The sequence below is a fragment of the Tigriopus californicus genome, chromosome 1, assembly GCF_007210705.1.
Source record: "Tigriopus californicus strain San Diego chromosome 1, Tcal_SD_v2.1, whole genome shotgun sequence".
In the NCBI taxonomy this organism is placed as follows: domain Eukaryota; kingdom Metazoa; phylum Arthropoda; class Copepoda; order Harpacticoida; family Harpacticidae; genus Tigriopus; species Tigriopus californicus.
Window position 1 is genome coordinate 13426225 of NC_081440.1, and position 51341 is coordinate 13477565.

A 51341-nucleotide genomic window follows, 5' to 3' on the forward strand; every position below is an offset into this window, starting at 1 on the left:
GAAAAGCCTTACCAACTTTCAACTGGATATGCTCATCGAACTTTCCATTATCTTGGAGGACTACATCTAAATTCATCATGGATGAGACTTGTTGAATGCCTTTACCCTCATCATCTAATAGTGGAGTGTCTAATGATGTCAACCCAAAGGTCATTGAGCAGAATTCTATTCCATTCAGTGCCATGTTACTAGCAACTACCCAAGAGTAGATTTGGTCTAGGACCTCAACCAGACAACCCAAATTCTGACCATTCCTACCATTTACCAATTTTGTATCATCAGTATGGGAAGAGATACTGACATTACTACTACCAAGCTTCCGAAGCAGATCAATGAAGATGGGATGAAAAAAGAGGAGAGGACCCGAAATGGAGCCCTGAGGAACACCCGCCTTGACATCATGTATGTCACTAAGGGATCCTAAGGGATCACCCATTTTGAGAATCACGTAACTAAATGTGTTCAAAGCTGATCTCCATCGCACAAACCAGGCAGCCGCGAGGGAGCCAAAAAAATCTCAGAAATCTTGTGAGTGTTGTTTCTCTGACTAGCCCTCTACTCTAAACCAATTGAGAACCTTGCCTTGGATCCCAATCTCATGAAGTCTATTAAGCAAAAGGCCATGATCTACTTTAGCAAAGGCCTTGGCAAAATCAAGATAGACAACATCAACTGACTTATGTCTTTCCAGTCCCTCAATGACCTACTCTAAATTCTCAATCAGTTGGGTAACCGTGCTAAAATGTGCTCGGAACCCGTGCTGGCTAGGAGGAAGGATGTCATGGATATCAAGAAATTCAACAAGTTTGAACTTCATGATCTTCTCAAACACCTTTGCAATATTCGAAGTGAGATAAATCGGCCTATAGTTACTGGGCAGCAACTTATCTCCCCCTTAGAAAATTGGAACCACATGAGCTACCTTCAGAGAAGGGGGGAACTTGCCCTGATCCAAGATGCAACGCATCAAGTACAAGAAACAGGAGCAAGAACCACTGAGCATCTTATTAATAACTGAGATATCTAGCTTCAGGAAAACATGAGCTTTTGATAACGGGACATGAAGGAATAATCTGAGAATTAGAGGGCAACTACTTCATGGCAACAAACCTTGGAAATATGGTCAATATATAAGATCAATTTGCCCGTGACGCCAGTTTTCAAACCAGTACTGCCTAGTGACTAAAGTAAGAGAATGTCAATGTCAATAATCTTGGTGCCAAGAATCTGATTGGTTGCCGTTAAAATTAACGAGATGACCGTTCTTCCAATTCTGAAGTCTTGATTACCAATATCTTTTGCATGTTTTGCACGTCATGCACATTCCTTTGACATTAATGCTATCCAAGATAAGATTATATCAGATATTCATTGCATACATGTTGGGCACGAACATTCGAACGAACATTTTTTATTGGGTGCATGTTCATTTTTAGCTGAAAATCGTCTCTCTCTCATCGAGCCCAGGGTGTCATGATTTTGCTCATTTCCTAGCACTCTTATTTAGGAGAAGAAACGGGTACAATGTATTTGATAAGCACAAATTTTGGTCATTCCAAAATTTGGAAATGAAGCTTGAAATAAAGCCAAAAGGGAGCCTGAACCATGCAACCTTAAAATTATGAGACAATCTCTAGACAGTGCGGATTTTCAAAATTGAAGGGAGCCAAAGCATATCAAAATGGAAAATGAGCTCTTTGAACTTTTTTTCATAGTAAGAAGACTTGGGAAGGGGTAGTTGAACTCCAATAAAGGGTTTTTCTCTAACATGACATGGAAAGGTTTGTAAATATTAGAACCTTGAAGTGAGCCAATGAAATACGAGGCACCGAGAAAACGGTCTTCTCACAGACAAGCTCATTTTTGTTGACGTTGCCATTCTGTTACTTTAGTCTCCAGTACTGCCAACTTTCATCCCAGTTCGATTTTTTTCAGGTAGAGTGAAATCGCATTTTCTGACCCCCAAAAAAACAATATGAGATCAAAGTTGGCAATATTTGTATGAAGGCTTGCAGAATAGGCAGATTGATCACAACATTACTAGTTCGACTTATTTGATCAAAACTGAAACGACTGTTCAGCTTTACCTCATAATTGATACCAATGGATTCCAAGCTCGAGCGTAGATATAACTTTTTTCGAGTTTTAATGGTCATTCGCGAGCATTCGGTGAAGTCATGCATGTTAACAATGTTGTGGGCAGCTGAAAGTGAAGTCAATCAACCACTTCCGACTGCCTTCCCTAGAATGAACTGGCTCAGATCACGAGAGACAACGTGCTGCCCGTGCTGCCTCTCTCTCTGAGCCTGCCCGATCGATCAAGCAGCCTGATCGAGCTGGGTAAGGGGGCTACATGGGCTAGATCCCCTTGCTAGATCCAGAGCTTTGGTGCTGGGTTGCCCTGAGTGACCATATTAAGACAAGTACAAAACGGCATGAATGAAGGCTCAACTACAATGGACTTCTTGGCCTTTTATGGCTTGTTCAGGCTACAGTCGCGAACCAAAAGAACAAAAGAACTGAAAATTGAATCAATGGTTACCTATTGAGCTGCCCCCAAATGAGTCCATCAAGGAGGGGTGGCTAGCCAAAGGGGCGGAAAAGTCGAAAAAAATCATCGAGAATGGGGTGCCCCGCGTGGTTTCGTGAACGCAAATTTTGAAATGCGACAGTACTAATCATAGATAACTTCATATATTTATATTTATATATATATATTATGGTTTTCTATGACTGAGCCCCATCTACTGTTTGCGCACTTGACCCGCTAGATGGCGATTTCGAAAGTCAATATGGCTTTAGCTACCCTTCAGACACCCTTAGACGTATTTTGATTGATTCAACCACCACTTTATGGGCCACTGTTTTCACTTTGTGTTGAAAAATACATATTTTGATTCTGGTGATGTGATTGCAAATAATGATGCCTGAAGAGTAACTTAAGCCTTAGAACTAACCCTTCAGGCACAAGCATTAACAAAAATATGTCTGGTTTGGATCTGGGAGCCATGTATACTCATTGTTTCGGAACGGAATTAATGACTGAAATTGAAGACTCAACCGCAATGGTGCACTGACCTCACTGTCGTACTCTATTAATACAGGGCACTAATTCAAGCCATGCTAGTGCCAAAAAGGAAAAAAAAGAAACAGATAATGGGCAAAGCTAATCCCAGCCGTCTGCCCACACGGCCGGTGACTCATTACTTATCTGGCTGCAAGAAAATAATGGAACCTCCTAAATCCTTATTATTACACAAGTCAGGTACTAGATTATCATGTATATTTGCATTTCTTTTTAATTTAAATGAAGTCCGTATTTAGAGGCCCGAAGAAAACGTGTTCTCATTATCTATATTTGGCACTGGTCTTGGTCAATTCCCGACACATCATAGCATCCCTGATTGAAATCTGAAGCGATAAGAACTAAGGAAGTATTTTACCGGATCCAGTGGCTTCGATCGATCGGGCAAGTCATCAGGATGAGCGAAGACTAGGAACTCATTCAATGCAAAGATTGGAAAGTGAATCTTCAGAGGTGAACAATGTCGACCTTACCGTGCAAATACGGCACCACTTGTTTTCGGCTCAATTGGACTCACCTCGCCCGTTTTCGACATGAGCACCGTGAGTTAGATTTATTTTTTTTCTTCTAATTATTGAAACATATATTCGCCATCGGTCTTAGAAGGTGAGAAAAACGTTGGAATGAAGTCATAGATAAGTAGCTTATGAAGTTGAGAAGGAGAGAAATGAGATTTTGACTGAGAGGGGCTTAGATAATACGATTAAGTAGTTCGTACACAACAGTTCAGTTGAATCGCGTGATATCTACACCCGTACATCCGCCTTGGCCTGACTGAGAGGGGCTTAGATAATACGATTAAGTAGTTCGTACACAACAGTTCAGTTGAATCGCGTGATATCTACACCTTGCGCATAACTGGTCATTTCAACTCTTAGCATTCCTCTCGATTCTCAATACTAACATAAAACATCAGTTATCTCGTGTTTCTGTTCGTGGGAATGTTTCACACTATTGGTACAATAAAAATTTCACTTCGATTTCTTTGGTTTTAGGGCTCTCCCTCTCTCTCTTTTTTATGAATGAGATTTCTTTGGCATAAATATATGGAAATAGATAGTGAGTGAAATGCATTCATTAGTTCACTCACAACATTTATCATTTTATCATACTCATCAGGGGTGGCCATCTTTATTTTTGGACACTTTTGTCCACCCTTGTTCAAAAGTGTTCATTGGTGGCGCCAAAAGCAAAATATCACTCTTGAGCAGGGTAGGCAATATTGAGAATCAGCTTGACTTTTGGACACCAAGTAGACAAAAGTGATCAAAAGTGGACAAAACTGCCCTAAAGTGGACAAAAGTGAACTAAAGTGGGCAGAATGCTTCCATAGTAAGTACTATTGTCCAATAGGAGGTTGAAAAGCACTACCTTTTAAACCCTAAATCATGTTATTTCTTTACCTAGTCTAGATGCTAACAAGCAAAAAGAATCAAAAATTAAGAAAACCAAAGCTTTCTCAAATTACATAAATATGAAGTAACAACTAGCCTTTGACGAAAACATACACATAATTTCATGAACTTTTTTAAATTTACAAAATATATACAAAAATGTGTTTTTGAGATCTCAATTTATTATCTAGACACAATACAGCTTTGTTAAGTCAAAACAAATTTCATTAACATATTTTGAATGTTAAAAGTCCAAGCCACACTACAATCAGGGAATTTGATGGCTGGGTAATTTTAAGTAAAATGAAATCTTAAATCTAAAAAAACGCTTAGCAGCTGTATGTCAAATATCCAATTATACTTTTTTATATTCATAAGGAGTATATGAATAACATTCTTATTATTCAATTATTCATCTAAAAACTAAGATATATGTGTCTTCAAAAAACAAAGTGGTTCTTCTCATTTTCTGACAACAAACTCATGTTTAAAAGCTAAAAAACTTACCTAACAATATTTAAAGTAACTTGCTTAAGGAAGAAAAACCATAAATGTACAAAAAATATGTCATTGTTAAATCTTAGCAATTGGTCAAGATGTTCAATTTTTGGTAGCGGCGATTTTTTAGAGGAAATCCCAAATGACTGATGATTTTAAAGAAAAATATTGTTGCAAAAAAGTTAGCAATGTTGAATAATTGAAGCTAAACAACGAGAACATAATATTTAGCTATACCAGTTTTTAATGTTTTGCATAAGCTATATTGTTTTTAACAATTGAATTAACAATTGGGAGTCAATTTCAATTGACTTAATGAGAAGGAAGGATGTGTAGTTTCATGCAGACGTTTTCCAACCGTTGGTACGAAAATAATCCCCAATACTAAAAGGAAGAAGTAAGTCTCTAGAATTTGCCATAGTCAGACCTTTTTCGTATTTATGCTTTTATTAACCTTCTCTCCACAGTTGAACGTTTCTTGACGGAGATCCGAAACGGAAAGCATGTGGAAGAGCTCCTTCAAGGCATGAGTGAAAAATCGATGGAAACAGTTAAGGAACAGTTGCAAGTCATTCAAAGTTTGGAGATTAACCACGGGCATTCTGATACTGAAGATGAAGCAATCGGTTCGTTAAGAGAATTACATATTGATTCATCATTTGATGAGGTCCTTTCCTCCAACGATCAAGAACCATCAGAGACCACTGAGACGAATTCAAAGGCGGACTCAGATGCGGGTGCGGATGGTGACCATGACAATGATGGTGATTCCTTGGTTTTGTCAGAATCTGAGACCGAAAATGAGAGTGTCGCCTTAAAAGTTCCGCCTTGGAATCAGTGCTTCAATCTGGAGACCCCATTATTGGTCAGAGGAGTAATTTCAGAAATGAATTTGGAAGATCTCCGTGGAATAATTCGCATCCTACCTTACTATCAGGGCCTAGACGATATAAGTTTTGATTTTGAAGATGTTGTGAACTCCTCTCATTCCACTGTGTTTCTTAAAGTAGGATCGAGTGTTTTATTCCTGAAGGATGCTGCTAATGTTTTGTGCGCCAAACGTGTAATTGGAAACTCCAATGACTTGATCAGTGTTCCAACAGTGCAGGATGCCCCTTGGCCTCATGGTATTGTTGTTTCCATCCACAGGCAATACATGTTTGCTTCTCTGAGATGCCCCGAAATGAAAACCGAGGTTCGTTTAGACTTGCGAAAAATTTCAGAGTTTGGCCTTCCTTTGAAATGCGGAGATAAAGTAAACTTCCTAGAGGATAAAAAAGCTGGAAACCCGTCTGCATTGTGTGCTCAAGTGTTACATTACGAGGCAAACCGTTCCATCTCGGAATTGAACGCGTTCGTGGATTCATGTCTTTCATCATTGCAGAGTTCCAAGTCGACCTTAATGGTCATGGAGCTCTCGTCTCTAGACTCCTTTTGGCAATACTTTGGAGGTCTGAAATTCAACAAAGAGATTGATTTGCTTTGGAAGATTCTTGAGTTTCTCACTCAATTCTTCAAACTGACTACGCCCAAGATGAATCTCGACCACGTGCTCGAAATTCTGGCCCAACCATCCAATGTGATTAACCAAATCAGTCATTTGCCATCAGTAGTGAAGAACTTCCAAATGATTTTTGAGTTTTGTGAGCAAATCGTTGGGAAGTGTCCCCGTAGTGTGACAAAGATTTTACCGTTGATGCAAATGGCTCCGAAGCCATTCATGGAAAAGTTGATGGTGCAACTTGTTAGCCAGGGTTTATCGTGCCCCAAGGATCCTACAGCTCTCACCGATATCAAAAAGGTTTCCCGATACCTAAATTGTGGCCATGAGTATCGTTCAGCCTGGTATGAGGATATTTCCCAAGTCATTTGTAACGAGCCATGCACCAAATCAATGATGTGTACAAACAATCATCCTTGCCTAAAGAAGTGCGGTAAGCCTCATGAGCATGCTTCAAGATTGTGTGGAATCAAAATCGATTATTGCTTCCCAGATTGCCAGCATCCATCGCCCAGGAAGAAGAAATGCGGTGAGAGAATTACCTGGAATTGTTCGTACAAGCTCAAATTTACTGGAGCTTGCGGTCATCCTTTACTGAGGAAATGCTCTGAAAAGAAAGAAAAAGTTATTTGTAGACACCCATGTGAGAATAAGTTCCGATTTTGCGGACATCGTTGTTTTAACGATTGTGGGAAGAATTGTGAAACTGGCGAATGTAATCAGTGTATCCAAGATGTTGCCTCCTTCCAAGAAAAAGCCCGACAAAAGGCTCGAGAGTTAAAAGCCAAACTTGGAAGGGAGGACTTTGTGTTGTGCGAAGTGTATCGCCCTGATGTCTTATTTTTCAAGGTTGAAGACCACGTGACCAAGTATGTCCAAGCCATGCACAATTGGAATCCAGTGGTCACTCGCATCCAGTCTGTAAAAAATTTGAAACGTGAGATTGCTTATGAAAAGTGCAAAGCTGAAGGGTTTGGAACTCTCGAAGACCTCAAATTCCACGGAACATCCGAAGAAGGCGTGAACAACATCCCAAGAGAAGGTTTCCGAGAGCCTGAAGCACAAGCTCGAGGGGGAGGAGCTCCTAAAATGTTTGGTCCAGGCATTTACTTTGCCACAGATTCATCCAAAAGTGCTCAAAAAATGTACACCAAGAATTCCAACAAGCTTCTTCTTTGCCAAGTTTTCTTAGGCAATAGTAAAGTTTTGCACGTTGCCAAAAACAGTATGAATCTGACCAAATTGCGAGCTATGCAATGTGACTCTGTGTTCGCCCCTCGTGGAAGTGCTGTGAAAAATGATGAGTTTGTGGTGTATAATCCGGACCAAGTCTATGTTAAGTACATCATTCACTTCCATAGCACCAAACCCACGCTTTATCTACCCTCTCCTGCTCCGATTGCCCTAGCCACTAGCTCTCGAAGGGTGCTAAAACCATCACGTCATATCAGGATATCAAATCCCGATGATTTATTGTATGGAATTGCCGAATCTGCGCTTTTTAGACATGACCCACAAACACGGGTGGCGATCAAGTCTGTAGAACATGTGACCAACGCCAAGTTAGAAATAGATTTCCAAAGCCAGAAGACCGACTTCAAAAAGAGAGGCATTCCTGACGACGAGGTTTTGGCCTTTTTTGAAACAGACTCCAGGGACATTGATAGAACTTTGGACAAGAACCTAACCCTACAAGACTTCAATCACTCTGTTTATGGAGGAGTTGTCCATTTCATGGAAAAGCCAAATTTCATGGCCGGTTATGGAAAGACTTTGATGCTATTCAAAATTATTCCTGGGAACGAATACGAAGGAAATGGTTACTCTTGGCTTAACTTTCAATCCAAATATGTGCAGTCTGATGAAGGTCCAAAAATAATTGTGAAGAACGCCAAACAATTCCATCCTTTCTGCATCTACCATTTGGAGTAAGCCGCTTGTGAATTTTTTTTGCTCTCATGGTCTTTTGAACGCATTCAACCAAGCTGTTATAGGCAAATTCCGTCGAAGAAAATAAAAGTTTTAAGAACAATCAAACGATGTTTTGGTCCCCCTTTGAACGTACCGGATGTAGAGCTCAAATACCATGCCTCCACCATTTTTCTCCAACAAGTTTAGCGCAACTCTCGTCTCTAAAGTTCAATATCAAGGTTCCTCAATTATATCCCAGAACACGCCGTGGTCCACCAATGGCAACGTCTTTTGTTAAAAAAATCCCTCAGAGTGTAGTGATCGTAGAGGTCTAACGTGCATTTTGCGAGCATCTTCAAGTCATTGTGATGCCAGGCTTCTTTCTCGGGTTCCTTTTTTGTTCAAATTGCCCTCCTCTATAGTGTTCGGAGAGAGTAGGTAGTTGTTGATGTAGTAACATCTTTTAAGACAGGCTTGGACAATTTTTTGACAAAAAATCCTGATTAACTTTATTTTTAAGGGCTAGTCAGATCCGTCAGCACTAATTCGTTGGTGGATCAAATGTAACATGAATATAAAGTTATGTTCAATGAATAAGGTTTTCTTCTTGAACTGCTAGGAATTCCATTTCCAGTAGCAGTGAAGAAAAAAAAGCAGTGAAGTAAAAAAGTAGACGTCAATTTCCACAGGAAAAGCACCCGCCAAGGTCAAGGTGGTAACAAAGGCAGGACATGGGCTGTCTCTTTTTCTCTCTGTGTGTTTCGAGCATCGTAAACGGTAATGTATTGATCATCCCTATTTTGTATCGTTCTTTTGTAGTTAGATTTCTCCCATTGTTGTGGATAGTTTTTCCGCTAATAAAGCAGTTGCTATAACCCGCAAATGGCGTTTAGACGTACATTCTTGGACACGTCGACCGACTTTTGGTACAAGTTCCTTTGAGACACTCAGGGTTTATCTCTTTGGTGACCATCTGTACATATTGCAAACAGTGTTCACACTAACAATGAGACTAAGTGGCATCTCGTCCTCGTTACCTTATGTCTATGATCCAAGAAATTGGCTTCAACGTTTGTTGCCAAGCCACACCTTAACCTCAATCTCAATATGAGATTGGGGGTGCTTTAGGGGTCATATTTCTTGACCCTTATTCCTTTGTTCGTCACACCATGGCTAATTCTTCCACCGACTTTGCCAAAACAAATCTATCAAACTTCGGCGTCTTATTATTCAGCATAGTTGAAGAACAAAGAAAGAGCAGTCTTACAGTCCACACTTTTGGGTATGGATCGAACACCTTCCAAAAAAAACCTAGTTAGATCGTCTGCAGAGACAGGGGCGGGAGGCGACTTGATGTTTGATCATTTTCTTAATTGATACGGTTGAATTGGCAAACCTCACACTTCTTGACTTTACAGGCGTCTTCATATTTAGCAAGTATCATGGTTTTCGTTAGTTTCATATCTCTCTTGTAAATTTGGCAAGCGTCATGAATTACGTTTGGCTGCACCAGGCTCCTCACTTCATTATTGCACCGTGTCGTACGCACCCGAATACTTTTTAAAATCAAATTGGAGATCGAATTTGAGCATGTTCGATGAAGAGAGTTGAAGATTGATTGGTTTTGGGTCATACGAATTTCGTCGTTCAGTCGGAGAATTTGGGCACTTTTGTGGAGAGGTAAGTGGAGTGATTGTATGTCTAAGGTTGCGTGTTCTCCCGTACATATATTTACGATAATGTCTTTGCTCTCCATTTCTCTGTTACCACGTCATATGCGGCATTCTACTTCTGTCCGTCTTCCCGTCAAGACCTCTTATTACCTTCCCAGTTCATTTTACTTTCATCATACGAATTACATCCGATATCAAACTTGGTTTACGATCATTCCGTGGCGCAGTCGGTTGCCCATTTGGTCCGTGGAGGTGTAACCGACGTGCAATTGTGAGATTCCCCGTGGATTCCAATTGGTTGGACATCGCCGGTCGACTGGTGGGTCGATTCTACACTTCTGATGGTTGGATTCGTTCTTGTGATTCATTTGTGGCTTTCCCGTGGTTCCTTTCCTGCTTAATTTGCGGAAACCGTGGTTGCTTCGGAGCCACCTGCCGCTCTTTTCGTGGCGTTTTGGACTGTGCGTTGGATAAGATTGGATTTGGTCATCAACAAGGTAATGGCTCCCGCGAATCTGTTTTGATCACCGAGCCGGCATCCCTTCCATCAACTAAAATATTACACGAGCGCATGAGTATACGGTTTTGTCATACAATTCTTCCGTTATTCCGATTATTTTATTGATTATCAATCATAATATCGTCAAACGGTAAATATGTCTAATCGAGAAGAGTTGTCGACCTTAAAGGCCTCTCGCAAAGGTCATAAGGGTCTTGCTACTCGAGCAAAACGGGCGACTCAGGATGCTCTCGATACGTTTGTGGAAGGGGACGATCCGTTTTACGTTGAATCAAAGCTTCGCATGTGGGAGGCCAGATTAAATTTGTACCGTGATGCCGAAACGGCCATTATGTGCCATTCCGCGGCTGATGAACACGATTGTGATCGGGATTTAGACGCACAGGAAGATCTGTTTGACAAAACGGCACTCAAGATCAGAGGGCTTCGTCAAGATTTTGATCGTTCTTCTCTTTCTCTTGTTGGCGACGGCCCCGTGCCTAGGCATGAATCGTAACCGGGTCTACCTCATCTTCAAGTCAAAAGACCTCCAATTTTGGAGGAGGACACGGATTTACGGTCGTTTGTCCAATGGTGTCCGTTGTGGAACAACTATGCAACATTGATTTCGTTCGTCAAGCGAGATCGCTCAACACAAGTCTCTTTATTTTGGGAGTGTTGTAGCCCGGGGTTCCTCAAAATTATTCACCATTCCTTGGGTATTAAGCCTGATACAGGTCGAGAAGTTGATGAAATTTTAAAAATCATCAAAGATCACTTACGGAGCCTCCGGAGCATACATCTTGACATGCGTGAACTGTTGCAAGTGAGACAACAGGACGGTCAAGACTACACCAGTCTGTGTGGTGTTCTTCGTGATTCGGCCGAATTTGCTGATCTTGCCAATATTACCCAGGACAACCTTTTGATTGCTCTTCTTCTTCAAGCGATGAGGAGTGAGGCTGATAAGGCCACAGTGATGGAACGAAATCCGAAAACTTTCGACGAGGCTCGCCATATCATCCTTGAGCTGGAGACCTCTCGTCGGGGAGCAAAGGGAATGTCTCCTTCTTCCTCACACATCAATGCAGTTCGATCCAAGTCCAAACACAAGCTTCAAAAGGGGAAATCTACCCCAAAACTCCCTGCTAGGGGTACAGATTCTTGTTTTTACTGCGGCCTGTCATTTCATGTGAAGGATAAGTGCCCTGCTAAGAACAGTGAGTGTCACTTGTGCCATCGGATTGGACATTGGGACAAGGTTTGTCGGTCACGAGTTCCTCCCAAGGATCGGAAGACTCTTTCACCGTCTGAGCCTCGGGTGAATTCGTTAAGGTTACGCGTTGCTTCTTCTGCTTCCTCCCCTGTGACCAATGCTGTCGAGGTGTTGATTACGCCGAACGGTTCTGTGGAAAGTTCAATCAGAATTACCTTCTGCGCGGACACAGGTGCTGATATTTCAGTATTGGGTTTGTCTCTTTTCCGTAAGTCTGGCTTGGATAAAGTCACTTCACTTAGCGCGATGGCTGATCAGGTCGTAGGTGTTGATGGGAAGCCCGTCCGCCAGCAAGGGATGTTTACCGCTACATTGGAAATTGATGGGGTACTTGCCCACAATATTCCAATCGTTGTCTGCCCAGATTTGACCGACGCTTTCCTCAGTTTAAAGGCTTGTTTGGCTTTGTCGATCATAGGTGACAATTTCCCTTATCCCAAGATCGCGGTTAATTCCCTCGTGTCCACACCCCAAAAAAAGGCTGATTTTTCAACTCCTTCATTATGGGTTGACATGGAGTCTTGGATTTCTATGCTACCTAAACGGATCACGTCCGAGGTTCTGACAACAGTGGATTCCAAGTTAAAGTCCGTATATTCTCAGGTCTTTGAATCCGACTCACTTCGTCCTATGGTGGGCCCGATCGTTGGGGACCCAATGGTGATCCATCTAAAAGATGACGCCAGGCCATTCTCAATCCACGTGGCTCGACCAGTCCCATTTGCCCAATCCGAAAACTTGAGGACAATTTTGGATGATTTGGTGAATCAGGAAATCATATGTCCTGTCGGAGATGTTCCAAGCATGTGGTGTCATCCCATCGTTTTAGTCCCAAAGAACGATGGTGGTGTGAGACTTTGCGTGGATTTGACTCGCCTCAATTCTCAAGTGAAGAGGAGCATCCACCCAACGAAGACCCCAGACCAGGCTATCTCTGGATTTAAGCCAAACCAGAGATTCATCGCCAAATTAGACCTTGTTAAAGGCTATTGGCAAATGCCATTGGCCAAAGAGTCCCAGCCATTGACGACTTTCCTCACCCCATTTGGGAAATTCATGTTCTTACGTTCTCCCATGGGCTTTGTCTCTACTGGAGACTCATTTTCGTATCGAGGAGATGCAGCAATGGCAGGCCTTGATGTCCATAAGGTCGTGGATGATATGGCCTGTGGATCCGAGACCCTAGCCGATTTGATACGCCGTGTTTGCCAAATATTGGAGCGTTGTCACACTTATGGGTTAACTGTACACTCCAAGAAAAGTATTTTGGCCGCTTCATCCATTGATTTTGTGGGATACCGGATATCTTCTGGAATGATTCAGGCCGATCCCACAAAGATTAATGCAATTCAGGATTTTCCTGTTCCCTCCACGTTGACGGATTTGCGATCTTTTCTCGGTTTGGCCAACCAGTTGGGAAAATTCTTACCCAACTTGGCGACGATAACGTCGCCCCTCCGGGGCTTATTAAAGTCAAAGAGCCATTTTCTCTGGCTCCCGGATCACAATATCGCGTTTGATGAGACAAAAAAGGCGTTGTTGTCTCCATCTGTTCTAGGAATGTTCGATCCCTCGTTGGAGATTGCCCTTTTAACAGATGCATCGCGACATGGACTTGGGTTCGCCCTGGTCCAGTTAAAAGATGAAATCCCAACTTTAATTCAATGTGGTTCTCGCTATCTCAAGGACTGTGAGACGCGATATGCGATGGTTGAGCTGGAGTCCTTGGCCATTTATTGGTCGATTCGCAAGTGCCATTTATATTTGGCCAGTGTCAACTTCAAGGTGGTGACTGACCATAAAAAAGGAAACCGAATCGTAATCCCATCTTTGGCTGTTAAGAAAATCTTAAAGCGACTCCATTCTAGTCATCAAGGTGTGGAAAAGACCAAAAGGAGAGCCCGCGAGATAGTTTATTGGCCCGGTTTTACGTCCGATATAGCTAACATTGTAGCAGCATGCCCCCAATGTATGTATTACCGCCCTTCTCATCAAGCTGAACCTTTAATTCAAGATGATCTTCCCTCAAGACCTTTTCAAGTAGCTAAGTCGGATTTATTTTCATTTCAAGGCCATGAATACCTGGTTTACAGCGATCGTCTGTCTGGCTATCCTTTGATGGTGAAGTATCCGTCCAGTCCCACTTCCTCGTCCTTGATTAAGGATTTCTTGCGGATTTTCTCTATGTTTGGGATTCCCAACGTCCTGCGAACCGACAATGGCCCCCAATTTGCCTCTCATCTATTCACACAATTCCTTGAAAGGTGGGGAGTGTCTTGGAAACCGTCATCTCCGTATTACCCGCAGAGCAATGGCCATGCCGAAGTTATGGTCAAATCCGTTAAATATGTTTTGGCGAAGACAGGCGGAGATCCAACGTCCGAGGATTTCGCGGAAGCCATGCTTGAGCTCCGGAATACTCCTTTGAGTGACGGATTATCGCCGGCCCAACGACTTTTTGGCCGACCACTTCGCTCCAGAATCCCCGCTACTGAAGGATCGTTCCATGACCTGCCTTCTTCTCAATCGGGTAGAACGGACTCTAAACGTAGTAGGATCAATGAGGCCCGAAAGGCACACTATGATTCCTCATCACGAAAGTTGGACCCGATTTCCATTGGTGCACACGTGTTCGTTCAAAACCCTCGTTCACGCCGTTGGGACAACACTGCTGTTGTTTTGAAACGATTCCTGCGTCGCTACCTCCTTCAGTTTGACAATGGTCAGAAGTCCTGGAGAAATCGACGTTTTCTTCGAATATCTCGCAATGAACAAATTGATCCTTTCCCTAGTTCAAATGATCGATCAATTCAGGAGGCCTCCGAATCTAAGAAACCTCCGAGGCGAAGCAACCGTGCCAAGAAGAAACCAAATTATTACCAATCATGATTTTAATCGATTTGTCACCCTTGTGTTGGTTTTGTCTCTGTGTTCCAAATCTGAAGGAGGAATTGGAGTGATTGTATGTCTAAGGTTGCGTGTTCTCCCGTACATATATTTACGATAATGTCTTTGCTCTCCATTTCTCTGTTACCACGTCATATGCCCCATTCTACTTCTGTCCGTCTTCCCGTCAAGACCTCTTATTACCTTCCCAGTTCATTTTACTTTCATCATACGAATTACATCCGTTATCAAACTTGGTTTACGATCATTCCGGTAAGGAATGAGTCTTGGTCCTATTTCTGTAGCAAGATTTTATAGCTCTATTCAATGCACTCCTCGCAAACACTTTTGCAAGGTCATAAAGCACAATACTCGATTGTTTTTTTTTCTTATTTCGGGCATTTTCTAGACTTCCGGAGGCCAAATTGCGAATCACTGAAATGGTTGTGAAATTGTGCCCCAACTTGAATGTGCATAATCCTTTTACAGACTTTTGAAGCTACAGGCAGAAGTGATATCGGTCTGTACGATCCGGGTTCGGTTCTCGATCCCGAATATTGCTCTACATACCATGAAGGAAGTCACCCCATGCGATAGTGACCTTAACAAGTACTTCACACAACATCTTTGGAAGCAGTCCAAATATTCCGTTTTGGATGACAACTTTACTAAAAGCTTGGCAGTTTCAATATCGATTACTAATGAATTGGCTAAAAGTGCAGACAGGCTACAGTAGTCCTTTTCAGTGAGCGGAGAAAGCGCCCTCTGCCTCCTCTAGGTGCGGACAAACAAACGAAGAAACGAGAAAGTCTGCTCTGAGATGCCAGACTTTGTCAAGATATTACCAAATGTGCAATTTATTGCCCAAGCACTGTGACACAATGAATAAGCAATCATCTCTTCTTGGACACGTTTCAAATTCTTTATAGGTAGAAATTCCGAAGTATTATGACATATATAAATAATTATTTTACACGAGGTTGTGAACTGCATGATTGATAACGCGCCAACACTTTGACAATCATCATTTCCAACCAAATAGTACTAGGAAGAGCACAGTTTCATAAGTTTTTTTTGTGTCTAGCTTTAAATTATTATTTTTTTAAATTTTTTTTTCTTCTAAACTTACCCAGTGGCTTGTTTAGCACAATTTAATGGAAAAAGATGATAATGGAAAAGTCGCTGCTATGCTGCAATATATACAATATGTAACTTTCTGTGTAGTCCTATTTGAATGTCAAATGTGTTTGTAATATCTTTTCAAGGCCATGATTTACTTTATCAAGGGCCTTGGAAGAATCAAGATAGACAATACCAACTGACTCATGCCTTTCCAGTCCCTCGATGACCTGCTCTAAATGCTCTTCAGTTGGGTAAACGTGCTAAAATGTGCTTGGAACCCGTGCTGGCTAGGAGGAAGGACATCATGGACTCCAAGAAATTCAACAAGTTTGAACTTCATGATCTTCTCAAACACCTTTGTAATGTTCGAAGTGAGAGAAATCGGTCTAAAGTTACTTGGGTTTGACGCATCTCCCCCTTTAAAAAACTGAAACACTGTGAGCTAACTTTAGTGAAGATAAAAAATTGCCCCGATTCAAGTCCCTGATGGCCGCCAAAGCATCTTGATCTGTAACTATGAGATTATCAAATTGCTCAAATTGACTAACCTTGTCAACACTCATCTTCAGAGCAATGAGCACCCTAGAGAACTGATCTCCAAGCATGTTAGCCATAGTCTCTACATTGCTAATGGCTTCCCCGTCAACCTTAAAAGACCCAACAGGGTGTTTCATTTTTCTCTTAGAGTTCGCATAAGAGAAAAATGCCTTCGGATTCGACCTGACCTCCTGAACCACCTTACTCTCAGTTTTTAACTGGTCATATTCGATGGAGGCCTTAATCTTACCCTGAACTATGTCCAAGTTTTTTGGGAGACTACCCACAACTTCTGGATTCGAAGGGCTCTTCAGCCTTTTTGCTAGTTTGCAACTCTTTTTGAACAAAGTCCTCCTACATTCTGGAAGTTTTGTCCGTGTACCACCTATCGGAACACATTCAGATATTGCTAAACTGGAGCAAACTTCCTTAAAGACTGAAACTAATTTATCAATGGCTGCGTCTATGGACGATTCCTGTTTCAGAATTGAAACCAGGTCAAGTTCTTCAAATCTTTCTATAATCAATGGCCAATGTTCATCTTTGAACTTGAACTTAGCCAGCCCTACCTTTTTGACCTGTTTTACTCTAGAGCACGCCGGCTTTTGAGTAATGGTCGACCCTATCTCAAGAACATAATCATCTGACAGATTACTAGGTACCACATGGACATACTGGATCAGATAAAGGTCATTGGAAAAGACCAAGTCGAGAACGCTATTCTCTCTAGTGAGATATCGTCAAGTATCAAGTTGGTCAAACGCTTAAATGAAATCTGGAAAGATTACATCGACTAGCATACTTATATCCACAGTCAAAGAAGTATAGTTCTAGAGTTTTCCACGTCAGTCTATATGCCCGAGAGAGACTAGGGAACCTGGATGCAAAGACGCGCGAGCTTTGACGAGTGGCTCCACTTCAAAAACGTAAACAATCAGATGAACTCAAAGGTTTCCAAACCCAATTTCAACTAATACACTGTATACAGGGTGACAACAATGACTTAGGGCACTTTGAAACGGCTTTAACTCTTCATCTATTGAGATTTCAGAGGTGACTCTCTTATGTTAAATCATTAAATATATACCCTGCTACAATTCACATTAAAAGTTTATTCGACGAATCCACCTCTGGCAGAAATTACAGCCTTCACACGTTTTCGCGCTGCAGTACAAGAAGCACGTATGGTTTCCTCGTCAACATTTTCCCATTCTTTCAATAAGGCTGCCTTGAGATCTTCAATGTTTTTGTACAACCGTACCCGAACCTTCCTCTCCAGTTTCAACTAAATACAAAAGTTGATTACATTGAGATCTGGAGAGGAAGGAGGCCACATTGTCTTGTCTCAAAAGTGCTCAAATTTGTCCTCGCACCAGCTCTGAACGAGTTTTGCTGTGTGGAAGGGTGCACCATCCTGCTGGAAACAGTAGGAACCCGTCCATTGTTGAGCCTGGATCCAGGGAAGCACCTTAGAGGCTAACATGTCCAAGTAAATGTGTTGGTTAACTTTAATACCCTCTGGAATGAAGACCAAAGAGGTTTTCTTGCCGCAATCAGTTACACCAGCCCACACCATTACAGATGCTGGTTTTTGCCGCCTGAATAATGTTCTCTCTTTCACAGGAACACTCTGAATGTTCCTGGCCAAAATCCGATCATTTTGACTGTTGAAAGTAGCTTCAACAGTCAAAAGCTTTTCATCTGTCCAAATCACAGAAATGTCCGTGGCCTCTTGAAACCACTTCTTGAGTTTTCTTGCTCTGGAGAGCCTCCTCTGGATAACAGTTGAACTCAAGATCTGTTTCTTTTGCATATGGTACGCAGTCATGTGCAAGTCCTCTTTGACCACCTTTCGCATAACTTCCCGGTTCACACCTGCCTGCCGAGCAATGTGTCAAATGGACCTCTTGCTGTTTTGACAAATTTTCATTCTGGGGTTTTTTACTAGTTTTGGTGTCCTCACCAACCTGGGACGACCAGATTTTGGCCTGTTCTCAACACTGTTGAACTGTTTGAACCTTTTAATAGTATATGACACAGTTCATTTTGACACTTTCATGGCTTCCAAAGTCTTTGCAATCTTCCTGCAACTGTGGCCTTCCTTATAAAGTTTTATGATGGCCTCACATTCTATTTTGCGACAAATCTAGACACTATACAAATAACAAAGTCAACATAAACAACAAGTAGAGGTAACTGGATGATATCCTTTTTGCATATGGCGGGAAATTCGAATGATGGAGTTGCATTTGAAGCTACTTTTGGATGCCCTAAAACATAGTTGTCACCCTGTAAGAAAGAGAACTGTCATGACAAATTCCATGGAATATTTACTTCATGGATACTACGGGAGGGGAGGATGGACTTTTGGGATTCTGCTTTTCGGGCTGAATGATTTTTGTCTTTTTATTGTTGGGTGTTTACCCTCTCATTATTACCATTATGGTTCTTTCTTGCGACGGATGTGTCATTGGGCTATTGGTAATCTACTGTAGATTTACAGGTTTACATGATGACGTTTGTTCTCTACTACAATGTCTTTTCAATGGAAGTTTTGGGTTAGACCGCCGCTCGAGGCGTCATATCCATCCACTTACTGTACTTAGAAAAATAACAATTGATAATAGATGGATAGAAATGTAGATATGAGAGATGATAGATGATATGAGAGATGATGGATAGATAGGAATATAGATATAAGGAATATATCATGGATAGATAGAAATATAGGTTTAAGAAACAGGTTATGGAAAGATTGATAGAAGAAGAGTTAGATATAGTTATTTCAATAGATATTTAAGATGTTATCGCTTTGGCAGGAGCTGTTTTGTTGAAAGAAGGTTTACCGAGTGTTTTGATTGAACTCGCAGTTGATGTGATCGTTTTTTTTCGTTTGTCTGATGCATGCAAATCTGAAACATGGCCCTATCCTCTTCAAAATTGCTCGTCATCAAAACTCACCCTCTAATGTTTTCAAGTCAATTCGATATCCATGATTTTTTGCAACGTCGTGAAAGAGACGAAACGTGTCTTTTCTGAGGCAATTGGATCAGTTCAAAATGTGGCCACTGGAGAAGTGTTTTTGACGGGGGTCACAGATAAATTGGAAACTTGGTGAAGAGACGTAGATGACAATTTGATTGTTTTATGTTCATCTTAATTAGCAATGGGTTTTCCCGTCGCCCGAGCACAAGCCAGCGCTCCTTGCCTTCCACATCCTTAGGTGTCAACAAGAAAGGTCGGAACTTTGGATCGTCCTTGGGCTTTCCGAGTCTTAATACTGAACACGGTGTTCAAAAAGCCCTATCAAGTTTCCAGAGAAATTCCCAAACACAAATTGGCATTTTTCTACCTCAAGAAATCATAGGGAGCAACTTTAATTTTATTGTTTTATGGAATTCTAGTCCACATAAAAAACTTACAAACCTAAAAACATTATAAAAACTAAGATTTTAAAAAACCTACTCAATGTAAATTAGAAGCACACTTAGTTAGCTCTTGAATGTATTTTACGATATCATCTATTTCACCGCTACTTAGTTACATCGGATTTAGTGGTCCAAATTTTATCGTTTTTAGCCCCAAAGTGCCCCGGTTATATGTTAATTCAATTTCCCAAAGATATAATATCGATTTTCACTATCGCAAAAATGAAAGATTATTTTTCCATTTCTTGCATACTTTCAAATTAAGTTAAAACCTTGTACAACCATATCTAAAACCCTCAAAAAGCAGAGTTTTGAAAATTCATTTTTAAAAGCGTCCAAGGTACATTTGTTGAGTGGTCACTGAAAATTTCACAAATATCAATGAAGCCTTAAAGAAGCTATTTTCAATCAGTTTCAACAAAGTCTTCAAGAAACGACAAAATCTATATCATTGTCTGTTGTATGTACCGTCTTCAGAATTCAAGTGAATGCATAACTAAGTGTACACATGATGATTGTAAAACATATTTTCAAAGATTACACTTTTAGTGTGTTTTAAGTGACATTATAAAGCATTTTTAGCTATTGTGAGACTATGTAAGAAGAGGAAAAATATTCTTTTGTATTCGTGATATTGAAAATCGAAATTAATTCTTTTGGAAATTGAATTAACATATAACCGGGGCATTTTGGGGCTAAAAACGATGAAATTTGGGCCACTAAATTCCATGTAACTAAGAAGCGGTGAAACCGATGATATCATAATTTATATTCAAGAGCTAACTAAATGTGCTCCCAATTTACATTGAGTAGGTTTTTGAAAATTTTAGTTTTTATAATGTTTTTAGGTATGTAAGTTTTTTATTTGGGCTATGATTTTATAAACCAATAATATCAAAATTGTTCCCCATAATTTTCTGAGGGAGAAAAATGCCAAGATGTGCTTGGGAATTTCCATCAAAACTTTAAAGGGTATTTTTACCACTGTGTGGAGTTATCTGTTTGGAATTGATAGCTCCAGGATTCCGCATCTTCAGCACTTCGAGCATATTTACCTTGTGCTTGTCCTTTCAGTTTCAGATTTTCCTTGTTTTGCCCCTCTGATGTTCTTTTTCCGCTCTTCTTTCCTGCCGATTTCAGTAGCAACCCCGTCACGTCGTTCCCTTGGCGATCACATTCGCGTAGGATAGTACACGGTTCTTTGAGCAACTTTTAATAATGTTATACTATGTACTGTGGCTTCAGGCATGAAGGTCTTGTGTTCCTTGCATAGACTCTTCACACGGTTTTATTCAACCATCTAGGTGTTTGTATAGTTTCTTGATTTCCAATAATTCTCCAATTTGTTGGCGGTGTTCTGCAATGACTGTTTTCTATGCCTCATCACTTTGACCATCTCAACCTCCGGAACTTCATATTGAAGTCTCTTGTCGCTACTTCTTTCGATGCTTCTTTTCCTCCGTTTGGTTTTTGTCTTGAGGAGACAAGAGATGGTCTATCAATGTTATAGGTGCTTCGGAATCCTTCGACATTTTGTTGTCTTAGTCCTCTGCATCAAGGTCATTAAGTTGTCAAATATGCGAAGTTGAAGAAACCTGGAAGAGCAAAGACTTGAACGCCCGTCCTCTCGGACTTCTCTCTCTCTCTTTTTTTCTTTTTGCTATTAAAACACGCTTATATTGCTAGGGGTATGGAGTTGGATATATTTTTGAACATGATTGTAAATGCAATGAGTTCATTTACCGATCAAATCGATAAATCTTTACATTAATGTTGGGAGTGCAAAAGAAAGGTATAGGCTAATAATGGATAATGCGAATGCTAGATATTTACTCCAAACACATGATCTAAAGCGCTTATCAACAGAACCTTCGAATCAATTTATATTTACATATAGTTTTCATGTACACCTTGCTTTCCATTTCTGCGTACTCAGTACCCAAAATTAGTTGAAATATCAAAAAGTAACACACGGTGTTCAAAATGCCCTGTCAAGTTTTCAGGGAAATTCTCAAACATATTTTGGCATGTTTTACTTGAGAAAATCATAGGGAACAACTTTGATTTTATTGCTTTATAGTGTTTTAGCCCACATGAAAAACTTAAATGCTAAAAAACCTTATAGAAAATAAAATTTTGAAAATCCATTCAATGAAAATTGGGAGCACACTTAGTTAGCACTTGATTATAAATTATGATATCATCTATTACACCGCTACTTAGTTACATGAGATTTTTCAGAGGTCCAAATTTCATCATTTTTGGCCCCAAAATACCCCTGTTATATCTGGATTAGATTTCCCAAAGAATTGATATTGATTTTCAAGATCACAAAAATGAAAGGTTATTTGTTTTCTTTTGTTCATATTTGTACTGTATTTTTTTTTCATTTCTTTGCCTTGAGCCAGATATGTTGCTAATGTGTATTTGTCATGATCACTGGACATAATATTGCGCGGACCAATAACAAGCCCTAATATTGTTCGTGAACCTAAATGAAGTTTAATAATTAATAGAAATTCAGATCCGGGTTGGCGTACGCAGTGCTTGTTCTTGTTCCCCAAATCAAAGTGGCCAAATTATTAGGCTCCTCTAGATTGTCTCGTCCAGTCATTAACCCAACAACCATTCTAGAAATTAAGCTCCATTTGCCTTTTTTCGCTCTTTCCTCCCTTTCAGAGGATAACCAAAAATCAGACTTAATATCTCAACCCTTACAACATGTTAGGTGCGAATTCAGTCATCTTGTGGGTTTGGATCATGGCTCTCGTTATGGTCGTTACACCAGCCACCGTTGTTAAGTATGAGGTTCCGTCCCAAGAAATTTACGGGGGTGAGGTTCAAAAAAATTCCAAATACAAATTTTCTCATGTTTTTTTACTGCAACCACTTGTGTCTCCAGGTCGAACATTTCAAGCCATCTCATTTACCCGGGAATCTACCTTTCTGTCTTGTATCAGTTCTATTCAAGAAACATGCTTGGTCCAAGTTCGAAAAGCTCTTCATTTTGATGAAAAGTCACAACTTTGCGAATGCGGGCAATTGTCAAGATATGGAGAAAGTGTTGCCGGGTTATTGGTTAATGAGCTGCCTGGAGTAATTGTAGCGGATACTTGGTCTATTTCAAAAACAGGTTGGTATATTTTAATCTGTTCCTTCCTATAGGTTTCGGGAATGCCGAAAATAGGAATGGATGGAAGTTTCATCCGGGAGTTTCAAACTTGGAACAACAAGCACAATACTAGGACATGTACACTGTTCAAGGAGTACACTTTTTGAGAGTTGAAGGCTTTGAGGAGTATCGCCCTCTTTTCAATGGAATTACTTGACTAATTTTTTTTTGTGAAGTGGTAAAATCTGCGCTTAGTAACCTTATTCAAGTCCGAAGAATCCAATAAAAAATGGTTATTTAATCGTGGTTAGAATATTACCCACAAATACAATGACAACAATTTTGTTGAACAACAAAATGGCCCCAGATCTGTGTATATTTGTTTCAAATTTGCCTTAAAATGATATCGTTCAATCATGCGTTGCTGCCAGATGGAATGTCAGTTATGTTAAGATATAATGTAATGTGAAAATGTGTCATAGGATTTAAGCGATATGTTTACGGAACACAACATTAAAAGCTAGAAATAGAGAATGGACATAGAATGTCTAAGACAACATTGATTTGAATACGTGGGGTCACCAGGCCCGCTGGTTTAGTTATCTATCTTGTTCGGAGGTGAGGCCACCATACTATCTGGTGATGCGGCCACTATGTTCGATGATGTGGATACCATGTCCAATGGTCCTATTTCCAGGTACAGCGGTGCGGCACTCTTGTCCGCTAGTACGGGTCGTCCTTGGCAGGAATTTCAATTGGAATTTGGCTCGTTTTAGAGTTAACTGAGATTAAAGTAAGACGCACAAAACAAACGATGTTTTTTCTAAGGTTTGGGCAAGTCATCTTTTTCCGCGATTTGTAAATAATAACTTGAATTATTGTTTTATTTTTTGTTGTTCAAAGGAAAAATGAACTTTGGTGTGCTTTTAACCGACTGAGCAATATTTCTGCAAAAAAGAAAAAAAATGTAAGGCGATCTGCGACCGAGACAAGCTTCAAAGTACGCGAATTCACAGTCAAAGTACCAAGTCAGATTTGTTTTATTTTGGTTTAGCTTTTCACAGGCTTTTCTAACCGCAAGATGAAATGCAATCTCCAGTACTATTAAAATGAAAGTTTATAATTCGTCCCTTTATTACCTTTCAATCTTTATATGACATTTGGTCTAGCAATGAATTTGAGTTGGCAGACCGAGCTAGTCCATGAATATAGAGTTGAACCGGAATGCTACCTTAAAAATTGTCCAAGTCTGACTGGAAAGATGCAACCGGATCAACAAGGCCTACGTATTCCCTACGAATATTAGAGGGAAGCAAATTAAACATTGAAGGAGCCCGAGAAAGAAGAGGAGTGGACTTCAGTGTTCGAAATAGCCTGGATTCTCGAGGGCTTGAAGGTGCTAAAGCCTCTACGGTCACTAGAATTGACCCTAAATCCTGGGTTGGGACAAAGCTCATGGATACTTTTGAAGACGGACAGTATCAGATACCTTTCGTACCTTCTCTGAACACTGTACAGTCCCAACTTTTTTAGTCGCTCCAAATATGAGAGCTCTCTCAATCCTGTGATGTTCCTAGTGAAACATCTTTGGACTTGTTCGACCTTTTGCAAACCTGCTGAACTCAGTGGAGCCCAATTGGGAGAAGCATATTCAAGATGTGGCTGAACAATCGACTTGTACAGAGTTAGCATCGTGATGCTATCTCTGGACTTAAACGGACGATTTATTCAACCACACATTTGAAAAGCTTTTCCCACCTTCAACTGAATATGCTCATAGAACTTTCCATTGTTTTGGAGGACTACACTTAGATCTGTCATAGATGAGACCTGCTCAATATCTTTACCTCCATCATCTACGAGTAGAGTATTCAAAGGAGTTGGCCCAAAGGTCATTGAGCGGAATTTCTTATAAGGTCAGTAACCCAAGATTAGGTCCTTTACCAGGCTACAAGAATCTTGGCAATATCTACTAGACACCAACTTTGTATCTTCAGCATGAGAAGGAAAACTGACAGTAATCTTTTGAAACCTCACCGTCTTATTCACTTATATTAAAATTTGTTAGACAAAATTCCTTTAAATTATTTTTTTCCGAAAATCTTTTACTACGGCCAGGTCTTGCAAAAAGACTCGTCTTGCGAAATTGTAAGAAAAAATGATTGATTTTGTCTTGACGAGTCCGGGCTCGAGTCCTTTCTAAAAGACTCGAGCCCGTCCAATATCTCCAAAATCGAGTAAAAGAATCGAATGCACTCGGACTCGAGTCCGGACTCCACCCAACATTAGTATTTCGCCATGAGAAGTCCTTGGTCAAACAGCCTTCCCAAAGCACTCAATAGAAAAGGCAGGTAGTGCTACTATTTCATGAAAATACGACGAGGCTTTCGTCACTCTTTATACACGAAAACAATAATTTTCAATTTAGATTTTTCCCGTTTCTTCTCCCTCCAAAAACCCAAGTCAATCGCCACCTTTTACCGTCGGCTCTTGATGATGTGCTCTCTCTTATTCGAATGGTTGATCGCCATACTGAGGTCCAACGTTTCCTCAGTATCGTGACCCATCTTAACCAACTCGATGTCTGAAAATCTGGGGCGAGCCAAAAATATTCAAAGATCTTCATCAATTTTTCTTGCAGATTATTCCCAATATGCTCCATCTTCTGCCGCGATAAAGATCCCATTACGAGGTTCTGTCTTTGACCTTTATCACCTCAATACCACAACACAGCCAAATCTGGTTCCTGTCAGTATAAGTGCTGACTTGGATTTTGAAGCCCAACAAGTAGCCAAATTGAGCAACAATTTGGTAATTCAAACCTCACTTTAAAAGAAAAGCTTAGGTGAAATGCTCCAATAGAGCAAAATTAGTACGAAACTCGACACTTGGTTTGAATATAGTGAGAAGAGGCTATAAAAGAGAATATTAAACCCATGAGCATGTCATCTAATCATCAAATCATTTTTCGTCTCTAATCGATACATTCGCCATTATTAATATGGCTTTTATCAGTGGGATGATATGCACGCGTACTATGCAGACAATGGGGTGATGACCCTTTTACCGATAATTAGTACCTCGTAAGCTTTGACTTGACACATGGCTTCAACTCCAGTTCATCATATCTGTTCTAGGTCTATCAAATCAATCAAACAAGCTTTCTTGACTACTCGATTTTGGTGTGGTTCCACGCAAAAGCTTTGGCTCCGCCGCATTATATTTGGACAATATCCGAAAGTTCTATTCAGAGTAACACGTGGTTGGTCATGACGAGCATGGACACTCTGGAGGTTCACTTTCGAGACGTCGAGACTATCATATTCAATAACGTAACCATAAAGGAAAACACATGGATAAATATTGGTTACGTTTTTAAAGAGGGTAATCGAAACTTCTACGTTAACCTGATAAATCAAATCCCCACTCATAATTGGTCTCACTTCTTTGAACAGGGGTCTCCAAACTGTATCTGAACGGGGTGCTGCAAGGGATCGTTCCATATTTCGGCACCTCTTTGCTCGCTCCCTTCAATGCCGACTCCATCACATTGGGAAAATCTGGAAGTACTGCCTGCAGATGCTACTTAACCGAATTTGACTTCTACCTGATGGCCTTGAATGATTCAATGGTCAAGGCAGTGGTTCAAGGAAAAGTATTTTAAGAGGTTCTTGAAGTTTTCTGACTAAAGTTTGGCTTTTATTATATTATAAAATCAATTAATTATATTCTAAAAAACAATTTGCGCACAAGCGTGAAACAAACAGTCATACACGAATGTAAAATGAATAAGTATAATATTATTCAGAAAATAAAACATCTTTACTTTTTTATTTCTTAACTTTGTTCGATTATGGTACGTTCTTGTGCATAGTGTTGGCCAAGGATCAGGAAATTATCGAAAATTTGCGTTTTTGTACATCACTACCCGGCCAAGTAATAGAAGTGCAAAATTCAGCCTATCGGCGAGAATATTTTTTTTTTGTTTGATCCAGGAAAAAATAATTGCAACTTGTTTTGAGTTGCGAGTTGTTCGTGTGTCGAACTCTGAATGCTGCTTTCTTAATATTGTGTTTGTACCCGTGCTTCTTCATATAAAAAGAAATTCAAACATGCAATTATGACATCTATTCACTGTCAAGGATGCTATTTTACTAAATGCATTGGAATAAAGTTTAAGGGTGAACAAATGTCAGAAATCAAATTCGTACAAACAAATAAACGTATCTATAGGTATCAAATATTTTTCGATTCATAGCGTAAGTCACAATGATGAACATCTGCACTTACATAACAGGGTTTCTGAAAATAACCTCATTTATGATTTGCATGCCTATTTCTGATCTCCATTGATCGTTATATACTCGTTATAGTTCCGAGCGTCATGGTGTCCCTAATTGAATGAGCTTGTCTTTGTAGTTGCTCTTCTTTTTGTACATCGATACTTTATACGATATATTCCTGAAACAAGAACCTTGATTGCTTTGCTTTATGTGCATTTTTAGCATGATCATTTTGGCCAAACAATAACGTAACGGGAGGAATCTTTTTCAATTCTTCAAACTCTAGATTAAAGGCGTTGGTACGTCATGACTCATGAGTGGAGTATTAGCCGTCAGAAAAATATGCTGCTTCCTTGGTCTTGTTCGTTTATGATGTGGTTACATCCTATCATCTTTCAAAACAAGTAAAGTAGGATCGTCACGCACTACGTATAATCCAAATTCGGCCTTTTTCTGTCGAGGTAAGAGGCGCATGTCTGCGGATGAAACTGAGTTGAGATGAAATCAATGGCCGTATCCGATAAGCATGTATTGCAGTACATTTAATAAGAATCCTTAATTTAGTGCCATACCTTAGAGATTTCAACATGACAATCAAATTCATAGGATTGAGCTTAACCAAACGTGTTGACTTTTAGAGTGATTGGAAATGTCCATATTTCAAGATATAATTTACACGATTTATCCGCCACTTTTAGGCGTTGATCGATTTGTTCTCACGAATTGGTTCCTCCATTCGATATTCGTTAAAGAAGACTTATTAGTGCTGGGGCTAGCCCGGCAAAAGCCGGACTTGTACGAATCCTTCGAATTTTTCTGCGAGTCATCTCAAGCAAAAAGGCTCGTCTTTCGAAATTCTAAGAAAAGATGAACATTTTTTCCTTAACCTGTCCGGACTCGAGTACGTCTAATTTCTCCAAAATCGAGTAAAAGACTCGAGCGCACTCGGACTCGAGTCCGGACTCGCCCATCACTAAGTCTTTTCTAGTTTTATTCTAGTGACGGTCGAGGCAAGATGTGCATTTTGAGGGCACCTTCAAGTCCTCGAGAATCCAGGCTAGTTCGAACAATGAAGTCCATTTCTCTTCCTTCTCGGGCTCCTTCATTGCACAATTTGCTTGAATACGTGGGCGTTGATCAAAAATCCTAATGAACCCTCTTTTCAAGCCCTAACCAGATCCCTCAACCCTAATTTGTTGATGGATTAGATAACATGAAATTGAACAAAAAAAAATTGAAGAAATAAAATGCAATGTGTTTGTTTTACAGCAAGTTAAATATCCAGGTTTCCAGGACTCAGCAAGCCTCGGATTCGCAACCATTCACCTCCGCAAAATGTTGATAGTTGACAAATCAGTGTTCAAAATGCTTTATTCAAATATCGGCAGAAACATTGGAACACATGTCTATATTTATTTGGTAGACATTAATAGGGCAATCAAAATTGATTTTCCGTCAAAGGTAGTGGAAGGTTTCGACTTGAATGCTTCGGTTAAAATCTTGCAAATACTCGTACATCCCATAGTTTAAAGCCATAACGATTAAAATGTTTCTTGTTAACCGAAATTATTAGGAAGGGATTTTTTCATTGTTTATGTGGCATGACTATTTAGTCGCTTGAGAAAAACGAGTTATTCCGAGCAAAACGACAGAGACATGTTGCATCATGATGTCGCATCATACCTCTGAGATTGAGCGAATGTGATTTCTTTAACAACCCATTGTTTCTAGTACACTTGAAAGTATATTATTACTGAGATATAGAAATCGAATTATAGTCAGCCGTTCTTCATTGGGGTTGTGCTAGCTTTGGATCTAAACTGAAGAGACAATAAGCTGAAGGGTGAAAATTCCTCGGTGAGCTCAACATTTCTATTGACCCGTGTTGAATTCATGCGAGTGAAGATTATGTATATTTAGTGGCAAAAGTATCTGTTTGTACCGATATCATGAAACATCAAAATTGAAGCGTAATTTGTAAAGGGCATTAATCAGAGGCATTTCCCATGTTAGAAGCCACTGTCTACTTGATCCGATCCAAGACCAATTCGGCCAAATCCTCCAAATTTTGTTTGGCCAGCGAGCTCTTCAGAGGGCGGATCTCATGAATGGCGCTTTGACAAAATTGCTCTGCTAGGGCCTTAGTTTTATCCAAGCCCTCGGATTTCATCACAATTTTCAAGGCTCGCTCGGCATCATTAGGCCTGGCAAACTTTCTGTGAATCAACGGTTCCATTTCCAAGGGATATTCTTCACTCGCAAAAAGAACTGGAGCAGTGGCCAAACCCAATCTGAAAAGATTCAAGTTCCAACAAAAAGGATTACGGACATACTTATTGTGGGCCAGTTACTGTACTTGAGATCGGCTGCTGATGGCTTGCCTAATAACTCAGCGTCGGCCACAAAGTCCAACCAGTCGTCCACCAATTGAAAGGCCACACCCAAATCCTTGCCATAATTGAAGGCCATCTTTGAGAGTGTTCGATCAGGACCAGCTTTACATTCGGTCAAAATGGCGACTGATTGACACGAATAGGCCATGAGTGAAGCCGTTTTGTTGAAGGTCTTGGTCAAATAACGCTGGAATCGATGAGCAGAGCTATCGGTCAAAGGCCGGGTCGCCGACATTTGCTGTAGCTCGCCAATGACGAGGCTTTCCAAGATCTTGGACATTGAATGAAACACCTGAAATGAGACACAGATATTCAGAACAGCCAAGCAAGCTAAGATCAATGGCGAGACGAGTTATTTCTATCATTTGTATTTGGACTATGACTCTCGCTGGACTTTCAACAATGATAATTTAGACATAAAGCCATTCAAAGAGAACGTTTTTCCATTCGTCTTCTATAGTATCAAGTGGAAATATTGGCTGTACATATTCAATAAAACTTTTGTCCTACATGTTACGCAATGCAAGGTACCTCATCATTCTTGAGCTTAGCGACCTCGCTGGTGGCCAAACCCATGGTGAAATCCCCGCCGTAGACAGAAGACAGTTCCCCCCAAAGGCTGTTGACTGAAGGCTGGCCTCGCCGAAGGTCAGCATGGTCCAGGACATCGTCATGCATGAGACTGGCGGTGTGATACATCTCGGCCGCTTGGGCCACCTTCATTTGATCTTTAAACAGGTTGAAATCCAGCTGAAGGCCCAAGTGAGTGCTCACGGCTTTGGCCATCAAAAGTGTCATGTTGGATCGAACATTCTAATAATAGAAAGCAAAAGTGATATAAATCATAATTAGAGATGGCCGATTGTTCCAAAGCCGTCATCAGTAGTACAAAACAAGACTTACTTTGCCCTCGGTGTTGAAGTAGTGCTTGGCGACATTGGTGACCTCGATGGCGTCTTTGGGGCCATAAGACAACACGTCAACGTTGATGCCTCGAAATATGGCTCGAATCTCGTCCCCTTGGGTTTGTTTGTGAGGTGGATGAACATCTTTGTTCATAATTATGCCCGGATAGGCTTGCAGGGACTTAGATGAACTTGATGAGCGTTTTTGGCTCCATTGACGGAACAATCGAGACACGGTTGGCTTCAACTGCGTGTTCATTGTGACTTCAAGTGGTCTGAAAAGTGCATGCAAACATGTTTTATTCTGTACTTTTATTTCCATAAAAAAAAAAAGGTTTATCCAAAAAGATATATCTTGGTCATTAAAGAGCTTTTGAATAGGGGTGACCCAACTGACATTCACCAGAACTTGAAAATGAACGGAAAACCTATCCTTCAAAGTGTTCGGAGATATTTAGTGGAGAATTTACGATTCTTTGGCCTTCAAGTCGATGATTTCCTAAATTAGGACGAAGATATTCCTTTTCTTTAGAACAGTTAGAACAAATAAATACACAATCAATAAGTTCAAAAAGATTTTTACCATGTCAATTACTAGCTGTTTCCGGTAAGTTTAAAAAGCGAAGGCTGATAACTAAGTTCAAAATATGGGGTCTGAGATGTGCTAACGGATCTAAATACGATGCGAACACCGAGGCTCAAAATATATAATACACTTAAATCCAAGGATCTTTATCAAATGAATTATAACATATTTATCGTATCAATGATTTCTGGTGCAGGTCCACAAAAAAATCTCAAATCAATTTCATGAAATGGAGCTAAGGGTAGATAAATGCATCTCCTAAATACCAACTTGCCAACCTCAGAGATGAACAGCCTTCCTCTTTTTACATACCCTCACGTTTGGAACAACAGTATTTTGAACGATATTATGCCTACCGTGGAAAAATTCGGAAGAAATACTCTACTCTATCACTTCTACTTCTATCACTGGCACTCTAACACTTCTATCTTTCCAACATTTTCATGAAAATATCCAACATCAAAAGGAATAACCGCTTGGTAATACGTCTTTTCAGACATGAGTGGTACTTCGATCTCATTTTCCTATGTCATTATTGATTTTATGCACATGCAATGAGATCGAAATAAACAAATGCAAAAAGATTCTTTCATCCTTTATATGCTTTAGTTTTTCCCTGTAAAACAATAACGTAATAAAGTGCACTTTGATGCCTTAATTATCTTTCAGTGGCACGATTTGTTTGAACAATTAGTCAAAAAAGTAGTCCAAAGTTGCAATATCAGTGTTTTTGTATTGTTTATTTGGAAGGGTTCTGTGAAACGATATTTATCGGAATCAGATCAACGAGGAATTACTGAAAAAAAGAATATTGAAACCCCCAAAATATATCATTCATGAATTAAGCAGTAACATTTTAAAACTTATTGCTAACTTACTTCCACATTATCGTAACTTATTATGGCTAAAAATGAAACCCTTTCCACGAAAATGCCAACTTACTTTTCCGATCCCTAATCATAACTTTTGACATGGTGAAATTTATTTGAATTTTGTTTGAAACATGGTCTCAGCGTCTCCATAACTTGGGTACCGTGAAAATAATCTAAATGGTCAGCTCTAACCTCTAGTATCGCTCAAGGAATAGAAGAGATAAAATGAACGAAAAAGGTTACACCACCTCAAAGATATATCGTCACACGTTTGTTTTGCAACTCTGTTCTGGTTCAGTTACTTGAGCGGTTGAGATGAAATATCACTTGGTTTTGTCCAATTAAATGCAATCATTGACGTTTTAAAAACTTCAACTGCCTGCAAACTCATCGCACGTTTTTTCAATGATCCTGTCACCAAAATTCTATTCCACACGAAGCTTTGGGATCATGTGGCCATGTACTCGTTATTCAAACCTCAAAAGAAGTTCAAAAAAGCTTTTCATGATTTATATTTTCGCCCAAATTGCAATCGGCTAACCCTACTTTGAAACCTCCAATCATTCACAATTATTCCTTTATCTCAGCGGATGGCTCACCTTTTCTAGATTGTCCCCGCAGTCTCCACTATTTTCACTTTCACTATTATTGGCAACTATCACAACTTGATCCCCTTAGGAAGTATCTAATCCTGTCACACCTTGAAAGACACTTTGTAGTACGTCTTCACCCTTGCTACCTTGATCTGTGTTTGAAACCAATGGACGTCAAATCGACGATCATCATTGGAATGGCTGTCCCGTGGTGGGTGCGATGAAACCAAATCAAGCTGGCATTTTTCTGCTTCGCCACCATCGTGATCATCCTATGATGTGAAGTATCTCGCACACCACGAGGTTTGTCGAGCATCACCTCGATTAGAATGTCACCATTGATTGGCACTCGAAACTCACGCACTCCTTCTCTGGTTTAAAAGCCAACCATTGTTTCGTGTCCAAAGTGAACGAGATCCATTCGTCACGGTTTCAGAAGGAGTAAATGACTACCAAGGCAGATGATAAGTTGGCTAAAGTACGTTTCACTATTGTTGGAAGTGGTTTTCAGTCTTCACATTTTAATCTATTTTAAGTCTATGAATGAACCACTCAGTAAAGAATGAAGGGCAACTCTTTTATTTCGGTGTTATCCTTAAAGAATTGAATAGAAAATTAAAGATGGATTTGAACATTGCGTCACATTGTCGTTGATTATAGCGTAATGGAAATAAGAAATGAGCTCTAGTTTGCAATTTAATTGTATAGTTGGTCGTTTATAATTGTTTGTACACATGAGTGAAAAAATGACCAAAGGATGTAGCTCTGAATTCTGTAAGCTCACAAATTGCTTTGCTTGCACGCCCATACGTTAATTTAGGCTTTATTCTCTCACATGATTTATCTTTATTCGTCATTATTCCTCTCTGTTGCTCTTAATTATGGTACTTGATAAAAGAACATCCAGCCTTCCGATGGCAAAATTGTGCCTCCGATGCTAGGCCCAAAGCAAAACCCTTTATTTATTTTGTGATCACGTCAACAAAATGTGCTAATCAGATATTTTGTTCATGCATCATCGAGGTATTCAATATTTCTTTATGAAACGATCTGATGCAGGAAAGTGGGTTTACACTCAAGATTCAAAATGTAAGCATCAGAATAGTGTAAAAGTACAGAATGGCAAAAAAGTACAATTAAAGAAGGCCACCAAAGTAAACATACTGTATATGCAAAGTAAACACGTTTCCAATTCAATTTCACATCGGCTTCATGGTTGCAAACCTTGCAAATGGGTGCATCTGTCCACGTTGCACCATGACCAAACCTTAACCGTCCAAACTAAAGAGCCCTTTAGTCCAAACTAAACATGATGAGAGATAAAATTGGAGGAATGTGACCAGATACGACCTAACCCTTGAAGCAAAACGGCCAAATTGGGCAAAGTAAAGCAAACAGTTTTCCCAAATAGCGTTAGAAAATATACTTGATTGTGTATCCTTTACTAAAATGCCAACCCAGTGAAACATATTGAACATTAAATTATGTGACGAAATCAATCATTACTACGCCAAACCAAACTCACGACAATAACAAATTCAAGGGATTTTGAATGTCGGAAGACATTTTTCTCATTTTAGAAAACGAAGCCTGTTTTCAGTTGGACTACTTTTGTTATCAAATGCTGTATTTACAGGTTGAACGGGATCAAGTGTCACCAAGAAAAGCATTTACTGCCCCTTTCAAAAAATTTCAAGATACATCAGGTTGTGGATTTAGGCTCTTCGATGAACTCCCTTTCAATATAAAAAGATTTGCCAAATTGACCGCCTTTGGCCAAAAATATTCACTGAAAACACCTACTACCAGCCTCACAACTGGCACGCTCAGCACCATCCCGGCGTACGAGTAATGACTTGCTCATGTTGAGCTTCCGGCCTACGAAAATTGTCGTTCAACAAGTGTGTGACGGTGGTCACCCTGGACAGAGAGTAGAACAAGGGAGCAAGGAAAAGAATACACGAGAATAAGGTTTAACTTGAGTAAAATCCTCTATTATATATTCAAATATCGGTTAAGCTAGGATCAGACTGGTGACCCCGACGTGATCTCTAGAATCAGCGTCCAACCGTGATCATTATGGCTGACCAAGACCGGCAATGATACACTTTTGGGGACATAGGGGAAGGGAGGGATCGTCAGCAGCAGTGGTAGAGTCTGGGCATGTGGGGCCAAAAGCCTCTTCAAGACTACACTGTAGCTTGTTTGGGAGAGAGCTAAGCATAGATGGGTCAAAACATGGAAAAATTAACGAGACACAGCTACTGACTTTAGTATCCAGAGAAGGTCTGGTCATGGAGTGAAAGTAACGGCTTCCAAAAGAAAAACTCTTGAACCTTTCAGTGTTCAGTCAGCTCACGTATGTTGCTCATGTTCAAAATCCCCATTAAAAGGCAAGACATCACCGGTTTGAATGTTGCCTCTGGCAAGCCACCAAACTATCACGAAGTGGGAAGACAATTTTCAATTTAATTGCATTAGAAAATCATTTGTTGAAACCACGCCCTCTGTAGGGAAGTGCCACAACAAATGGTACTGGCATTAGCAAAGTGTATAGTTCTCAAATTCTGAGTACGATCTCCACTCTAAGATTTGTAGGTTGTAAGTGATGTAAATAAGTCCTTTAAACATTGGGTAATTGTCAATTTTCCAAATTTATTCAGTCAGTTTTCGATGATGTGCCCATTACTGCCGTTGCCGCTCGTTGTCCACGGTCCATCACTGGTCCGTGATTGCGCGCACTAGCGCCCCCTTCACCACCCCCTCTCGTATACCTACCTTATTGCTGCTTGTGTGTCCCCTAAAGTGTAGTCTAACCCAAGACCTCACGAGCATTGCTGAGGCCTTGCATACAATCAACGCGGCCTCGGTGAAAATTCCCTCATTCGCATCCATATCATGATAAACGGTATTCTCCACCGATTAGTTGGCGGAGCTTATTTTTAAATTTGTGGCAAAATGTTAAAAGGTTTAGATAGAGACTTTAAGGGTTATCAATATCGTGTTAGGTTAGGTTGGGTTAGGTTAGGTAAGGTTGGATGAGGTTTGATTAGGTCATGTTAAGATTTAAAAAAGTAGCACCGCCAACTTATCGGTGGAGAATAACGTTTACCTCCATATCATTCGATCCGGAGCTCTGGTTTGCCCCGCGTAGAAGCCACATTCACCACCAGTCGTATAATTCTCAGCGAAACTAAGCTGCAACATGTACTCCAACATCTTGATCAGCGCCATTTTGAGCTTATGGCGTGGCGGGTGAAAAACCCGGATTCTTCTCGTCCGTACGAAACTTTCAAAGAGGAGCTCCTCGTCAAAAAGACAAAATCAAAAGCGGTTGTACTCAAAGAATGCATGGCATGTCAATTAGACGACAGAACTCCGTCTGAGCTTCTGGCCTTCATGGAGCGCATGTGGTCCGATATTCGAGCGGCAAATTGCTCTGAAGCTTTCCAGGAACTCTTCTTCATGAAATTGCCCACGTCCATGCAAGGGCGCATTTCACAAATGAATGGTGACCTTCGGTCCCAGGCACTGAAAGCAGATGGAGAAATTTCTCGCATTCGCCAAGGACAGGTGCATTCTGCGCTATCTTCTCTTGTTCAGCACACCAACCACGCTGATGGTACCGGAGCAAGCCCTCTAACTGGAGCCATCGAGCCGGATGAGGTCCGCGAGGCCCGTGAGATCTTGGCTGCTTATCAAAAAGGTGCCACGCACGCTGCAATTGGTAAATGAGAATCCAATGGCGGATACAGACAGGAGGATGGCAGTCTCCTTTGCTGGTTCCACGCCAGGTATGGCAAGGATGCTAAACGCTGTAGCAAGTTTTGCCCCCGCTTCCGTACCAATTCCAGTATATCGGAAAACTCTCTCGGCACACAGCAATAGGCGGTCCCTGGTGCCTTCCATCTCCCGCCTATCACATCGCCCTACCACCTGGATTTTTTAACAACAATCTACACCGGTGCGTCGGAGTCCATGACAACAAATCAGGAAAGTCTATGATTGTTGATTCCGATGCATCATGGTCATTACTTCCCCCACAGAGGAAGATATTTGCGCATTCAAACCACGATTAGATCTCTTCCATGGAGCGAATGGCTCCCCAATCAAATGCTATTGTACTCGTAATGTCACAATGGATATTGGTCGTGGTCGGGATTTCGAACACCAATATTTTGTAGCAGACGTAAAAGATGCTCTTCTCGGATACGATTTTCTTCGAAAACAAATTGTTTGTCGATTGTGCCGATAACTCTATCGTTGATCCCTCATCTCGTCGCCGACAGCGCAAGACCCTTTGCGCATCAGTTACAGTTATTCATGCATTTCAAAATAGTGACAACATGTATGATAACTTGCTTAATCAATACCCATCCGTTAAAAACATCTACAGTGGATCTTCCACCAGTTCAGCATGCCGTGACTCACTCCATCCGACTTGAGCCTGGTGCCAAGCCTAAAAAATTTCCTCCATGACGTTTATTTGGAGAAGAACTCCAAGCTGCCAAGGACGAATTCGACAGACTGCTGAAGCTTGGAATTGTGAGGCCATAAGAATCTTCGTGGGGAACGCCATTACACATGATAAAGAACAAGAAAAACTATTGGCGGATTGTGGGTGATTTTCGATTTTTGAACAAAGTCACCATTGGAGATACTCACCCCTTACCGCACATTGGCGATTTTACCAACCACCTGGCCGGTTCGAAAATCTTCAGCAAAATCGACTTGCGTAAAGCTTTTTACCAAATACCTCTTCACGAGCAATCAAAACATCTAACAGCGTTAACAACCCCCATGGGTTGTTTAAGTATAACCGCCTGGTCTGTGGCCTTCGAAGCGCCGCTCAGGCCTTTCAACGGTTCATCAACGAAGTCACAAGAAATCTTTAGGGCTTGTATGTTTATGTTGACGACATACTTATTGCCAGTCAATCATCCGAACACCATTTACTTCACCTGAAAGCTCTGTTTGCTCGTCTTGAAGAATACGGGTTGGTGATCAATTATGAAAAGAGTGAATTTGGAGCGACATCCCTGACCGTTTGTGGGATACAACATTTCGACCAGTGGCATTCGACCCCCTGAATCTCGGGTTGCCAGCCTGTTATACCAAACTCCGACCGATGAAAAAAGCCTACAAAGATTCCTTGGGTTGGCTAATTACTATCGCCGTTTCATCCCGCACGCTGCAACAATTCTTGAACCTCTTCACGACCTCCTTCGAGGTTCACAAACAAAGAAGAAAAAGACCTGCTTCCAGTGGACGGACACCAGCCGTGCAGCTTTCGAAGCAATCAAACAAGCTTTAGCTGACTCCACAACCCTGACCTATCCGGACCCTCGCTTGCCATCTCGTGTATGTACCCGTACAGACGCCTCTGACATTGCTGCTGGGTCCATGTTCAAACAATTCATTACTAGTGCAGGATGGAGACCTGTTGGTTTTTTTAGTCGCAACTTCCGCCCTGCTGAACGCAAGTACTCCACATATGACCGTGAATTACTCTCAATCAAGCTCGGACTGCGTCACTCCCAGCATTTAGTATAGGGCATTCCTTCAGCCAAATTCCATATATTGACTGACCAAAAGCCACTTACATTTGCTTTTGACCGCAGTTCCTATGCCAGTCGCTTGGAAACGCCTAGGGTTTCAAGAACCTTGGCAGAAATCTCGGAATTGACCACGGATATTCGCCATGTCTAAGGAGTCAACAATATCCCTGCCGACGCATTGTCCCGAGCAGCCATTGACCGTATCAGCCCGGACACACTCCTGTCAAGCATCGCTTGTTTCCACACTGCACTTTATAGAAAGTCTCAATTTAACGATATGCTCTTACCTGACGGAAAATATCGTTGAATGTCTACTCAACTGTACAGAGTGAACGACCGAAAAAATCAGTAAGTGGGATGGCTGTAACATTTTCAATATATATTTCCAAATGGAGTGAATAAAAAGAACACTTTCAATAAGAACACTTAAGGGGAGAATGATAGATTCTTTTCATGTTTATGTTCATCATTGTCTGCAATCACGGCCTTCACACGGGGCCCGGAACAACAAGCAGCTCTTCTCACAGAGAGACGTTGGCAACTTGGTCCACGCCCTGGGAGGGCTTGAGGGACTCGATGTGGGAGTGAGAAGTCCTATTGGTTCTGGGCTCCAAGTAGCCTCAAGCGAAGAAATTGAGAGGGTTGAGATCAAGGAATGACGGGGGGCCACGTGGAGGATGGCCAAAAATCCGCGAAATCCGCAGAGTAATGTTAAGCCTTCTTGGACCTACGGGCCGTAGCACAATCTTGGGTCCAGAAATGGTTACATTTGGGGTAGGTGGACTTTAGTCACATGTGGCAAGATTTTGTCCCATAAGACGGAGGTGTTCTCTTTGGAACCAATTTTCTGATCGGGGGCACACGACTCACATGATCATCACCTGGGCCGGATGCTTCTTGGTGAGGCTGAGAGAGACCTCATATATTATTGATTCTGCGATACATCGGCCATTTCTCCTGTTATGATGTTTATCTCCGGTAAGGATCATCTTGTCCAGGAAAATCTTCATTGTTGAAAACTGGCTCTTGACTGGCCCTTTTCCATCCTTTTGGCCTTCAGGTCTTCGGTGAGGAAATGCCTCTTAGACCAGGCAAAATATTTCTTTCCGAGGTCATTTCAAATGGCATATCCCAATGTGGTATTGCTCATCTTTAACCGGGCACTCATCTTCCTAATGGATTTAGTGGGGTCCTGGTAAGTCTTTTTTCCATTTTTTGCTTTATACACTGAAAGGTTCTGATTGCGTTGTGCCTGCAACTCCCACCTTTGTGTGCCTAACTTTGACCAGACTCAGGTTTCGCTCTTTGTGATCTTTTTGTGATGATGTCAGCTATCTCCACTATCTTTTTGGAATGGATTTCCGAGCGGAGCAAATCGAACATGTATCGTCTTTTGTCCTCTGCTGAAGTCATTCTTGGAATGTTTTTAAAGAAACTAACACAAAATGAAAGCCAAAGGACTGCACATTTACCACATAGGAATTCTCAGTCATGGCTTGGGTAAAAGGGAGGCAAATTTAAGCCAAAATTTAGGGAAATTTTTGGTCGTTCACTCTGTATAATGATATGATATGGTCAAAACGAAACACACCAAGTTCAAGAAGTACTGAAAAAGTTTTTGAGCTAGAAATATCTGTTTGAATCTAGATTTCTAATAAAGACCCCAAAACGTTGTCGAATTTAGCTTGTCGAAGCTTAATCAGGGTACCATATATGTGAAGGCGGTTTGGCATTTTGGGACTTTGTTTTACATGCAAATTTGTAGTCTTAAGCATGTTGGTAAGATGTTCCTTCTCATGGCAGGCAAACAATGTGATCTTTTGTGACCATTCAGCATCAGAACAATACTCTACACTCCTTTTTTACAACTCTAGTAAACAGAACACTGATTGTAAAGGTTTTATTTTGGACATAAAATTGGGTGTTCTTAGAATATCCTTGACATGGCCACATCTCTCACTGTCGAGTCATTCAAGGCTGTGGTATAGATATAGAAGTCAGCTAATAAGCATTTGCACCAATATTTAACTCCTTTTCCAAGTGTTAGGAAAGAGGTCGTCACTGATGAGGGAATACCGACTCCAAAATATGGAATAATCTGAAGTAGCGCACCATTCAAGTACAGTTTAGAGGTTCCTGCAAATGACCAACCCATTGATGATATCAATGGTAATTATGTCAAAATGTACATTTTGATTACCTTTTTTGTCAAAAACATAGCCAATATTGTTCCATGTGCCTTCTTTTAAAGTGACGTTTTCAAAGACCAAAGTGGCCTTCTCTTGAAAATCCACTTCAATTGTCGAAAAAGACGTCAAAGTAAAGTCAATGTTCTTCTTGACATTTTCATCATTTATGGACCAAATGTAATGAGGTAAATCAAATTGTTCCACTCGGAACCACACCAAAACTGACAGTTCCTTGAGGATTATCTCACCATGTAAGAAATACATCTAAGGAGGGTAAGGTTAATGAGTAAAACATTTTTGGCATGAACGTAATATGAATATCTTAATGGTAAAATTGGTTATTATAAAAAGTTAGCAACTAAGGATTTTGATGAGACAACTGTGAACATCAAAACCATCAAAGTAATCAAATTGTTCCAGATAAAGAGCGAATAAGTAAGATAACAATTCTTGTCTTGTTCTCGCAACCTCTTAGGCTGCTCGGCTACATCAGCTCCTTCCCCAACCACATTTTTTTTTTGTGCGGACTTCCTTACCGCTACCGGGATTGGAATCCCAGCAGTTCAAGACGAGAAGATTATTTATTTTACTTGACTTTTATTTATATATATTATTTGATCGACCAACGAATTGGAGTTGGCTGATCTGGCTAATCCTTGAATATAAGGTTGATCCGGAATTTTAGTCAAAAACTTGTCCAAGTCTGACTTAAAATCTTGCTACTGGATCAACCCTACATAAACCCTACGAATATTTGAGGGCAGCAAATTGAACAATGAAAGAGCCGCGAGAAAGAAGAGAGTTGGGACTTCATTGTTTTAACTAGCCTGGATTCTCGAGGGCTTGAAGGTGCTCTCAAAGCGCATTGTTCTATTTTCAATGTACTTTTATTTTTACAAGATATCAAATGCATATCTTCTTTTTGAATACGAGAGCAAATGTGGTAGACCAAGCAATGCATTAAGTGCTAAGAGTTTTAATAATAGCAACAACTTTGCGGGGAGTTACAACAACTTTATCGCTAATCCTGATTCAACCGAGCCAGAGTCAATATCCCCTTTTGTTGAATAAACTTTATGACATTGGGATCCAAGGCAAGGTTCTCATTTGGTTGAGAAGTTACATTTCAAGTAAGAAGCAATTGGTTAAGGTTGAGGTATCCCTTAGTGACATATATGATGTCAAGTCGGGTGTTCTTCAGGGCTCCATTTTGGGTCCTTTCCTTTTCATCATCTTCATTGCTCTGCTTCAGAAGCTTAGTATTACAGCCAGTCTCTCTTCTTATGCTGACGATACAAAGTTAGTTTCTGGTAGGAATGGCCAAGATTCCACTAGCCTTGAAAAGGACTTAGATCGAATCTACTCTTGGGTAACTGAGAGTAATATGGCCCAGAACGGAATGAAATTCCGCCCGATGACGTTTGGTTCAACTCCTTTAAATACTCCACTCATAGATAATGGAGGTAAAGATATTGAGCAGGTCTCGTCTATAAAAGATTTAGGTGTAGTCCTCCAAAATAATGGAAAGTTCAATGAGCATATCCAGTTGAAGGTGGGTAAAGCTTTTTAAATGGATATATTGCACGTTAAGTCCAGATATGGCATCACGATGCTAACTCTGTACAACTCGATTGTTCAACCGCATCTTGAATATGCTTCACCCATTTGGGCTCCAATGAGTTAAGCAGGTTTGCAAAAGGTCGAGCAAGTCCAAAGATGTTTCACTAGGAACATCACAGGAATGAGAGAGCTCTCGTATTGGGAGAGACTAAAAAAAGTTGGGACTGTACAGTGCTCAGAGAAGGTACAAAAGGTACCTGGTACTGTGCGTTTTCAAAAGCATCCATGAGCTTATTCCCAACCCAGGATTTAGGGTCAATTCTAGTGACCGTAGAGGCTTAATGTGCGTTTCGAGAGCACCTTCAAGTCCTCGAGAATCCAGGCTAGTTCTAACAATTAAGTCCACTCCTCTTCTTTCTCGGGCTCCTTCATTGTTTAATTTGCTTCCCACCAATATTCGTAGGGAATACGTACGTAGGCCTTGTTGATCCGGTTGCATCTTTCAAGTCAGACTTGGACAAATTTTTAGATAGCATTCCTGATCAACCCTACATTCAAGGACTAGCTCGGTCTGCCCACTCAAATTCGTTGGTGGACCAAACATCATAAAAAATTGAAAGGTAATAAATAGACGAATTATAACCTTTCATTTTAATAGTACTGGGGATTACATTCCCTGTAGCGGTTAGAAAAGCCCGTGAAAAACCAAACAAATCCCCCAAAAAATGAGTAAAGGAACGGTATTTTTAGCTCTCCCATTACCATTACTTTCTTGATTTTAAACAAGGGGATAGCAGATTGCATTGGGATTATATATATGATACAATTTTACTTTTTCTTTTCCCAATCATGCAATCAAAGTACCAACACGTACTTCAAAAGTCCGTTGGAGTACTTTTTGTTGCTTTTTTTGTTAATCAGTAATTTGTACGAGTTCGAGTTTCTTTTGAAAAAAACCGGTTCATAGTGTCAGTTCTAGTTCCAAACACATGTTTGATCCAACCAAAAACAAAAGCGCCCTAAGCAATAACTTTAGGCTCCAGACATTAATCGATTGGATACAATAATAGCCGTATCAATTGAAAACGTATCCTACTGTCAAACATTGTAAATAAACAAAACGAGGAAACTCAATGAATAATTCCGCAAATGTAGTTTTGTGCTTAAATTTTTAACAAATATATCGCAACATGTTTTTGTCTCTTGTTTTGAGGTTTTTGGATCACTTCTGTTTTGGGTCAGAACTTGGTATTAGACCTAACTGCAAAATCAAATTGGAATCGAACTCGATAGAATTGGTGTGAAAACTTGATTGTTCACAAAAGTAATGTTTACCAAAAACGAGCTCATATCAGTTGCCTTTTGACCCTCAAAGGTCAAAACATTATGTTGAACCCCATCGTTTAGGGGCATAAATAAGTTGGATCCGTTGAAGTAGTTTAGTGCGAAGCTTCCGTCAGTCAAAGGTATGTGCCCCATGGGAGTTGATGGAACGTATGTTGAATAATCTACAATACAAAGTCGGAGGTTCAACTCGTAACATTTTTTTTAGATCAAAGAACCTAATAGACCCGATAAGTAAGAGCAACATACCAATGCTCGATATCGACCAAAGATCTGCTACGAACGTTCCGGGAAGATCTTGAACCAGAGACCCACTGAGGGTCATTCCCAAGCCCGATATTTCGCCGCATTCGCACTGTTTGGTGGCTTTATTGTAATGAAGGGCTCGACGGATGTGGATGGAACAATTCTGTTCCACATGCACCGCACAAGCTAATGCAGATGTTTTTTCGCTGGTTGAATGTACTTGAAACACTCGGCCTGAAAGTCATCGTAGGGTACGGACAATCACCCAAGGAGTTAAACGCTACTAGATTCATAACTACCTTTATAAAGTTCTTTGGGGGGAGCTTTGAATTTGATAACAGTAGTTGTGGTATCTTGTATCACATAAACGATCAAGATGAAGAGAACTGCTTCGTGCAACATGGCGATGTTTGATCTGTTTGGAAGTAAATGCCCTTTGACCCGTTTGGCTAACTAATGAGGGCCCCTTTCTAAAAGTACAAATGATCAGGTCTGAAAAACAAGGAACTTGGTAAGAAAGGAGTGATCAAATGGGGAGGCAATCATTTTTGATGAGTGACAAACGAGTGCTCAAGTTCGATCAGGGGGGTTCAAAGAGCACGAAATAATGATCACACTTATCGAAACAATGGACTTTGCAATTTAAGTGGAAAGTTCGTTAGGTTTAAAACTCTTAGTGTTTTGGGGGTATTGATCAAAATTGCTAGAACTCACAGTTTTCAAGTGAATAGTGCTTAAAAAATTGTTATTAGGAGCAACGGGGAAATGCATTGATAAGAAATATTAATTTATAGATCCGATCATTTGGTTACCGATTAGGGCACATTCCTTCAAGTGGTTTTTGTTTGATAGTCGTTAAGGAAAGTAACTAACTGACAGGTTGATACAAGGACGAGCACTTTCCAATATCGAAAAAGGCTGATGTTTTCGCCTTTATTGGAGCTCCACTGGATAAAAATACCAACGAATACTGAAAATTAGAAAAGCACCATATTGGCCATACAAATCAAATTTGATACATACTTTAATTTTGGAGGATGTTCATGAGTTTCTTGTTTTTTGCCAAAATGGTGGATCTAATTCTACGGGACAGATGAGCTATAAGATATGACCGTGGCAGAGCGCTTTGAACAAAGTATTATATTCCGAGAAGGTGAGTGTACCGTATGATCCCATGTGAAAAACATGGTCAGTATATTAACTTGATAGTATCCTTCGCAGCAATCGTTGAGGCGACCTTCTTGACCTTTAATGAATTCATGGGGTTCATTTCGTGACTTCTATTAATACGGCAAACTTCCTCGATAGCAGAAACATTGCCTAGTCGGCTTTGTGTTGTTGGTCATTTCTATGTTTGTTCAACAAATTGTTTTTATCATTTGGTTGTCGATACAAAACAAGATCTATTCCCTCAAATAGCCAACCAAGTATCATCATTTCTAGTTCCAGAGACACGAGCTAGTGGCTTTCAATAGCAAATCGCCCCAAGTGTCATGAAAATTGTTTAATTCTTCCGTAGCAAGCTACCCTGGGAGTTTTTATCGTTTTTTAGTTCATTGAAGTAGAGTCGGTAGAGGTACTATGAAAATGATTCAACAATAATTGATTTCATATTTATTCACCAGAAGGGAAAAGTGTTTTGCGGTTAATGACGTCAACTTGGAAGTAATTTGCCCAATTCAGAGTGAGGCCACAAATCTACTGGATTGTTATCTTTTTTACTGAACACTTTTTGTGCAACCCAAAATGGCAAATTTGTCCAAACTATAGTTAAAGTCACATTTGAAAGGAACCTTTGTTGCAGATTTGCTTACCGCTACTACTGATGGAATTCCCAGTACTTCCTCAATCCCAGACCATACTTCTTAAAGCTGCGTCTCAATATGTTTGGTGGAAGAGGCCGGTCCCATCGAACTAACCCTCATTTTAAGGATTGTTAATACATTCTCGATGGAACTAAGATCAGGAGAATTACCAGGCCATACCTGTTTCTACAAGAATTGATGATCATTCGTTTCCAAACAGTTTTCGGGGCTGTTGACTGTTTGAGGTGGAGCCCTATCTTGCATAAAGATTACTGTTGAAGTGGAGGGGATGCGTTTCCTTTGGGTCAATGGCGAGGCGTGGGACAAGGCGTTTTCCAAATTTTGAGCCCAAAGGTGGTCTTACATTGAGTCTGGAGGAGGGAATGAATGAAAAAGGCTTTATTCTGACCACATCGTTCTGTTTCAATCTTATGAATTCCAGAACTTTTTGTCTTTGACGAAGGCTGACTTGTCCTTTTTCATTGTTTCGGTAAGGAGGGGCTTTGTTTGATGCTTATAGGCACGTGAGACCCAGTGATGCTTCAAATGAACCCTTTGGGGGCTCCCTACCCATCGATAATCCTTTTTGATTAACCCAGCTGACAGTTTTCAGGTGCTCGGTAGCCTCTTTCACAAGTTCAGATTTAGCACATGCTTGATCACTCTTGTCATAACCATGGGACTAACAGGTCGAGGTTAATCTTGGAGGCTTTTATCATCCCAGTGGCAAGCCCACCAAAGTTTAACAGTTCGCAATGAGATCCCCAAGGTCTTAGAAGTAAGTATTTGAGTAAGTTCGGCCTGAGTTAGACTTTTTTTTGGTTTAGTTTGGTTTTTCACGGGCTTTTCTAACCACTACAGGGAATGCAATCTCCAGTACTATTAAAATGAAAGATTATAATTCGTCCAATTATTACCTTTCAACCTTTATATGATATTCCGTCCACGAATGATTTTGAATTGGGAGACCGAGCTAGTCCTTGAATTTGGGGTTGATCAGGAATGCTATCTAAAAATTGTCCAAATCTAACTTGAAAGATGCTACCGGATCAACAAGGCCTACGTATTCCCGACGAATATTAGAGGGAAGCAAATTAAACAATGAAGGAACCCGAGAAAGAAGAGAAGTGGACTTCATTGTTCGAACCTGCCTGGATTCTCGAGGGCTTGAAGGTGCTCTCAAAATGTACATTAAGCCTCTACGGTCACTAGAATTGACCCCAAATCCTGGGTTGGGACAAAGCTCATGGATGCTTTTGAAGACGCACACTATCAGATATTTCTCGTACCTTCTCTGAACCTTGTACAGTCCCACCTTTTTTTAGTCTCTCCCAATACGAAAGCTTTCTCAATCCTGTGATGTTCCTAGTGAAACATCTTTGGACTTTTCGACCTTTTGAAAACCTGATGAACTCAATGGAGCCTAACTGGGTGAAGCATATTCAAGAAGCGGTTGAACAATCGAGTTGTACAGAGTTAGTGTCGTGATGCCATCTCTGGACTCGAACGTGCAATATATCCATTTAAAAAGCTTTACCCACCTTCAACTGGATATGCTCATTGAACTTTCCATTATTTTGGAGGACTACACCTAAATCTTTTATCGATGAGACCTGCTCCATATCTTTACCTCCATTATCTACGAGTGGAGTATTCAAAGGAGTTGTTGACCCGAAGGTCATTGAGCGGAATTTCATTCCGTTCAGGGCCATATTACTCTCGGTAACCCAAGAATAGATTATTTCTAGGTCCTTTGCAAGGCTAGTGGAATCTTGGCCATTCCTACTAGAAACTAACATTGTATCGTCAGCATAAGAAGAGAGACTGGCAGTAATACTAAGCTTTTGAAGCGGGGCAACGAATATTATAAAAAGCAGGGGCCCTAAGATGGAGCCCTGGGGAGCACATGACTTGACATCGTGTATGTCACCACGGACTTCTATAGATATGGACTGCGAACGGAAGCCAAAATATCCTATCTCCTAAACCGCTCATCTTATTCCAAATAAGCACTTGATACGACCACAAGATCTTGTTGAATTGATGAACTTAGCCAAATGTGAGCCCAAACCTATGTTTAGGGAACTCAGGAGACATGTTTAAAGTTATATAGTAAACACTACATAGAATTTGAATTTTTGGCCTGCTCTTGGTCAGCTACATAAGCTTTTGACAACATAACTTTGAACCGATCGACTTTGCATGCAAATGATATAAATATGACCTACCGTTAATTGAGGAGATCTACGTTTCTTATCTTATTACTTTTATTCGAAAAGTGGCTCAGAGTGGCTAGGACCAAGAGCAGGCCGATTTGGCGGGAAGCTCGTTCGCAGTCCATATTTCTAGAAGTCCGTGGTGTCACTAAGGGATCCCTCGACCTTAACAATTTGTTTCCTATCCTGAATAAAGCTTCTTTTGAAGGGATATCTACCACTTTTTGCCATTATCTTTTGTCAAGTGGTCAAAAGTGGCTTTTAATGATTTCTCATCCAAGTCATATCCTCGCTGACAAAAATCCACATTGAAAGAATTTCTGCCACTTTCTGCCACCTGGTCAAAAATGGCTTTTAATGATTTCTCATCCCTGGTGATGGTGCATAAAACATAAAGCATCTTCAAAATCATTACAGTCCAAGCGATAGCATATGATCTTTAAAAAGCGAGTAGTGGATTCATTTACGACACTTCGCTAAAAGTTAACACTATTTAATACCTGCACAGAGTAAACGAAGTGTTACGTGGTCATTGTTTGCTTTGGATATAGTTCTATTGCAGGCTACTTATACGTCCGCAGCAAAACTTTGCATTGTCAGTTCTTTAGNAGAACATGATGATCTGACTACATGGACGTACTGGATCAGATCAGGGTCATTGGAAAAGACCAAGTCCAGAACGTCAATTACTCTGCCTGGTGGCTACACCTACATGCTGGGGGAAATTGCGCAAGGTTGCGAATTCTTCCAGCCTCCCACTCTACGACGTTAGCCGGAAAATTAAAGCCCCCTACAAAGAAAATTTCAATGGTGCTAGAACTTTACGGTCACACAGTAGGAGGTTCCTGTTGCAAAACTCTCATACCCACAGAATTGTAAATATTTATACAAATTACCATCAGGCTTAACAACAACGGTGCTTGATTTTGGGTGCTTGATTTTGGGCCCTTGGCTCCATATGCAGGAAGTCCATGTCCTGGAGGTTGAAGGACTGCAATAAGTTTTAGGTATTAAAAAAGATGGGGCTGTCACGGCCAGACAAACTTTTTTACATAACGATAATCTTGCACTGCGTGCTTATGAAGTATTGACAGGCCATATGTTTTCCTTGCAAACTGTTAGCTGGGATGCTATGTTGCCTGGCGAGGCCAGGCCTTGGACCCACTGGCTTGGATGTACGGCAACTGGGACTTCTTATTCATAAAATACTTCAACAAAACTTAGAGCCGAACCCGTCACGCAATATTTCGAGAATTTATTTCTCATGTGAGCTAATAAATGGCGATTTGGCAGGCAAAACAAAACACTCTACGCTGAATTAAGGAACACCCGGCAATTTCTCCTGGGGTGTGGTGAAACATATCGTTTTTTGGTAGTGCAAGTGCAGTAGGTTTGAGTGTTGAAATGCGTAGCATCATTTGGTGGTTATCAACGAATTTGTCGAGCACTTGTAGCTTCCTATACTAATGTGGTCAGACCTTCAAATGTGTACCAAGGGATTTGCAATACATTTGAACAGCCCTATTGTCGTACAAATCAAGAAGTGGAAAAAATCTGGAAGGACATGTACAAACTCGCACTAACTCACTCCTTCTCTCACTGAGGGACATGAGATGAGGAGTACGATTATGTTGGATGAAGATCAATTATCGAGACTGAAATTGTCGTGGTGAGAAATGAGATGGTTTTGAACTTTAATTTGGACTTGACGATGGCGCAGGTCAATTATAAAGAATAACTTATCATGACAGAAACTTCATGGTTTTGCGCATTTCTTTCACTTTAAATTCAGATAAAACTCCTTTATCTACCGTTCCGGAGTTCGAGTACGTTTTACAAATACATCGGAAAGAAATACAAATGAAAACATTTCTTTTTTGTAAACAAAGAACCTCGGAGGAATGAAGATAGTGGGTAATGCTATACCTTTACACCGATGTGACAATTGGCTTGCTTTATCATGCAATTTGAAGTAAGCACTTTCATGAATTCACCAAAAGACAAGCAATGATTAAATATTGCAAGACACATTCACTTTTGTTTTCTTTTAAATCGCTCTATTTCGGAATAACGCCAAGTTATGCGTATACAATCAACTGTGTGGTATCCAGCAATCTTGAAACATAATACATCATTGGTTGGTGATCAAATCATCAGGCGATAATAAAACAACAATAAAAGTTTCAATGATATTTTTTCTTTACAATAAAGGAGAGTTTTATGGACTGAATTTGTTAAAGCAAGTTGATTTCATGGTGCGACCCAAGGGTGCCACAAAATACGACACTAATGCCCTCTTTGAAGAGCTAAGCATTTTGGCAAAACTCATGGCTAAATCATTGCTAATATTTGCTGTTTCAATTGAAGAATAAAAGATAAATTAACAACTTTTGCTACTTCTTTTTTACTTCTCACTATAGTTGCTTTGAAAACAATCCTAGTAAATATCATTCTCTGCCTTGGTAACTTAAAGTTGAATGGGGGACTTCACACTTCAATCCTCAATACAAAAATTGCCTAAACGTCACCATTATACTGGAAAATATTTTTAGAATGGTGTAATATTCATTCATCGGTTGTTTCGAGCTAAGGTATTCTAATCAAGTAAAATATGTCTAAAGCAAAGTCGTCTCCCTCATTAGACTCAACGACAAATAGTTGTTTTATCAGGTTTTGCGTTCTGACAATTACGTTGTTAATCATGCGGTTTCTAATGCCTCCATTCCAAATATGCTATATCCAATTGTTTTTAGAGAAAACCTCAGCTCAGCTCAGGAAATGATTATACTTGAGAAAAAAACATGTTGTCCTTCGGATCGGTTTCCTACCCTTTGAGAATCATTCTCGAGTTTCAGGTTAAATGGTCGATTTCGGAAAGATGGACTTCTTCGCATATTTGTTGATGCTTGCAACGTTCACCGCAAGGACTCTAAATGGTATTTTTTTCGAGGTAGTTTGGGAAACCTTGAACATTAAGTGCAGCCACTTATTGGTGTTTGAAGACTTGTTGATGCCATCAGCTTCATAAAGTAATTTCTGCAAGTTCAATCCATCGAGGCGAAACAAATGGTGTGCAAGAAAAGAAATGACGCTCTCGCTAAAGAAGCTTGTGCACAAGCTCTAAGTGAACTATGACAATTGGTATTAGTTCATCAGTATTGCAAGTGGTTGCTGGAAGTATTATTATTAATAATAATAGAGTTTAATAAATTGTTCCTTGTTTGTTTACACAAGAATGAGTGGCTGACAGAAATTTGAAGCGAAGATTGCTCAAATGCTAAAAATATGATAATTCAATTCGTTTGAGCAACTTTCCGTTCAGATGAACACGAAATGATTGTCAAACCTCTTTTCAAACTTTGATGACGTTTAGCACTCTTCAGTTTTCACTCAGTCAAATGTTAAGAGGGACCATAAAGAGGAGAGAATTGCAGAATGGTGTGTGTGTGTGTGTGTGTTTGACTTCCTTGACGTTTTGAAGTTGACGTTTCGTAAAGTTCATCATTTTTGTAATCGCAGTTGTAGTAGCAGCAGCGAAAGTAGTAGGATCACTGTAGTATTCATTAATTGATACTTTTCATCAGTCGAAGTAGCCATGAATCAATCGAAGATAATGACTTGGCATTCCTCAATTTTGGTTATTGTCTCATGCTCACATAACGGGTGGTATTTTTAGAAATGAGAGTATCATTTAGGTATGTTGCTCTCGTTTCCTACTTTTTAAGGCTTTCGTTAATGGTCTCGAAAACTTTTCTCAATATTTTCTTTTTCTTTCGGTTTGCGATGGTTTTCGAGTACTAGAAAGAATTTTCCTTACATATTAGCCTTTTTTGAATAAGAACTTGCTCGTGGTGGTGGTGGTGGTGGTG

The 51341-nt window shown here is 40.3% G+C and overlaps 2 protein-coding genes across 5 annotated transcripts; one reads left to right on the top strand and one right to left on the bottom strand.

The window, feature by feature from the left end:
• Positions 1–3131: 3131 nt before the first annotated feature.
• On the top strand, positions 3132–27261 carry LOC131879036 (uncharacterized). 4 transcript variants are annotated; one of them, XM_059225249.1, is made up of 7 exons: positions 3132–3265; positions 3325–3627; positions 22539–22643; positions 22713–22943; positions 25564–25733; positions 26060–26306; positions 26378–27261. In XM_059225249.1, the coding sequence occupies exons 2-7, from the start codon at positions 3546–3548 to the stop codon at positions 26584–26586; spliced, it is 1044 nt and encodes a 347-aa protein (XP_059081232.1). In that variant the 5' UTR covers positions 3132–3265; positions 3325–3545; the 3' UTR covers positions 26587–27261. The 4 variants fall into 4 exon arrangements, with proteins under 4 accessions (XP_059081232.1, XP_059081223.1, XP_059081213.1 ...); XM_059225257.1 differs by lacking the exons at positions 3132–3265; positions 3325–3627 and adding an exon at positions 9079–9166; XM_059225240.1 differs by lacking the exons at positions 3132–3265; positions 22539–22643; positions 22713–22943; ... (1 more) ...; positions 26060–26306; positions 26378–27261 and adding exons at positions 5445–6911; positions 6972–8515 and having other exon boundaries at positions 3378–3627.
• Positions 27262–28587: 1326 nt separating this feature from the next.
• On the bottom strand, positions 28588–32876 carry LOC131879225 (all trans-polyprenyl-diphosphate synthase PDSS1-like). Its single transcript, XM_059225487.1, has 5 exons — positions 32561–32876; positions 30502–30778; positions 30130–30411; positions 29562–29890; positions 28588–29496 (listed from the first exon to the last, which is right to left on the bottom strand). Exons 2-5 carry the CDS (start codon positions 30760–30762, stop codon positions 29229–29231), a joined length of 1140 nt encoding a protein of 379 aa, XP_059081470.1. The 5' UTR covers positions 30763–30778; positions 32561–32876; the 3' UTR covers positions 28588–29228.
• Positions 32877–51341: the final 18465 nt, after the last annotated feature.

Coding starts and splice junctions, on each gene's coding strand:
- LOC131879036 (XM_059225230.1), top strand. CDS start 3,546: ATGTCGACCTTACCGTGCAAATACGGCACCACTTGTTTTCGGCTCAAT. Junction 3,628..5,444: donor CCGTTTTCGACATGAGCACC/GTGAGTTAGATT, acceptor TTCTCTCCACAG/TTGAACGTTTCTTGACGGAG.
- LOC131879225 (XM_059225487.1), bottom strand. CDS start 30,762: ATGAACACGCAGTTGAAGCCAACCGTGTCTCGATTGTTCCGTCAATGG. Junction 30,412..30,501: donor ACTTCAACACCGAGGGCAAA/GTAAGTCTTGTT, acceptor TTCTATTATTAG/AATGTTCGATCCAACATGAC. Junction 29,891..30,129: donor CTAAGCTCAAGAATGATGAG/GTACCTTGCATT, acceptor GTCTCATTTCAG/GTGTTTCATTCAATGTCCAA.